This window comes from Electrophorus electricus, chromosome 1 (genome assembly GCF_041902795.1).
Source record: "Electrophorus electricus isolate QZ-2024a chromosome 1, ASM4190279v1, whole genome shotgun sequence".
Lineage (NCBI taxonomy): Eukaryota > Metazoa > Chordata > Actinopteri > Gymnotiformes > Gymnotidae > Electrophorus > Electrophorus electricus.
This window is the reverse complement of record NC_137497.1, coordinates 40,720,549-40,792,637: the sequence shown is the minus strand read 5'-3', so window position 1 is coordinate 40,792,637 and position 72,089 is coordinate 40,720,549. Positions and strand designations below refer to the sequence as shown.

General features: G+C 37.5%; 2 protein-coding genes and 2 long non-coding RNA genes across 5 annotated transcripts; all 4 read left to right on the top strand.

Annotated features, from left to right (window-relative positions):
• Positions 1-11,264: 11,264 nt before the first annotated feature.
• Positions 11,265-16,755, top strand: LOC145645805 (uncharacterized). The gene is made up of 3 exons (XR_014116136.1): positions 11,265-11,422; positions 12,731-15,081; positions 16,707-16,755. It is a non-coding gene; the product is annotated as an uncharacterized LOC145645805 (long non-coding RNA).
• A 20,597-nt stretch (positions 16,756-37,352) lies between these two features.
• On the top strand, positions 37,353-43,805 carry LOC113569271 (uncharacterized). The gene is made up of 6 exons (XM_081722594.1): positions 37,353-37,383; positions 37,687-37,962; positions 38,050-38,143; positions 39,011-39,070; positions 39,960-40,101; positions 40,600-43,805. Exons 1-6 carry the CDS (start codon positions 37,353-37,355, stop codon positions 40,630-40,632), a joined length of 636 nt encoding a protein of 211 aa, XP_081578720.1. The 3' UTR covers positions 40,633-43,805.
• An 8,056-nt stretch (positions 43,806-51,861) lies between these two features.
• LOC145659073 (uncharacterized) lies at positions 51,862-56,033 on the top strand. Of its 2 annotated transcripts, XR_014125068.1 has the most exons (6): positions 51,862-52,115; positions 52,203-52,293; positions 52,486-53,272; positions 54,393-54,800; positions 55,037-55,174; positions 55,428-56,033. It is a non-coding gene; the product is annotated as an uncharacterized LOC145659073 (long non-coding RNA). The 2 variants fall into 2 exon arrangements; XR_014125067.1 differs by having other exon boundaries at positions 55,037-56,033.
• A 5,209-nt stretch (positions 56,034-61,242) lies between these two features.
• On the top strand, positions 61,243-68,863 carry LOC118241363 (sialic acid-binding Ig-like lectin 12). Its single transcript, XM_035526118.2, has 7 exons — positions 61,243-61,360; positions 61,508-61,798; positions 62,746-63,021; positions 63,109-63,202; positions 64,070-64,129; positions 65,019-65,160; positions 65,658-68,863. The coding sequence occupies exons 1-7, from the start codon at positions 61,243-61,245 to the stop codon at positions 65,688-65,690; spliced, it is 1,014 nt and encodes a 337-aa protein (XP_035382011.2). The 3' UTR covers positions 65,691-68,863.
• The last annotated feature ends 3,226 nt before the right edge of the window (positions 68,864-72,089 follow it).

The following is a 72,089-nucleotide window of genomic DNA, read 5'->3' as shown; positions in this document are numbered from 1 at the left end:
TCTTTACTGTAGCAAAGTAGGGACTGATGCCAAATGTTCTCACTGAAATCTGTCTTTACTCAGTCATAAGATTTCCTCCATTGGCTTTGTTCAAACCAACTTGACTGATACTAAACAACAGAACAACAAAAAGCATCAAATGTGTCTTTGACAATGGTATAACAAGGTTTCCAAACTGTCAATTGCACTTGGTTTTAAACAATTTTATTGACTACATGTTACATTCACCTTGATAAGAACAAAAATATTCACTCACCTAAGTAAGCTTAAAGCCAATATCTGGTCTTCGATCTTCCAAAGTTCACACATGTTACTCCACTGCTGCGCTCCCTTCATTGGCTCCCTGTAGCTGCACGTATCAGATTCAAAACCTTGATGTTTGCCTACAAAGCCAAAAATGGACCAGCCCCCTCATACACAAGGTCAATGGTCAAAGCCCGATCCGTACCTCGAGTACTTCGAACCTCAAGTACGGCTAGGCTTGAAATACCTTGCTTCAGGTCTCATGGACGACAAGCATTGAGACTATTTTCTGTCCTGGCTCCAAGATGGTGGAATGAACTCCCGCTTGCTGTCTGGACAGCAGAATCCCTTGCAGTCTTCAAACGCAGACTGAAGACCCATCTATTTGCAGAATATTTAAAGGACAACTGAAACTGCTCCCTTATTGACTGACTAATTTAGTAATTATTGTAGGGCACTGTTTATGTATTTTAACAAACTCTAGCACTTATTGTTTATAGCACTTATCATTGTTTAAGATAGACCTTATCTATTTTGCACTTCTAGGTATCAGCATTCATCCCTGTATTCTACAGTATTCTAGTTCATTGGTATGTTTAATTCTAATAATAATAATTAATAATGTACTTGGATATATTCTATGAGTAAATGACAAAGCACTTTTGTAAGTCGCTCTGGATAAGAGCGTCTGCTAAATGCTATAAATGTAAAACATCTCACAGACTTTGAACTTCAAAATTTGAAAAAATAATTTCCTTTGCATCCTTTAACTCTTAAAAAAAAAATTATAGTTTTTTTTATTTTATTTAAAGGTGTGTGTGTGTGTGGGGGGGGGGGGAGTTACAATATTGCCAAATCAGTATTACAACATGACTTGTTCTATTGTAATCCATAACCCGACAATCACAGACCCAGAGGGTCATTGTTTGTTATTAATAATACAACAATCAAAAACTTTTTTTTTTTTTTACCAGTATTTATGGCCCTAACAAAGATGAATCAGCTTTTTTTTTTCATGATTTCTGTTCACAACTAATGAACTGTTCTGGATTGTAATACAGTTTGGGACTCTAATAGTGACAATCTAATATTCCTCCCTCTATCAAAATATGACAATTTAATTGAAGTTATAAAACCATGTGTGAAGATCACAAAACTCACTGACAAAATAATATTTTTTCCCCTCACAGGTAACTATTGCTGTAGCTGATCTTTGTAAAATGTAAATGTACCCAATTATCATTTCAGTACATTCTGGCAAACCATATTCGAGACCTTTTCTAGGATATTTCATAAGGCAGTAGAGCCATCATCTCTCATTGCATTGTTTGGTGTGGCTCCAGCAGGCACCCATCTTTGTAAGGGGGAACTGTTATGCTCACCTTCTGCTCTCTCTTTGCTTTGCCAGGAGTATGATCTTGTTTAAAGTCTAAGTACCAAATGGACCTCCCTGAAGATTTCACATTATCTTAGCTACTGCAAAAATGTATATGTGAATTAAAATGAAAATATGTTCACTTTAAAAATGACAAATTCAAGTAAATTTTGACGGAAAAACCCGATGTTGCACTGGAAATTCCAGAACGTTTCCGAGTGAAGTCATTGGTGGACATCAGGGAAAAAAGCCGCGCACAAACACTATTATGACTGACTTGGACTGCGAATTGTCCAGTGCTGGTTCTTCAGATTCCGAAGACATTTTTTTAATTCGATGAAGATTATGAATCTGCAGTGACAATGTGGTGGACTGAATATCATCAATAGTGAAATTCAACCATTTATATTTTAGCTAGAGATGGAAGAAGATACTCCAGAGAGCAATGAACAACCTGACCCAGTAGACAGAACTGGGAATTCCAACTGGTAAAAACCTTTATATTGGCCATTATTCTGAAAACTGATTCTAAAAGTAAAAACCATTACTAAATGTAATCTTGTCTATTAACAATCGCCAACTTCCCGGCTCACCAGATAGAGATGGGGGGTGGGGGGTTGTGTCTGGTAAGAGACTTGTGTGGTGTTGGGCTTGTTTGCTTTCAACTAACTGAGAAATCTGTGTATGACCTTGTATTCTGTCCCTGATTTTAGAGTTAATGTTATGCCTCTAATAGTTGGCTGCCTTGTATATACAGTTTTAGCCTGCTCTGTTTGTTTGTTTTGTTGGCCTTGGTCCCTCCTGATGTTGTAACACTAGTTCCCTGTATAGTTGTATGTTATTCCAACACTTTGTAATACATTTGCTGTGCACCGTATTCACTTTGTCCGTTTTGTTTGTCATATCACGCACCAGTCGCTCGGACAATCCTGCCTAGACTGAGATGTAACAGCCTTGAAATGCATGCATTATCATTGCCTTCTCTTTTGCATGGCTGACTTCAGTGAATGTCTAGTGCTAACTCCATACATTGACAAAAAAACAAAAACAAAAAACATAACCCTGAAATAAACTGACGAAGTGTTAACCACACAAGTGTTTGGGTGTTTGGAAAGATGCTGGTTAATTATGGGAAATGCAGCTAACTAGATAAATAATGAACATTAGAAATTAATTAGAAAATTAGCTATTAATGACAATAGCAAGCTATCTAAACGCAAACATTCAGTTATTGTTATTGCTGTAAAAGCGATCTTTGTTGAATTCAAATTCATAAGATACTCTATAAATCTCCGTAATACAACTACATGCAGTAGTTTTAGCCTAGTATGGCACCAAGCTTCGAAAGTCTGTTAGTTAGCTAATGTAATCTAAAATAGGCAAAGTAATTGAGTATGAGAAAGGTGCTATATAAATGTAAATAATAATAATAATAATAATAATAATAATAATAATAATTGCACTTACCCTGTTTACTTCCATTCACACAGAGTCTCATGAACACCTCTCTTTAACAAGTTTCTTTAAATTCCCATATTGTTAGAAAAGCAGCAGCTCAAGTTATCGTGTGAGCGTGGCTTTCCACATCCCACAGTTGTGGTAAAGAACTACTGCTAACGAAGTAAGCGAATGATCCTTTCCAATGTGCCCTTTTAACTTGGACAAACTTTGTCCATTTTTAAAATATTTTTGGATCTTTGGACTATTAGTGCACGGGATTCCCACTATACATTGAATTTTTGCAGCCAAAGACAACACAGCCTTTTGTCATTTTGTATCACCTATAATTGAACTCGAGTTTCTTGAGTTGCTGTCCACCATCACACGGATGACATTTATGACAGAATCTGAAAAACACAATTTTTTAGGCCGTATTCCTTGAATTTGTAAAAAAAAAAAAAAAAAAAAAAAAAAAAGTTTTCTAACTATCGATAATCACAAGTTAGATACTCAGCTTTCGCTGCAGTAATGTGTTATACACTTTCATATCAGCAGGTGCTTAGCCATTAAATGGAAAGATTCTACTCCACCCAGATACAGCCACTGTGTCAGGGACGTCATCTGCCATTTCAAATTGGAGATCAGATACACCGTCAGAGGGTCTTCCAGGAAGTTTAATTTATATTTTTTTTATTCTATACAATATTGTTTTGTTTTGTGTATGGTACTTTGGTGTTGGTTACTGGTAGTAGGAATTGGCTCCCATTTTTGTTGGGTGAGGGTTTTTGCTTCTGTTTATGTGTAGGTAGTGAGGGTAGTCGTTTGTATGTTTCTTTTTTTGTTAGGATTATATAGTGTGTGTTTATTTTTTTCATTCGTGTGGGTCTCGTTTGTTGTTTTGGCCTGGGTCACTTCCGAAGCAGTTACAGCAGTTTGTTTACTTGTTTCTAAATATTAACCTCTGTACTACACACTAGTACACCAAAGAAGAGACTACCATTTGTGCTTCCGTTTCTTTTTGTTATTCTTTACCAGGGGCATTCTCCATTCCGTTAGGCGTTTATCGTTGCTTTTCCCTGGTACGGCCTCCAAGCCTAGACGGAGGTTCATAACAGTTGGCAGCTCCTCCAATATGCGCATTGTAACGGCCAGTAATTTGCGTACCGTCTCCTTAAGTTACGTTTACGTAAAAGGCGTGTGCATGTAGCCCACGCAGAGGAGTTTTTGGATGGTACTATACATGACGGGCATTCCTGGACCCAGCTCTTCTTTTGTCATGATTTACTTCTTTAGTAACGCGTTATGATCTTTGGACGTTTCCACAACTCATGTATGAGCTGTTTACAAAACTCCAAGAGCGAGCCTAGGTGGCGTAGCGAATAAACCAGCAAGATTACTACAAAACTGTTAGTGTGGCTCACGTCTACACCGCATGTTTCACAGGCTTCTCTATACCGGTCCCAAAGCTCTGCTCATCTGGGGTGGAGTGTAACTTAAATAGCACTAACTCCAAGAGTTACAGGATCCAGTCGTGCTCCAGCCCCATCGTATCCCTTGTTTTGATCAGTGTGTTGCTATTTTCAGAAGAGAAAGTTGCTGTTCGTCCTGAATTGCCATTGAGTGGCGTTTCCTTTATACTTGGGAACGGCATAGCTTGTGGTATCGCGTTCCCTGTACCCGAAGTGGTGGAAAACCCTGTTGACTCGGAGCCTGACTTGTGTGCTGACCCGTGCTCAGACATGCACGTTAGGTGATGTTCAGACACTTTCGCGTGTAATCCTTCTGATGATTTGGCTGTTTCTGAGTCTGTTCGTGAACCTGACCCTACTGTACCTGATCCGATCATTTCGCCTAACCTGATGCCATTAAGTCTAAGATTAGCATAAAAACAAAACCCTTTACTATCACCACCTTTAACGCAAGCCATTAGCGCCCTCAGCCCAAAAAAGGATCTGCTTTCAAAATCCACAAAAACATTTACCCACTCAATGATACCACACCTACTCCACACAAGGAATAGGATTTAGACATTTAAACGAACATAGATATTCCTCGGTGGACTCAGACTTTCACTAATATTTTCTGGCACATAATGCAAACATACAGATGATGAAACAAACAGTATGATGTTGCTCACAGAACACTTCACAGAATATAAGATGTTTAAAATGAAATGTTTTCATGTGTTCTGGATATGTGCAGTAGTCAAACTTTCCTGGAGTGAGGTAGTTATATATATATTTCAGTCCCAGGAATTCTATATCATCATCTCATGATATAATCTAAGATCAAAATTAGTATATGAGATCAAAAACATTTTTTCTTAATTAATTTTCTTAATGATAAATATTTCTAGATCACTAAGTCACCAAGCATAATTGCTTGTAAATAATGTGTTGAAAGGAAAGTTGGTGACATTTTGATATTTTTGTGGAAAAAATTATTTCAGAGGTGTTTTAGCCGAGGGGGCTTTATACATCGCAATGCCCAGATAAAAGGGCAGTGATAAATTAAGTGGTGTGGATATATATGCCTGCAAAACCACTAACACCAGTACCTTTAAATGCAAAGAGGCGAACTGATCTATTTCCTTTGTAACACTGCCGGTCTTGAAGTTTGTATTAAGAACTAATTGCTTTATGCACAGTGCATATAACTGCAGCATGACAGAAAGTGGCAACACTATGGCAATCAAGTGTCAGTGGTGTCAAGTGTGAAGATAACAGATGCTAATAGAGTTCAATTCAAGGAAACAGGAAGCCAGAACTATGAGAGTGTGTGTTCAAATCAGGTTGTCAAAAATATCTTTGGTTGTGTTTTTATATAAAGAAAATGATTAAAGGACAGTTCTTTACTTGCCAGTGAGTTTGGTGTCTACAGCAGAGGAAGGTAAGAAACCATAATAATAATAATTCATTTCATACACTAAAATGCAGCTTAAATGCTTTACAGAAGTTATGCAGTTGTGCAAAGCCATGGAATTACCAAAAATATAATAAAAATGAATCTATCAATATATCTAACAATGAAGTAATTTTAAAACATTACATATATAAACCAGACATAAACTGATTTCACAAGCTGTACTGAAACCTGTTTGAAATGGAGTCTAGAAGACTATTAATAGGAGAAAATAAACTGAAATATTGGGTTAAGTTAATAAACATTTACAGCCAGAGGTTTTGAAAAAGTTGGTGAAAGTTTATATAATTAGCTAATCGATAATTTTAACAAAGCATTTCTGAAGAATATGTAAACAGTTTATATTACTGTAGAAAGCACTGGCCTATATAATATTACAGTATGAGAAGTATGTATAAATGAATACACAATATAGGTCAAGTAAATGTTTTAACAAGAGGAATTGATCTCTTACCATAACACTAATATTTTCTATTTTCTCTGATATTAAGTAAATGTGCCCTTCCTAGCATAGTTTCTCATCAATGAATATACCAAGAAATTTAGTATAGTGGACCTGCATTGTGTTAATGTAGGATTAGACATACGGACTGGTGGAAGTGTATCGATGCCTTTTCAGTTTTAGTACTCGAAATCATTTATGAACTCTTTAATATTAAGAGATAATTTTACAGCTTTAAACCACAGATCAATAAGGGATCATTTTATTTTTCCTATGTAATTTTATTAAGAACATCGGTTAAGTCTTTTAAACATATAATTATTTAAAATTGGAACTCTATACATACACTATGACATTTTTACTAAATAAAAAATGCTTATGCTTATTGATCACAACATCTATACTAGATTGTGTCACTGTCACTTCCATAGAAAGAACAAGAATTGTTGGTGTACAGCCATTTTCAGCTCTCTCCAGAGACGCTCTATAGGGTTGATGTTTGGACACTGACTGGGCCGCTCCAGGGATTTCACAGCTTTCCTGAAGCCACTCCTGAGTTTTCTGGGTGGAATGTTTTCAGTTGATGTCTTTTCCAAAATATAAACCTTCGCCCCAGCCTGAGATCCTGAGCATTTTGCAAAAGGTTTTCACCTAGTATAGCTCTATATTTTCTGCATCCGACTTCCCCTCCGGCCTAACTCATCTTTGTGTTTTTATAAACTCCAAGCAGCCTCTTATGTGCTTTTTACTGAGGAGTGGCTTCTGCCTGGTCACTCTGCCATAAAAGTCCTAATTAGTGGAGTGCTGCACTGATAGTTGTCCTTCTGTAAGGAACCCTAGATCTAATTTATATTGATAATTCATTATTTGTCTGATGATGGCAATTTATCCCTAATAACTCATTTATTGCTGGGTTGTCAAATCGCTGAAGAATATTGCTTGTTACATGTAGTATGATTGAGCCTACCAAGCTCTTGGGCACTGCAGAAATGTTCCTGTATCCTTCCCCAGATCTGTGCTTGTGTGACACTTTCATGTGTGTCGTTGCTTTGTCATTGTTGAGTATTATGTGTAGATTGAAGAGATGAAAGTGAGTTAAATCCATTTGAAGATGAATCTGGAACAAGAAAAAATGAATAACTTGAAAGGGTCTGAAAGCTTTTTGCATACACTGTATATAAATGCTTTCAAAAGCACAAGTCAAAATAAGAGGATAAAATGTCTAACTTGTGTGATGCTTCATAAGTAAAATAGTTCTGGCCTTAGACATTATCAGTATGTCATTTACATGTCAACTCATAATTGCAAAAAAATAAATAAACTGCCAGATTATTCAATTCAGATTGCTTAGTACTGTTTTAGTGGTTGCTTCATTACAGAATGAAAGCAAGCACACCATGTCACTGAGATGCAAACTGAATTGGGTTGAAAATGGCTTTGGGAGAAAATCACCAGCAGCAAGTGCACTTCCACCATATTTGTTTTCCATCTCTTTTCTAGGTTACAGTGCGCAGTAATGGACAGAGTGCTTAAACTCTTTCTAACAGGTAAAGATCAACAGACCATGATTTTACCTGTCCGTGAACGTGATGATGAGCGTCCCATGGGAGACAGGTGGAAAACTTACTCAGGGTGGTCCAATTATGACTATTCTTTTCAAAATAGTCCTGGAATACCTACAGTAATAGATGTTTTTCCTAATGATTGGTTTGAGAGTGGCAGATGGGGCCAAATTACACTAGAATATTCTTGTAGTAATATTCCAGTAAGGTTTGAATAAATATGTGAAGGATAACAGTTTATAAAGGAAGGCTTTATTATTTATTAATTCATTTATTTATCAGAACATGCAGTCCTTTACATTCATTATCACTTTGGTGTAACTGAGCAGTTCAAAACTAAGTGTTGTGACTATAAAAAAATAACAACTTTTGTTGAATCTTTGAATAGTGCCATTCCATTGACACATGTTACTGTATTTGCGGAGTTTTTCTGGTGTTTTTAGAAGAAAACTCAAAAGGTTCCCATAATATTTGCAGAACACTGTCAATGTGATGGTCATGCTCGCATGCCGGAGTGTCCCCCGTTTCCCTGGCTACCTAAAGCACTTCCTTGTTTTCCTACTATCGTCTGTTTCTATGGTGTCCTGTCTCCTCCCCTTTAGCTCCAGCTGTTCCTCGTTTGTCCTTCGTTAGTGTTCCTATTCAAACCTTGTCCTCTCGTCTTGTGTTTGTTGGTCATTATCTTCTTATGCTGTGGCACTGACTCTCTGTGCTCTAGGCTAAGTCACCATGAATTTAAGCTTCATCCACTTTGAAACCAACCTCTGTAAAGCTGAAAGCCAAAGTCCATCCATCACAAAAGATCTGCACTGATCTAGTGAAGCTGAATAAACTCTACACTCTGTCCTGTCTCCCAGCTTCACTCCTGAGCTGCTCATGTCGATGCTCGAAGGTGCTGGTGCCAAAATCCGTTATAGCCATCAAAGGAACCTGTGTGGTGGTGCCGTGCAGTACCACATCTCACACATATGCGACTTGGTACAAGTATCAGCGCTCTGGATACCCTCCAATGTATTCTAATGACACCAAAGATATAATAAATCAGTTTAGAGGAAGGACATCACTCCTGGGAAATGCTACACAGGGAAACTGTAGCCTAAAGATTGACAATGTTCGCCAAGAGGATGGAGGAATAAGTGTGTATGTATGGATCAATCCTCACAACATATATGGAGATTACACAGAGATAAAAGTCTGTGAGTACACAAGGAGAAACAATGATCAAAACCTACACGCAGACAAGTTTATTAAGTAAATGTAATAAATAATTATGAAAATAATTATGACTTTGGCCCAGGTAATCATATTGACCACTGATTTTAATATTTGTATTTTTCATACAGTGGCACCTTCAGAGACTCGCATTTCTGTAGAAAGCACACAAGTGGAGGGAACGCTTTTCCCAGCCAAATGCACAGTCCGGCACTCCTGTCCAGTGTCTCCACCTCTGCTGGAATGGCTGGGCCTGTCTTCTGTTTCTAATGAGGTGACCACTACACAGGACTCGGGTGGCTTGTGGGTATCTGTGGCACACGCTCAGTTCAATGCCAGCCGTCGAGACCATGGTAAAAGGCTCACATGCAGGAGAATGTCAGATGGAAACACTGCGACTGGTGATGCACTTAACATCTTATGTGAGTAAAGACTACGCTAATGTTTTCCTCATTTTACATTATCTAAACGTTTTGAAAAATGTAAATTAAATATCAGGTTGGGTGGTAGGGGGATTGATGAGAATAAATTTAATTCATCGTTAAAAATAAAACCACATTAAAAATGCAACAAAGAATGCCAGAGCATTTCAAACCATCAAATGAACTGCTAAACTCTAATTGAGAAACTCTGTATTGTATCCTTGCATAATCTAGTTTGTGGACTATATGAAATAAGGCTTTATGAATATATATAGTTTATATTAAATTCATTTCTGCAGATGCCCCAACAAATGTGAACATACATACCAGTGGAACAACGCCTGTGGTTGAGGGTAGTAACATCTCATTAACATGTAGTAGTGACAGCAACCCTCCAGTGGCCAGCTATGAGTGGCGCATCATCCAAATGAATAGCAACATTAACCACAAGACAAGAAGTTTATTGCTTCAAGATGTCAGACGAGATATGAAAATCTCCTGCATTGCCCATAACTCCATCGGACTGGGTGAATCAGACCAACTGTCTCTGAATGTCCATTGTGAGTAGCTGGTGCATTTACTTTTTCAACATGCTTTGCTGCTATCACAGTTGACACCTGTTGAGCAAACGCTGTCAAACAACAGTTCTTACAGGCCACATTATTACACTGATATATTCTTTAGATTATTTAACACAATAGATTCAATAAAATCTCAATATCAATTCCTTTATTTTGTACATCAGGTATGTTATGGGGAAGAAATCCCTAAATTGATGTGTGTCTGTTCTGAATTGTAGTCTGACACCTCAGCCTCAGGGAATTATTACACTATTTTACGTACTTTGGAATGACTCATGGTAAGAGATGATTGGACACATGGACCTGCTCAATCTACTCTCATATACTGTGTTAGAATTACTGCACATGTTTCAATCATGGGAGGGTTCATTTATATCTTCGAGAGATAAGATGTGCATGTCCATAATCCATCAAGCATTCATAAAAGAGTCACTCTTGGTCAAGTGAACTGTTTGTTGACCGTGGTCTTTGTTAAGATTTTGTGATTGTGTTGCTGATGACTTTGTCTCCGTGTCTCAGTCCCTCCCACCATCCTGCCAGACTCAGCCTGCTGGGAGAGGGAAGGATCTCTGCACTGCATGTGCTGGGTGGAGGCGGAGCCAAACGCCAGCATCTCCTGGACTGTTGATGGAAGAAGTGCTCTCCTTCCACACTTCAACATGACAAATAACTATACGGGAAGGACCACAGTGTCAGTGATGACAGGGCCACCGGGCCACTTTGTAACTTGTGAGGCAGCAAACTACTTGGGCAATGACACTTACCAGATGTCTGGCGTTCCACAGCTGGCAAAAGGTACTGGATACTTCTCACTTGTGTGTAGGGGAAACCGCAGAAGGACATTACTGCTTGTTCTTAAGTCATTTCCTCCATTCTTTCCAGGCACTGTTGGATTTTACTATTTCATTCTGGTGGCCATAGTTTTAATTGTGGTTGGAATTGTGCTAGTTGTCCACAGAAGACTGAAAACGAGGTAGTTTTTTATGATTCATTTATACAGTCACAATTACATTTATCTGGTGTCTTAGTACTGGGCTAAAGTTAAACCCTAGCAGCACCTTTTAAGGTCTATTGTTACCTTTTTTCTTTTTTAATAGACCAGATTTCTGTCTCACATATTTATAGTCTGTTTGCTCTTCAATCTGTACATACTGATTTAATTTCAGACATGAAAACTCAGGAGGAGCTAAAAATACAAGTTCAGAGAACCCAACCCAGTGTAGGTAAGTCCAAAAGCTCCTCTGCAGTCATGTTTGTAATCATTTTAATACGGAAATGACTCATTCTGGGTTGAACTGTAGCAAAGGAAAATATGCACTTCAGTCAGACAAAAGTCTTATTACCTAGAAATAGTGTGGACACAATCTTTATGGCCATATTTTTTTCCTTGAATAATCTGAATATTTGTTGAATTCAGAAACAAGTTGTATATTTGAATACAAAAACACCCAGAGGAATCTGCCTCTTCAAGGAAAACGTTTCTGAATGTTCATAGTTTTCTGTCATTTTGATCATTAAAAAATCTACAAATATAAACTTAGACACTGTAAATAATGTGAAAAACAACAGAATTCATCAGATTATAAACAAATCTTATTTAAACAGTTAAATTAAATGTCTCTTGATTAACCTACTGAATGTATTCAGATGCTTCACTACTGCTCCATCGTCTACTACTAGGCCTCAGTCTTCCACTGACCTGCCCACTTTAGACCTTAATTCCAGTTAGACTGTACACAAAAAATAAATTAATCTATTTACTTTTCAAATTAATTTAACTAGAGAATATTAAAATTTTCATTTAACCTCGGTTTGATTTGCAAATGAATAATGTAAGAAGTAATTGCTTCATGCAAATGTATTGTTCTAACATTTTTCAACTGTGTATATGTACAGTACATATATTTTAAGTTATTACAATACTTAATTTTAATATGTTGTAGATGTTTTTTTCTAAGGAACACTGTTTTGTTTATTTAGGCAGAACATAGAGTCAAGTGGAACCCAGACCAACACCCAACAGATGATGATCAATCATTTGTATAACTTTGACATTATCTATACAAATACTGCATGTGGTGGGAATATTTACAATAACTCCATGGTGACTTCACAGGCTCCCAAGGTAGCAACAGCACACTGCCCAATAAAGACAATGCAATGTTAGTACAGCTAGTAATGTAGTGGTTTCTCAGTTCCAGTGCTGGGCCATCTGCCATGTTCTCTCTGCTCCAATTGATTTCTAAACTCATCATCTAATTATTGGGCCTTTCATAGTCTGAATCAGGTAGGCTGGGGCAGAGAAAATACAAACATTCAGAGCAGGGTGCCCCCCATATCTGGAACTGATGAACTCTAGTACTGAAGAAATTAGTGTTCCTCACATTCAACCCTGGAGAGTAAAAGCACTGTGTAGTTTACAGTTGACCCTGCTCAGACGCATCTATTAATTTTAAGTTTACTATTAAGTTTATTTTGTATGTATTAAGAACAGAGTCATGATGTTTTTTGTTTGATTGTTTGTTTCTTAGGATGACATGTCCAATATCTACCTGAAGGAATGATACTCTGCAAATATCCTGATGGCCTCAGCTGTCCATTTCTTCAGTACTCTTCAACCCAAAATGTTCAGAAATAGAATTCAGAGTATTGTGAACGGGGCAGGTGCGATGAGTAGTCCCTAGCAGGGGTGGGTGTGTCTCCCCTGCTAATTGGCTGACCAACCGTGACACATGGAGGCTTCAACATGCACAGAAAAGGGCAGTGCTAAATTAATGTGAATGTAGTATGGATATGTGTGCTTGCAAAGCACAAACCATGTCTAAAAATAACAAGAGAAGAATTGATCTGTTTCTTATACAACACTGCCCTATTTTTATTATGAACTACTTGCCATATGCTTAGTGCATATAATTGGATCATGACAGAGAATGGCACCAGTATGGTCATGTATTGATCAAATCTCAAAAATAAAGTGTAAAGTCGTCTGAGCCACTAACCACATTTAGTTCAAAGAAATAGGAAGTCAGAACTATGACAGAGTTCAGGAAGTCAAATATCTATCATTAAGTGTTTTGTTTAAAGAAAGTAACCAAAGGACAGATCTTTGTCACCGAGAGTGTGGTGTCTACAGCAGACAAGGGTAAGAAACATCAGCACAACAACAACCACCACAATAATAAAAATAATAATAATAATAATAATAATAATGATACTTTTCATATACTTTTCATTCTTCTGGAAGCCAGTGGACACAATAGGTATTCAACTTCATTTTTGGAAATGTTTTAATTTTACATGGGGCTATACAACTCTCTTTGGCTGTTCTGTGACTTAGCCCTTTCTGACTGAGTGCTTCCTGAATGACAGGAAACTCATATCTAAAAAGCAGAGTTAACGTGAGGCAGACGTTTCTCTTTCCTGCGATCATCGTCTTTGTAGACCTTTCACATACTTACTGGCTCATCTCTTCTGTGCTTTTAACACATGCCTTCAGTGTTCTATTGATTTCTGCTGTGGACAGCTGGATAATGCTATCCCAAAACAGATTTTCTGTGCAAATATTTTTGACATAAGGTATTTTTTACTCAAAATGTATAGTCATAAGCAAGTATAGGGTTAAATGAGGGGTTAATGCCCCGCTTTTAAGGAAAAAGTCAAATTTAGAAGAGAAACAAGGTTATAACATTTTTATTTTTTAATGCTATATAACAAGATGGTGGTATTTTAGTAGCAAGTAAATGCAGCAAAATTAACATTTAAAATATTCAAGTCTTAAAGTCTATAGTTTTTATCAGTAATAATGTAATAATACATTAAAGGGCTTAAACACATACAAAATGTTCTCATGATATAATGTAAAATCAAAAATGATATCACAGAAGACCAAACCCACCTCACTTAATGGATGAGATGTATGATAAGAGAAGATGTATCAGTAAATATTTCTGGAGTATATTTGCTTATAAATAATATGTTGAAAGGAAATCTGGTGACTTTTTTTTTTGTTGTGGATAAATGATTTCATGAGCGTATTAGCCATGGAGGCTTCAACATGCACAGAAAAGGGCAGTGCTAAATTAATGTGAATGTTGTATGGATATGTGTGCTTGCAAAGCACAAACCATGTCTAAAAATAACAAGAGAAGAATTGATCTGTTTCTTATACAACACTGCCCTATTTTTATTATGAACTACTTGCCATATGCTTAGTGCATATAATTGGATCATGACAGAGAACGGCACCAGTATGGTCATGTATTGATCAAATCTCAAAAATAAAGTGTAAAGTCGTCTGAGCCACTAACCACATTTAGTTCAAAGAAATAGGAAGTCAGAACTATGACAGAGTTCAGGAAGTCAAATATCTATCATTAAGTGTTTTGTTTAAAGAAAGTAACCAAAGGACAGGTCTTTGTCACTGAGAGTGTGGTGTCTACAGCAGACAAAGGTAAGAAACATCAGCACAACAACAACCACCACAATTATAATAATAATAATAATAATAATAATAATAATAATACTTTTCATAAGTTAAAACACAGCTCAAATGTTTTACAAACGTTTTGCAGTTGTGCACGTAAGACATGTATAGCCTATATAATAAAAATAAATCTACTATATACAATGTATATAAAAATGAAGTTGAATAAAAGTACATATCAAATTCAAAAGTGCTTCAAAAAGCACTTTCCTTGCATATGTGATAGAGGATCTAATCATATTTTCTGTGCACACTATAGCAGGGGGTTCTGCTCATCAACAGAAGAACATTTTAAGAAACACAACAAAAACAGAAGCCCACATGGCTCAGCTAACTTAAGAACATGACCAAAGGACTGGTATTTATTTGCCATCGCGTGTGGTGTCTACAGGAAGGAAGGTAAGAAACATCAACACAACAACAACAACTACAATAATAATAATAATAATAATAATAATAATAATAATAATAATAATAATAATAATATAAAAATACTAATAAGTAGAATGATATTTCATACATTAAAATGCAGAAGTAGTGCATTTGTGCAAATATATATATATATATATAAACAAACCAGACATAAACTGGTTTCACCATTTAGAGCTACAAAAAACAATTTCCCTGCATATGTGATAAAGGATCTGATGAGATTTTCTGTGGACACTATAGCAGGGTGGTTCTGCTTATTAACAGAAAAACATTCTAAGAAAAACAACAAAAACAGAAGCCCACATGGCTCAGCTAACATAACTAAAAGGTAACTAAAAACCAACAGTAATGAGGAATGCCTAAAACCTAGTCTAAGCTAATGCTGTTGACTGATGCTAATCCCCCAAAACAGGAACATGAAAACCACACTAGGCAAATAAGAAAATCAAGGCAAGATGCACTCAGACTTTATACAAGTGCGCTTTTACAGCTGTTTTGCATTGGTCAACGGAACACGCCATAGGTGCCAATATTGTTATGTTTCACACTCGTCTTAAAATTAATTCAACACAATTTTTTGTTCCATAGTGTTTGTTTAAAGCACCTTTTGCAGCAGTGACTGCTTTAACGCTTGCAAGCTTGATGCACTTTTCTGTTGGAAGTTTCTCCAATTAATTAAAAAATAGAACATTTAATTAAACAATAAGGAATAATAAAAGAAAGCAGATAAACACACCGAATTGATATACAAATAATTGTTTTAGATTGAGAAATTATTTTTGATCTGTTTTTTGAACCTGGTGAGACTGTTCCAGAATTATACTGTATATGTGTTGGAAAACTGATCTAGGCTGAGGGTCTGAAATTCTAATGAAAAATGTGTAGACCTTGTTGTACTGAAACCTGTTTGTAAAGCATGGTGGCAGCTCAGTGGTTTAAGCTGTTTGTTTTTGGTCTTGTAATTAGAAGTTCACACCCCACCACCAAGCTGCAACTGTTTGGCCCCTGATCAAAGTTATATTCAGTCTTAAATGTAAAGGAGTCCAAAAGAAGAGTATGAGAAAATAAACAGGAATATTTGGTTAATTTCATAAATATTTATATATCAGAAATTCTGAAAATGTGGATGAAAGTGTACATAATTAACTAAAGACATCATTCTAACAAACCATTTCTATAGAATATGTAAAGAGATTTTATTACTTTTGAAAGTACTGACCTGGATAATATTACAGTAAGATAAGTACTAACATAGTTTCTCATGAATGAGTATACCAAGAAATTTAGTACAGTGGACCTGTGTTCATATTGAATTAGAAATATAAACTGGGGGGAGTGTATCAATAGATACAGATTATACAACTAAGATTGCTTAGTAGTGTTTTAGTGATTGTTTCTGTATCAACTGGGAAGAAGTTTGGTTTTCACCTGCATTACAGTGTCTTATAGAATATAGTTACAGAATGAAAGCAAGCACTCCGTCACTGAGATGCAAACTGAATTGGGTTGGGAATGGCTTAGAAAAAGAATCACCACCTGCCAGTACAAGCAGAATGTACAACTTCCACCATGTTTTTCCATCTCTTATCTAGGTTACAGTGTGCAGTAATGGACAGAGTGATTAAACTCTTTCTAACAGGTAAAGATCAACAGACCATGCTTTTACCTGTCTGTGAATGCGATGATGAATGTCCCATGTTATGCCCCACAGAGTAGAAAACTTACTCAGAATGTTCACTGTAGGTTATTGATATATTCATCAGTAGTCAGTAAAGGAGGACAGTGCGCAGTGAAACTCACAGACTGCATATCCCCTCATATCCGCAAGACTTTCTGTAAAAGCAGCAATGACCAACAGAGACAGAGTAAGCGTCCAGCAGGGTGGAGATAAGATGCAACTCAAGGATGGTAACAAGTTCAACATCAAAAAGTACAACAGACTGTACTTCTTGAACATTGTACAATGTATTATAGAAAGTGCAAGGACGAGCTGAAGTTACAGGCCTACAGCAATGCTGATTAGGCAGCAGACAGGCGAGATAGTGTTTCAGTCTAAGTAAAAAAGATGGTTTGATTTCATGGAAAACTAAGAAACAACCAACAGTTGCACAAATGTTAAGCGGAGTATATGGCCATTACTGCTACTGCACAGGTGGGTATATACCTCATTCAGTTACTTGCTGGACTTGATAGTGAAACTCACCATATGACAATGAAAATCTACAAGGTTAATCAAGGTGCAATTGCATTAACACAAGAGCTTGTAAGCAGACAGAGGTGCAAGCACATTGATAAGTATAACTTTATCAGAGCTACGTTGAGTAATGAGAAAATTTCTTTGACATTATATTTAACAGAAGAAATGGTCGTTGAAAGGGTATGTTTCCCAGTTCAGAAGCTGAGACCCCCCCTTTCAATTTGAGTCAAGTTGTTAAGGAGAATGTTGCCATCGTCACAGTCCCTTGCAAGTGAATTATTTCTTGTCACCAATCTACTATCCAAAGTGCACGTCAACAAGCTGAATAAACTCTGCACTCTATCCTGTCTCCCAGCTTCACTCCTGAGCTGCTCATGTCGATGCTCAAAGGTGCGGGTGCCAAAATCCGTTACAGCCATCAAAGGAACCTGTGTGGTTGTGCCGTGCAGTACCACATCTCACACATATGCGACTTGGTACAAGTATCAGCGCTATGGATACCCTCCAGTATATTCTAAAGACACCAAAGATATAATAAATCAGTTTAGAGAAAGGCCATCACTCCTGGGAAATACTATGCAGGGAAACTGTAGCCTAAAGATTGACAATGTTCGCCAAGAGGATGGAGGAATAAGTGTGTATGTATGGATCAATCCTCACAACATATATGGAGATTACACAGAGATAAAAGTCTGTGAGTACACAAGGAGAAACAATGTTCAAAACCTACACGCAGACAAGTTTATTAAGTAAATTTAATAAATAATTATGAAAATAATTATGACTTTGGCCCAGGTAATCATATTGACCACTGATTTTAACATTTGTATTTTTCATACAGTGGCACCTTCAGAGACTCGCATTTCTGTAGAAAGCCCACAAGTGGAGGGAACGCTTTTCCAAGCCAAATGCACAGTCCGGCACTCCTGTCCAGTGTCTCCACCTCTGCTGGAATGGCTGGGCCTGTCTTCTGTTTCTAATGAGGTGACCACTACACAGGACTCGGGTGGCTTGTGGGTTTCTGTGGCACACGCTCAGTTCAATGCCAGCCGTCGAGACCATGGTAAAAGGCTCACATGCAGGAGAATGTCAGATGGAAACACTGCGACTGGTGATGCACTTAACATCTTATGTGAGTAAAGACTACGCTAATGTTTTCCTCATTTTACATTATCTAAACGTTTTGAAAAATGTAAATTAAATATCAGGTTGGGTGGTAGGGGGATTGATGAGAATAAATTTAATTCATCGTTAAAAATAAAACCACATTAAAAATGCAACAAAGAATGCCAGAGCATTTCAAACCATCAAATGAACTGCTAAACTCTAATTGAGATAAACTCTGTATTGTATCCTTGCATAATCTAGTTTGTGGACTATATGAAATAAGGCTTTATGAATATATATAGTTTATATTAAATTCATTTCTGCAGATGCCCCAACAAATGTGAACATACATACCAGTGGAACAACGCCTGTGGTTGAGGGTAGTAACATCTCATTAACATGTAGTAGTGACAGCAACCCTCCAGTGGCCAGCTATGAGTGGCGCATCATCCAAATGAATAGCACCATTAAGCACAAGACAAGAAGTTTATTGCTTCAAGAGGTCAGACGAGATATGAAAATCTCCTGCATTGCCCATAACTCCATCGGACTGGGTGAATCAGACCAACTGTCTCTGAATGTCCATTGTGAGTAGCTGGTGCATTTACTTTTTCAACATGCTTTGCTGCTATCACAGTTGACACCTGTTGAGCAAACGCTGTCAAACAACAGTTCTTACAGGCCACATTATTACACTGATATATTCTTTAGATTATTTAACACAATAGATTCAATAAAATCTCAATATCAATTCCTTTATTTTGTACATCAGGTATGTTATGGGGAAGAAATCCCTAAATTGATGTGTGTCTGTTCTGAATTGTAGTCTGACACCTCAGCCTCAGGGAATTATTACACTATTTTACGTACTTTGGAATGACTCATGGTAAGAGATGATTGGACACATGGACCTGCTCAATCTACTCTCATATACTGTGTTAGAATTACTGCACATGTTTTAATCATGGGAGGGTTGATTTATATCTTCGAGAGATAAGATGTGCATGTCCATAATCCATCAAGCATTCATAAAAGAGTCACTCTTGGTCAAGTGAACTGTTTGTTGACCGTGGTCTTTGTTAACATCTCTCCAGAGACTCTCTGTAACTGTACTGTCACTATTGTGTCATACCAGAAGCTTCAGTACTTCCTGCCCCTTTAACTCTTTGTTAGTGGACTGGGTGTTACAATATATTCATACAGTCTTATAGTAACAGAGTTTGTTACTTAATCGTGCTGCTATAGACATTTACATTTATGGCATTTAGCTGACTGAGTACAACCTGAGCAATTGAGGGTTAAGGGTTTTGCTCAGGGACCCAACAGTGGCAACTTGGCAGTCATGGGGCTTGAACCAGCAACCTTCCAATTATAAGTCAAGTACCTTAATCACTGGCTGTATGCACTCAATGCACGTCTAAACAGATCTGAAAATTAATGCCCCAGAAACAGAATCTATATGTGAGGGACTTTTTGCTTTGAGATGACAAGGGAAACATGAAAGTCTCTTGCAAGTATTTTGCTGTGGCCCCATGATTCTTTGTCCTTCTAGAGCCAGACTGTGGCTGTAATAACACCAGTGTGTCATGCAAACCTTCACTGCCTCTTGCCCCTTTAAACGTGGGATATTGGGTTGGGTGCCACAGCAGTAAGATTTTGTGATTGTGTTGCTGATGACTTTGTCTCCGTGTCTCAGTCCCTCCCACCATCCTGCCAGACTCAGCCTGCTGGGAGAGGGAAGGATCTCTGCACTGCATGTGCTGGGTGGAGGCGGAGCCAAACGCCAGCATCTCCTGGACTGTTGATGGAAGAAGTGCTCTTCTTCCTCACTTCAACATGACAAATAACTATGCGGGAAGGACGACATTGTCAGTGATGGCAGGGCCACCGGGCCACTTTGTAACTTGTGAGGCAGCAAACTACTTGGGCAATGACACTTACCAGATGTCTGGCTTTCCACAGCTGGCACAAGGTACTGGATACTTCTCACTTGTATGTAGGGGAAACCGCAGAAGGACATTGCTGCTTGTTCTTAAGTCATTTCCTCCATTCTTTCCAGCCACTGTTGGATTTTACTATTTCATTCTGGCGGCCATAGTTTTAATTGTCCTTGGAATTGTTGTGCTAGGTGTCCACAGAAGAATGAAAAAGAGGTAGTTTTGCATGATTTGTTTATTCAGTCACAATGTAAGGGGCGGTGCCATGCTGAGGCCCCCTCTGGCCACGAGTCAGGTACACCACTAATCAGGCTTAATGCCCAACAGCTGTGCTAGGCCTATATAAGCCCAGTGACTCAGTCACCAAAGTTCTGAGCAAAGTGCCTAGCTGGTAACTTTGGGTATTGAGGTCTGTGAGCCCTTGTGCTGTACCTCACTTCTGTGCTGTGAGGGTGTACCTGCTTTTACATGTTCCCTCCCCTCTCCAGTTTTCCCCCTCAAATCTGTCTCTCTCCTAAGGCTCCCCTTAGCCATTACCGTTTCTCCCTGTTTTCTGGTATCGGGGCTGCCCTCTTTCCCGTGGCATCCTTGGCTCTCCCTTTTCCCACGCTCGGCATGGTGTTTAGTTTTTCTTTCCTTCTAGATTTGTCATCTTCCATTCCTTTGAAGAGCGATTATACGTGCAGGTGGTTTTTTGGCCGCCGCAGTCTAGCAGGTGTGCGTTCACCTCGCAACACAATGGCTGGGGTTCGACTCCCCCCTTTGGTTGTTTACTTTACTTTTCTTCTTTACCTGTTCTAACTGTTCTGCACACGGGCCCACCATTAGAGCATGATTGCTCTCCCAGTAGGCTGTCGATGTCATCACCTTGCTGGGTTCGAACTGACCTTACATACAATTACGTTTATCTGGTATCTTAGTACTGAGCTAAACTTAAAACCCAGCAGCACCTTCAATAGAGTAGTAGATTTAAAAAGGGAGGAACAGACCTTTTTCATTAAGCTTAAAAGTTCTCTTATGCATTAGTTTTCTCTCACATATTTACAGGACTCTTCAATCTGCTTTCACTTCAGACATGAACACTCGAGAGGAGCTAAAAATACAAGAAGTTCTGAGAACACAAGCCAGTGTAGGTGAGTCCAAAAGTTCCTCACCAATCATTTTAATGATTGTAGAATGAAAATTAAACATTCTGATGCACATGCGTTTGAACAATGGGGAAGGAAAAAACATGCACTTCAGTCAGGCAAAAAAATGTTTTATTATCATGAAATAAACAAAGCGTGAACACAGACTTTATGGCTATATTTTATTCCTTGAATAATTTGGATATCTGTTGAGTTCAGAAACACACTGCTTATTTGAATGCAAATGTCCAGAGGTTTAGCGTCCTGTGTATGGGTGGTCTGGGGTGGGTGTTGTCCACCTAGGGGAATCACCCCATACAAGGAAAACTAAGCTTTTTTTTTAGTGTTCATAGTTTTCTGTAATTTTGACATCAATTATCATCAATGGTCATCGATGGTCATCAAATGCTCAGCTTTCCTATTAGCCATTTTGAAGGTGTGAGTGTGCTACGTCAGTGTTTCCCCTTTACAATATTGCCAAATCATGACGTTTCTTCACATATGCTGTACAGACAGTTGAAGGGGGGCCCTTTACAATAAGGAAAACAGTTCCCTGGGGTTTTAGTGAAATGTCTGATATTTTTTGGACCAAATACTACCAGGATCATCCAGCACAACATGCTTCTCTGTCTGTCCAAACAACCCTGTTCATAACTATTTGTTTGAGTGCCTGTTCCTTTAAATGACACTGCCCCCTAAAGACAAAGTAATGCCTAACAAAGTTAGTAATGTAGTTGTTTCTCAGTCCCAGTGCTGGACCATGGGCCATGCTGTCTTCGCTCCAACTGATTTCTAAACTCATCTTCTAATTATTAGGCCTTTCATGGTCTGAATCTTCATAAAGTCTATCTAGTGTGTATTAAGAACAGACCTATTTTACATATTAGTACTGGTAGGATGCCAGTCCAAAATGGAGAAGTGAGATTACAACCTAGAAATAATAGTTTACAGTGATCACCAATCATACCTAAAGAGTCTTGTGAATATTTCATAACAGCTGTTCAGTTTATTTATTAATGTGGGCTATTTCTGGGCACCTCAGAGCAAAAAAAACAACAACAACAAATGGGGGGGAAAAAAGGAAAGTTGAATGTATTCGTAATGATGCAGGTTTTGTGTTGATATACTGATGGTGTAAGTCATGGATGAGATGGCAAGTATCTACCTGAATGAATGTTACACTTGATGGCCTTGCATGTCCATTGCTAAGCTTCAGTATGCTTCACACCAAAATATTCTGCATTCACTGATGTCTGGGATTTTAATATTCCATGTCAGAGCTGAGTATCTGCACATTCTGCAATCTGCAAACATAAAGTTAACATTCTCTCAAATAAAAAAAAATTCTTGATTTTGTGCATATTTATATTTCTACATAAATCAAAATCTAAAATAAATAAAATATATATTCAGCGCAGTGCAAATGAAGAAAAAAACAGCTGAAGTTGTCCATCTGTGTCTTTCTGTGATCCACCTTGCAATCTGTCACAAGGTCTGTCAAAATAAGATGTAGGAATAAATGCCTTAGCATTGTAACAATAAGCCTCTTGGTACCGTCATTCCTTTAAATGAAGGGAAGTCACCCTAAACTTGTCAACAATCCAATCTGCAAATTCTGCTTGTCCTAAATAAGTCACAATGATGCCCATTTTTTTACAGCGTGAGTCCTAATAATCCCCTCTTGTGCCAGTCACTGTTCATACTTATACTCTACTATGTTAGGTCTGAGGTGCTCTGTTCTTCCACACTGTCATGATCAGTGATCATGATTTATTGCACCTTCTAGGCCTAGTGACTAGGCGATCCTACTGCATATCACCTCTTCAGTATACTGAGTTCCATCTGACTGGTGCCATAGTAGAGCAGTGCTTTCTTAAAGCGTCTGCTGAAATGCCTTCGGCCACCAGAGGGCCATACAGCGTCCTACTGCTACAGTGCAATAGGTGGCAGGAAAACTGACAATTCCCATTCCACAACAGTATAATATCTTAACTCTGATCCATCTTTGTGCATTTGGATTTCTATCTATGGAACCTGTATTTCCTATTAACTTCAGAAATGATTCTTTTTTTTATTTTGGAGTCTGAGTTTTGAGCTCTAACTCTGGCTGATCTCATATACATTTCAGTTTATCTTTACTGTAGCAAAGTATGGACTGATGCCAAATGTTCTCACTGAAATCTGTCTTTACTCAGTCATAAGATTTCCTCCATTGGCTTTGTTCAAACCAACTTGACTGATACTAAACAACAGAACAACAAAAAGCATCAAATGTGTCTTTGACAATGGTATAACAAGGTTTCCAAACTGTCAATTGCACTTGGTTTTAAACAATTTTATTGACTACATGTTACATTCACCTTGATAAGAACAAAAATATTCACTCACCTAAGTAAGCTTAAAGCCAATATCTGGTCTTCGATCTTCCAAAGTTCACACATGTTACTCCACTGCTGCGCTCCCTTCATTGGCTCCCTGTAGCTGCACGTATCAGATTCAAAACCTTGATGTTTGCCTACAAAGCCAAAAATGGACCAGCCCCCTCATACACAAGGTCAATGGTCAAAGCCCGATCCGTACCTCGAGTACTTCGAACCTCAAGTACGGCTAGGCTTGAAATACCTTGCTTCAGGTCTCATGGACGACAAGCATTGAGACTATTTTCTGTCCTGGCTCCAAGATGGTGGAATGAACTCCCGCTTGCTGTCTGGACAGCAGAATCCCTTGCAGTCTTCAAACGCAGACTGAAGACCCATCTATTTGCAGAATATTTAAAGGACAACTATTATTATTATACAACTATTATTTAAAGGTGGGGTGGGGGGTTACAAGTTTGCAGTTAGTAAAGATGACCCCTTAGTTCAGTTCAGTTAGCTTTACTGGCATGACCATAAGCACTTACAATATTGCCAAATCAGTATTACAACATGAATTGTTCTATTGTAATCCATAACCCGACAATCACAATCACAATCAAAACTTTTCTTTTTTTACCAGTATTTACGGCCCTAACAAAGATGAATCAGCTTTTATTTTTCATGATTTCTGTTCACAACTAATGAACTGTTCTGGATTGTAATACAGTTTGGGACTCTAATACTGACAATCTAATATTCCTCCCTCTATCAAAATATGACATTTAATTGAAGTTATAAACCATGTGTGAAGATCACAAAACTCACTGACAAAATAAATTTTTTTCCCCCTCACAGGTAACTATTGCTGTAGCTGATGTTTGTAAAATGTAAATGTACCCAATTATCATTTCAGTACATTCTGGCAAACCATATTCGAGACCTTTTCTAGGATATTTAATAAGGCAGTAGAGCCATCATCTCTCATTGCATTGTTTGGTGTGGCTCCAACAGGCACCCATCTTTGTAAGGGGGAACTGTTATGCTCACCTTCTGCTCTCTCTTTGCCAGGGGTATGATCTTGTTTAAAGTCTAAGTACCAAATGGACCTCCCTGAAGATTTCACATTATCTTAGCTACTGCAAAAATGCATATGTGAATTAAAATGAAAATATGTTCACTTTAAAAATGACAAATTCAAGTAAATTTTGACGGAAAAACCCTATGTTGCACTGGAAATTCCAGAACGTTTCCGAGTGAAGTCATTGGTGGACATCAGTGAAAAAAGCCGTGCACAAACACCATTATGACTGACTTGGACTGCGAATTTTCCAGTGCTGGTTCTTCAGATTCCGAAGACATTTTTTTTAATTCGATGAAGATTATGAATCTGCAGTGACAATGTGGTGGACTGAATATCATCAATAGTGAAATTCAACCATTTATATTTTAGCTAGAGATGGAAGAAGATACTCCAGAGAGCAATGAACAACCTGACCCAGTAGACAGAACTGGGAATTCCAACTGGTAAAAACCTTTATATTGGCCATTATTCTGAAAACTAATTCTAAAAGTAAAAACTATTACTAAATGTAATCTTGTCTATTAACAATCGCCAACTTCCCGGCTCACCAGATAGAGATGGGGGGTGGGGGGTTATGTCTGGTAAGAGACTTGTGTGGGGTTGGGCTTGTTTGCTTTCAACTAACTGAGAAATCTGTATATGACCTTGTATTCTGTCCCTGATTTTAGAGTTAATGTTATGCCTCTAATAGTTGGCTGCCTTGTATATACAGTTTTAGCCTGCTCTGTTTGTTTGTTTTGTTGGCCTTGGTCCCTCCTGATGTTGTAACACTAGTTCCCTGTATAGTTGTATGTTATTCCAACACTTTGTAATACATTTGCTGTGCACCGTATTCACTTTGTCCGTTTTGTTTGTCATATCACGCACCAGTCGCTCGGACACTCCTGCCTAGACTGAGATGTAACAGCCTTGAAATGCATGCATTATCATTTCCTTCTCTTTTGCATGGCTGACTTCAGTGAATGTCTAGTGCTAACTCCATACATTGACAAAAAAACAAAAACAAAAAACATAACCCTGAAATAAACTGACGAAGTGTTAACCACACAAGTGTTTGGGTGTTTGGAAAGATGCTGGTTAATTATGGGAAATGCAGCTAACTAGATAAATAATGAACATTAGAAATTCATTAGAAAATTAGCTATTAATGACAATAACTAGCTATCTAAGCGCAAACAGTCAGTTATTGTTATTGCTGTAAAAGCCATCTGTGTTGAATTCAAATTCATAAGATACTCTATAAATCTCCGAAATACAACTACATGCAGTAGTTTTAGCCTAGTATGGCACCAAGCTTCGAAAGTCTGTTAGTTAGCTAATGTAATCTAAAATAGGCAAAGTAATTGAGTATGAGAAAGGTGCTATATAAATGTAAATAATAATAATAATAATAATTGCACTTACCCTGTTTACTTCCATTCACACAGAGTCTCATGAACACCTCTCTTTAACAAGTTTCTTTAAATTCCCATATTGTTAGAAAAGCAGCAGCTCAAGTTATCGTGTGAGCGTGGCTTTCCACATCCCACAGTTGTGGTAAAGAACTACTGCTAACGAAATAAGCGAATGATCCTTTCCAATGTGCCCTTTTAACTTGGACAAACTTTGTCCATTTTTAAAATATTTATGGATCTTTGGACTATTAGTGCACGGGATTCCCACTATACATTGAATTTTTGCAGCCAAAGACAACACAGCCTTTTGTCATTTTGTATCATCTTTAATTGAACTTGAGTTTCTTGAGTTGCTGTGCACCATCACACGGATGACATTTATGACAGAATCTGAAAAACACAATTTTTAAGCCGTATTGCTTGAATTTGTAAAAAAAAAAAAAAAAAAGAAAAAAAAGAAAAAAAAAGTTTTCTAATTATCGATAATCACAGGTTAGATACTCAGCTTTTGCTGCAGTTATGTGTTATACACTTTCATATCAGCTGGTGCTTAGCCATTAAATGGAAAGATTCTACTCCACCCAGATACAGCCACTGTGTCAGGGACGTCATCTGCCATTTCAAATTGGAGATCAGATACACCGTCAGAGAAGTTTAATTTATATTTCTTTTATTCTATACAATATCATTTTGTTTTGTGTATGGTACTTTGGTGTTGGTTACTGGTAGTAGGAATTGGCTGCCACATTTGTTGGGTGGGGGTTTTTGCTTCTGTTTATGTGTAGGTAGTGAGGGTAGTCGTTTGTATGTTTCTTTTTTGTTAGGATTATATAGTGTGTGTTTATTTTTTTCATTCGTATGGGTCTCGTTTGTTGTTTTGGCCTGGGTCACTTCCGAAGCAATTACAGCAGTTTGTTTACTTGTTTCTAAATATTAACCTCTGTACTACACACTAGTACACCAAAGAAGAGACTACCATTTGTGCTTCCGTTTCTTTTTGTCATTCTTTACCAGGGGCATTCTCCATTCCGTTAGGCGTTTATCGTTGCTTTTCGCTGGTACGGCCTCCAAGCCTAGACGGAGGTTCATAACAGTTGGCGGCTCCTCCAATACGCGCATTGTAACGGTCAGTAATTTGCGTACCGTCTCCTTAAGTTACGTTTACGTAAAAGGCGTGTGCATGTAGCCCACGCAGAGGAGTTTTTGGTTGGTACTATACGTGACGGGCATTACTAGACCCAGCTCTTCTTTTGTCATTATTTACTTCTTTAGTAACGCGTTATGAGCTTTGGACGTCTCCACAACTCATGTATGAGCTGTTTACAATACTCCAAGAGCGAGCCTAGGTGGCGTGGCGAATAAACCAGCAAGATTACTACAAAACTGAGTGAGTGTGGCTCACGTCTACACCGCATGCTTCACAGGCTTCTCTATACCGGTCCCAAAGCTCTGCTCATCTGGGGTGGAGTGTAACTTAAATAGCACTAACTCCAAGCGTTACAGTATCCAGTCGTGCTCCAGCCCCATCGTATCCTTTGTTTTGATCAGTGTGTTGCTATTTTCAGAAGAGAAAGTTGCTGTTCGTCCTGAATTGCCAGTGAATGGCGTTTCCTTTATACTTGGGAACGGCATAGCTTGTGGTATCGCGTTCCCTGTACCCGAAGTGGTGGAAAACCCTGTTGACTCGGAGCCTGACTTGAGTGCTGACCCGTGCTCAGACATGCACGTTAGGTGATGTTCAGACACTTTCGCGTGTAATCCTTCTGATGATTTGGCTGTTTCTGAGTCTGTTCGTGAACCTGACCCTACTGTACCTGATCCGATCATTGCGCCTCACCTGATGCCATTAAGTCTAAGATTAGCATAAAACAAAACCCTTTACTATCACCACCTTTAACGCAAGCCATTAGCGCCCTCAGCCCAAAAAAGGATCTGCTTTCAAAATCCATAAAAGCATTTACCCCCTCAATGATACCACACCTACTCCACACAAGGAATAGGATTTAGACATTTCAAAGAACATAGATATTCCTCGGTGGACTCAGACTTTCACTAATATTTTCTGGCACATAATGCAAACATACAGATGATGAAACAAACAGTATGATGTTGTTCACAGAACACATCACAGAATGTTTAAAATGAAATATTGCCATGTGTTCTGGATATGTGCAGTAGTCAAACTTTACTGGAGTGAGGTAGTTATATATATATTTCAGTCCCAGGAATTCTATATCATCATCTCATGATATAATCTAAGATCAAAATTAGTATATGAGATCAAAAACATTTTTTCTTAATTAATTTTTTTAATGATAAATATTTCTAGATCACTAAGTCACCAAGCATAATTGCTTGTAAATAATGTGTTGAAAGGAAAGTTGGTGACATTTTGATATTTTTGTGGAAAAAATTATTTCAGAGGTGTTTTAGCCGAGGGGGCTTTATACATCGCAATGCCCAGATAAAAGGGCAGTGATAAATTAAGTGGTGTGGATATATATGCCTGCAAAACCACAAACACCAGTACCTTTAAATGCAAAGAGGAGAACTGATCTATTTCCTGTGTAACACTGCCATTGTCTTGAAGTTTGCATTAAGAACTACTTGCTTTATGCACTGTGCATATAACTGCAGCATGACAGAAAGCGGCAACACTATGGAAATCAAGTGTCAGTGGTAAAGTGTGAAGATAACAGATGCTAATAGAGTTCAATTCAAGGAAACAGGAAGCCAGAACTATGAGAGGGTGTGTTCAAATCAGGATGTCAAAAATATCTTTGGTTGTGTGTTTATATAAAGAAAATGATTAAAGGACAGTTCTTTACTTGCCAGTGAGTGTGGTGTCTACAGCAGAGGAAGGTAAGAAACCATAATAATAATAATAATAATAATAATAATAATAATAATTCATTTCATACACTAAAATACATCTTAAATGCTTTACAGAAGTTATGCAGTTGTGCAAAGCCATGGAATTACCAAAAATATAATAAAAATGAATCTATCAATATATCTAACAATGAAGTAATTTTAAAACATTACATATATAAACCAGACATAAACTGATTTCACAAGCTGTACTGAAACCTGTTTGAAATAGAGTCCAGAAGACTGTTAATAGGAGAAAATAAACTGAAATATTGGGTTAAGTTAATAAACATTTACAGCCAGAGGTTTTGAAAAAGTTGGTGAAAGTTTATATAATTAGCTAATCGATAATTTTAACAAAGCATTTCTGAAGAATATGTAAACAGTTTATATTACTGTAGAAAGCACTGGCCTATATAATATTACAGTATGAGAAGTATGTATAAATGAATACACAATATAGTTTAAGTAAATGTTTTAACAAGAGGAATTTATCTCTTACCATAACACTAATATTTTCTATTTTCTCTGATATTAAGTAAATGTGCCCTTCCTAGCATAGATTCTCATCAATGAATATACCAAGAAATTTAGTATAGTGGACCTGCATTGTGTTAATGTAGGATTAGACATACGGACTGGTGGAAGTATATCGATGCCTTTTCAATTTTAGTACTTGAAATCATTTATGAACTCTTTAATATTAAGAGATAATTTTACAGCTTTAAACCACAGATCAATAAGGGATCATTTGATTTTTCCTATGTAATTTTATTAAGAACATCAGTTAAGTCTTTTCAATATATGACTATTTAAAATTGGAACTCTATACATACACTATGACATTCTGTAGCCCTTCTTCTGTACCAATGGTACAATACTGATACAATGATACAATGTTGACTGGACTGTTGAATTATTTCTTGCTAGTTTGAAACTGATGCTGTTCAGAGTACCTTGTCTGAAATGTCTGCTTGGTACTAGTGTTTCTCTTAAATTCTGGTGCCAAATATTTTTCTGTTTTCCTGGTTACACTACCCCATACCATCAAATCTAAACCACAGCTCCATATCCTGGCAAGAATACAATTTAACTAAATTTCATCTTGGATAATCTTTTAAATTTTATATGGGGCTATACAACTCACTCTGGCTGTGCTGTGATGTAATCCTTTCTGACTGAGTTCTTCCTGAATGACAGGAAACTCCTTTCCAAAAAGGCAGAGTTACTGTAAGGCAGAAGTTTCTCTTTCCTGAGATCATCTTTGTAGACCTTTTCCACTGCTTTAAGACTTCCGATACTTACCGGCTCATCTTTTCTGTGCTTTTATCACATGGCTTCAGTGTTCTATTGTTTTCTGCTATGGACAGCTGGACACTGGTGTCTCAAAGCAGATTTTCTATGAATATTTTTTGATGTAAGACGTTTTTACATTAAAAAAATGAACTACTTGCTTTATGCCAAGTACTTATAATTGCAACATGACAGAAACTGGCACTAATATGGTCATGCAGAGATTAAATGTCAAAGATAAAATGAAGACTCCTGAGGTGATAATGTTTAATTGAAGGAAAGAGGAAGTCAGAAATATGAGTGTGTTCAAATCAGGAAGTCAGAAATGGCTTTCGTTAGTGTTTTCTATAAAGAACATGACCAAAGGACTGGTATTTATTTGCTAGCGCGTGTGGTGTCTACAGGAAGGAAGGTAAGAAACATCAACACAACAACAACCACTACAATAATAATAATAATAATAATAATATAAAAATACTAATAAGAAGAATGATATTTCATACATTAAAATGCAGAAGTAGTGCATTTGTGCAAGTATATATATATATATATATATATATATAAACCAGACATAAACTGGTTTCACCATTTAGAGCTACAAAAAGCAATTTCCCTGCATATGTGATAAAGGATCTGATAAGATTTTCTGTGGACACTATAGCAGGGGGATTCTGCTTATTAACAGAAAAACATTCTAAGAAAAACAACAAAAACGGAAATCCACATGGCTCAGCTAACATAACTAAAAAGGTAACTAAAAACCAACAGTAATGAGGAATGCCTAAAACCTAGTCTAAGATAATGCTGTTGACTAATGCTAATCCCAAAAAATAGGAAGAAGAAAACCACACTAGGCAAATAAGAAACTCAAGGGAAGAGTCATTTAGATTTTATGCAAGTGAGCTTTTACAGCTGTTCTGTACTGGGCAAGGGAACACACCATAGTTACTAATATTGGTATGTTTCGCATTCATCTTTAAATTATTTCAACACAATTTTTTTGCTCATAAATCTACACACAAAGTCCAAAATCACAATGCAAAAACAAGTTCTTGGATGTTTTATAACTTTATTTTCAAATAAAAACATATCTATTTAGCATAAGTATTCAGTCCCTATCCTTAGCACTTGGTTAAAGCACCTTGTGCAGCAGTGACAGCCTCAGATCTTTGTCTTGGTAATTACCCCACAAACTCAGTGCAGCTTTCTGTTGGAAATGTATTTATTTAATATGTGTAGTGTGTGTGTGTGTGTGTGTGTGTGTGTGTGTGTGGGTGTGTGTGTGTGTGTATATATATATATATATATATATATATATATATATATATATATGAGGAAAAATACAACTAGCAACCAATACATTGTGTTGAAAAAATACAACAATAAAACACTTTAAAGAAAGAAAGAAAAAAGTGAGAAAAATTAAACTGTAAGGAATACGAAAAAAGACACACAAAAGCCACATTAAATTGATATACAGATGATCGACTTTAGGTTAAGAGGAAATGAGTTTTGATCTTCTGTTGAACCTGGAGAGATGATTTCAGCTTTTTAGATGTGTTGGTAAAATGATACAGACTGGAGTTCCTCTATAAGAAAGAGTAATCTGAAGTTCTAAAGAAACATTTGTAGAACTTATCAGAATATCTTGTGAAATAAAGACAAACTGTACTGAAATCGGTTTACAAGGGAGTCCAGAAAAAGGAAAAAATAAACTGAAATAAATGGTTAATTTCATAAAAATGTATTATCAGAAGATCTGAAAAAGTGCATGAAAGTTGACATAAAAATGAGCTAAAAAGTTCGTTCTAACAAAGCATTTCTGAATATGCTTGTTTATTCAAACAGCTTATATTACTTTTGAAAGTACTGGCCTAGATAATATTACAGTAAGTATGGATAAATCAATGCATACAGGTTACAGGTTAAGTAATATTCTTTTAACAAGTGGAATTTAACTCTTCTTATGAGCAATATTTTTAATTTTTTGTCTTTTTGTCTATTTTTTTGTCTTTTGTTTTTCCTAATATATGTGCCCTTCTTAACATAGTTTCTCATTATTGAACATACTGATGTATGATTAGACATATGGACTGGGGGGAGTGTACAAATGGCTTTTTCATTTATTCTGCTAAAAAGCTTGCATTAACTCTTGTGAAGCGTAATCTCTCAGGTTTAAATGAGTTATCAATAAGGAATAATTAGATTTTTCCTGTGTTATCTTATTAGGAATATCAGTTAATATATTTAATGTTTAACTGTTTGAAATTGGAAGTCTACAAATACAACAAAATACAACATTTTTACCAAATTTAAAAAATCTTTAGCTCATTGATCACTAGCTCTGCTTTGTTAGCTAGCATCTCTATTGCATTATGGAACTTTAGAAAAGGTATGTGATTTTTAACAAAAAACAGGTCTCTCACTTCTATAGCTTTCCTGAAGCCACTCCTCGGTTTGCTGGGTGGAATATCTCCAGTCTTTTTCAAAATCTAAACCTTCACCTCAGCCTGAGGTCTCAGGCATTTTGCAAAAAGTTTTCACCTAGGATGCTCTATATTTTCTGCATCTATCTTTTCCTTCTGTCTTGACTCGTGTTCCAGTCGCTGTTGCAGAAAAACACCCCACAGCAGGATGCTGCCATCACCGTGTTGGACTGTAGAGAAGGTGTTAATGAGATGATGCTCTATCTGGTTTCCTCCATACACATCACAGGGAATTGTGGAAAAATAGTTCAATCTTTGTTTAATCAAACCAGAGGATCTTACTTTTACTGATCTGAGAGTTGTTTAGATCCCTTTTTTAATCTACAATCATATACTAATGTTCTTTTTAGTAAGAAATGCCTTCTAGCTTGTCAGTCTCCCATAAAAGTCCTAATTAGTGGAGTGGTGCACTAAGAGTTAACCTTCTGTAAAGTTATGCCATCTCCACAAAGGAACTCTAGATCTCATTTATACTGACCGTTGGGTGCTTGGTTAATTGTATGATAAAAGCCCTTCATCCCTAATTACTCATTTGTGGCTGGGTTGCCAAATCTACAAAGAATGTTGATGGTTCCAAATGTTTTCCATTTGAGCAAGATGGAGGCACTTTCATTGCTGCATTGCAGATCCGTTATTTGATGCAGTCCTGTGTTGCAGGTCTATGCACATTTTACTCCATCTTGGTTTTCAATCTAACATGCACCATCAACTGAGATCTTATATAGTTACCTACAGGTATACGCACAGGTGTAGACTCTGCCAAGAGGTGTAGGCAGTCATATAGACACAGGTAGACACCACTGAATTTGTAGCAGTATTTCAAGGATCACTGTAAGAAGTAGGATACAACAATGCTCATCTGCAACTGTTTGAACAACGAGTCTGCAAATTAAGTAATTGCAATTTTTTTTTCTTTTTAATTTATTTATGAAACATTCCAAAACCTTTTTTTTGCTTTGTCATTGTGGAGCATTGTCTGCACATTGATGAGACAAAAAATTGCTGAATCCATTTTAAGATGTGTCTGGTACATAAGAAAAAGTCACTAACTTGAAAGGGTCTGAAAACCTTCTGTATGTACTTTATGTAAAGGCTTTAAAAGTCACAAGTCTACCTAAACAGAATAAAATGTTTAACTTTGATACTTCCTAAGTAAAATAATGCTAGTCTTTAACATTATTATGTGATTTACATGTCAACTCACAATTAGGAACAATAAATAAACTGCCATCTTCCTACTTGTTCTGTAGATAGAGATAATTCAACTTAGATTGCTTAGTACTGCTTTGGTGGTTGCTTCTGTACCAACTTGGAAGAAGTTTGGTTTTCACCTGCATTATAGTGTCCTATAGAATATACTTAAAAATAAAAGCAAGCACTCCATGTCACTGAGATGCAAACTGAATTGGGTTGGGAATGGCTTAGAAATAAACTCACCAGCTGCGACTGAACTCAGTTTGTTTCAACTTCCTCTATGTTTTTCCATCTCTTTTCTAGGTTGCAGTGTGCAGTAATGGACAGAGTGCTTAAACTCTTTCTAACAGGTAAAGATCAACAGACCATGATTTTACCTGATTGTGAAAGTGATGATGAATGTCCCATGTTACGCCCCACAGGGTAGAAAACTTAGGATGTTCACTGTAGGTTCTTGATATATTCAACAGTCTTCCAGTTATAAGTATTCTTTTATAATTGTCCTGGGATACCTACAGTAATACATGTTTTGCCAAATGATTGGTTTGATACTTGCAGATGGGGCAAAAATACACTCAAGCATTCCTGTAGAAAAGCTCCAGTAATATTCCAGTAAGGTTTGAATAAATATGTGAAGGATGACAACTTATAAAGGAAGGCTTTATTATTTATTAATTCATTTGAATGTCATTATTTATAGGGCACATTCTAAAAAGCAGAACATGCAGGTTTGCACTTCCATTATCTCATTGGTGCAACTGGCAGAGCAGATCAAACTCGTTTTTTTAAAACAATTTTTAAGCTGCTTTTTGGCTTTATCAAAAACCTTTGTTTAATCTTTGAATGGTGCAATTTCATGGGAGCATGTCACTGTCACGATTGGCCACCCTCCTGACGTCGCTGCTACTGTGGTTTCCCTGCCGTGTCTGTTTTCCTTTGTTTCCTGTTTGTTCCGTTTCTTGGTTTCGTTTTCTCTGCCCCTCGTCTGTTCCTCAATTCCTGTCTTTGTTTTGGTTCTCCCTGTTCATATGGTTACCTGTGTCTGGTTAGTGCTCGATTTTTTTGGTTATTTAAGCCCTATGTTTGGTTTCCCCTGTGGTCAGTTAGTTGTAGCTGTAGCTTAATTCTTAGTTTTGTTTCAGTTTATTAAAAAGCTCGTGCATTCTGCCTCTCACCTTGTCCCTGCTATACACATACAGGGTTTAGCTTGGTGGCTAAGATACTTGACTAGTATTCAGAAGGTTACCCAGTGCTGCTAAAATGTAATGGTTGGGCCCCTGAGCAAGGCCCTTAACCCTCAATTGCTCAAGTTGTATTCAGTAATAATTGTGAGTAGCTTTGCATAAAAGGATCAGCTAAACTCATTTTACATCCACTTTGAAACCAACCTCTGTAAAGCTGAAAGCCAAAGTCCATCCATCACAAAAGATCTGCAGTGATCTAGTGAAGCTGAATAAACTCTACACTCTGTCCTGTCTCCCAGCTTCACTCCTGAGCTGCTCATGTCAATGCTCGAAGGTGCGGGTGCCAAAATCCGTTACAGCCATCAAAGGAACTTGTGTAGTGGTGCCGTGCAGTACCACATCTCACACATATGCAACTTGGTACAAGTATTAGCACTCTGGATACCCTCCAGTGTATTCTAAAGACACCAAAGATATAATAAATCAGTTTAGAGGAAGGACATCACTCCTGGGAAATGCTATGCAGGGAAACTGTAGCCTAAAGATTGACAATGTTCGCCAAGAGGATGGAGGAATAAGTGTGTATGTAAGGATCAATCCTCACAACATATATGGAGATTACACAGAGATAAAAGTCTGTGAGTACACAAGGAGAAACAATGTTCAAAACCTACACGCAGACAAGTTTATTAAGTAAATTTAATAAATAATTATGAAAATAATCATGACTTTGGCCCAGGTAATCATATTGACCACTGATTTTAACATTTGTATTTTTCATACAGTGGCACCTTCAGAGACTCGCATTTCTGTAGAAAGCACACAAGTGGAAGGAACGCTTTTCTCAGCCAAATGCACAGTCCGGCACTCCTGTCCAGTGTCTCCACCTCTGCTGGAATGGCTGGGCCTGTCTTCTGTTTCTAATGAGGTGACCACTACACAGGACTCGGGTGGCTTGTGGGTTTCTGTGGCACACGCTCAGTTCAATGCCAGCCGTCGAGACCATGGTAAAAGGCTCACATGCAGGAGAATGTCAGATGGAAACACTGCAATTAGTGATGCAATTCACATGTTATGTGAGTGTTTACTATACAATTGTGCTTTCCTCATGTTATACCATCAAACATATTTTAAAAATGTAAATTAAATATCAGGTTGGGTTGCAGGGGGGAATCATGACATTAGTTCATTGTATTAGTCCATACAAGAATACAAGAGAATTTCAAAGCAATTGTGATGAACTCTGTGTTGTATACAGTTACATAATCTAGTTTGTAGACTATTTATGAATATATAGTTTATATTAAATTCATTTCTGCAGATGCCCCAACACATGCAACCATAAATATCAGTGGAACAAGGCCTGTGGTTGAGGGTGGTAACATCTCATTAACATGCAGTAGTGACAGCAATCCCTTAGTGGCCAACTACGAGTGGCCTTCATCCAGCTCCAGAATTCCAGGCCCATGTAGCTCTGTGTCTTCTTTTCATTGTGGGACCCCGGTTTCTCTGTATCAGTAACTCCAGTAAATATGAATTAAGGTGTACTTTGTAGAATAGATCTTATTCAAGTTAACCCAACTGTAGTTTGGAGTGTCATTAAAACTAAATGAAGATGTATAGCTAGGATAGCATAATTTAATTGATACTGTTATTGTATTCTTATTGTATTGTGGTATCATTTATACTGTTATTATATTGTATGTCTATTATAAATTGGAGTCTGACACCTCAGCCCTAGGGAATTATTACTGTATTTTATGTACTTTGGAGTGACTCACGGTGAGAGATGATTGGACACATGGACCTGCTCAATCTACTCTCATATACTGTGTTAGAATTACTACACATGATTTAATCCTGGGAGGGTTGATTTACATCTTCGAGAGATAAGATGTGCATGTCCATAATCCATCAAGCATTCAAAAGAGAGTCACTCTTGGTCAAGTGATCTACTGTGCTGCCTTAATGATTGGTTACCTTGGCCTTTGTTAAATTCTCTCTAGAGACATGATCAGACAGACCACAGTCAAATGTGACTGTATGCACTCAATGCACTTCTAAACAGATCTGAAAATGAATGTGCCAGAAACAAAACCTGTTTGTTGGTTTTTCTTTTTCTCACTTTGAGATGACAAGGGAAACATGAAAGTCTCTTGCAAGTATTTTGCTGTGGCCCCATGATTCTTTGTCCTTCTAGAGCCAGACTGTGGCTGTAATAACACCAGTGTGTCATGCAAACCTTCACTGCCTCTTGCCCCTTTAAACGTGGGATATTGGGTTGGGTGCCACAGCAGTAAGATTTTGCGATTGTGTTGCTGATGACTTTGTCTCCGTGTCTCAGTCCCTCCCACCATCCTGCCAGACTCAGCCTGCTGGGAGAAGGAAGGATCTCTGCACTGCATGTGCTGGGTGGAGGCGGAGCCAAACGCCAACATCTCCTGGACTGTTGATGGAAGAAGTGCTCTCCTTCCACACTTCAACATGACAAATAACTATACGGGAAGGACGACAGTGTCAGTGATGACAGGGCCACCGGGCCACTTTGTAACTTGTGAGGCAGCAAACTACTTGGGCAATGACACTTACCAGATGTCTGGCTTTCCACAGCTGGCACAAGGTACTGGATACTTCTCACTTGTGTGTAGGGAAAACCGCAGAAGGACATTGCTGCTTGTTCTTAAGTCATTTCCTCCATTCTTTCCAGGCACTGTTGGATTGACCTATTTCATTCTGGCGGCCATAGTTTTAATTGTCCTTGGAATTGTTGTGCTTGGTGTCCACAGAAGAATGAAAAAGAGGTAGTTTTGCATGATTTGTTTATTCAGTCACAATGTAAGGGTCAGTGCCATGCCGAGGCCCCCTCTGGCCACCAGAGGGAGGTCTCGAGTCAGGTACACCACTAATCAGGCTTAATGCCCAATAGCTGGGCTAGGCCTATATAAGCCCAGTGACTCAGTCACCAAAGTTCTGAGCAAAGTGCCTAGCTGGTAACTTTGGGTATTGAGGTCTGTGAGCCCATGTGCTATACCTCACTTCTGTGCTGTGAGGGTGTACCTGCTTTTACATGTTCCCTCCCCTCTCCAGGTTTCCCCCTCAAATCTGTCTCTCTCCTAAGGCTCCCCATAGCCATTACCATTCCTGCCTGTTTTCTGGTATCGATTCTGCCCTCTTTCCCGTGGCATCCTTGGTTCTCCCTTTTCCCACGCTTGGCATGGTGTTTAGTTTTGTTTTCCTTCTAGATTTGTCATCTTCCATTCCTTTGAAGAGCGATTATATGTGCAGGTGGTTTTTTGGCCGCCGCAGTCTAGCAGGTGCGCGTTCACCTCGCAACACAACGGCTGGGGTTCGACTCCCCCCTTTGGTTGTTTACTTTTCTTCTTTACCTGTTCTAACTGTTCTGCACACGGGCCCACCATTAGAGCACGATTGCTCTCCCAGTAGGCTGTCGATGTCATCACCTTGCGGGGTTCGAACCGCCTTACATACAATTACGTTTATCTGGTATCTTAGTACTGAGCTAAACTTAAAACCCAGCAGCACCTTCAATAGAGTAGTAGATTTAAAAAGGGAGGAACAGACCTTTTTCATTAAGCTTAAAAGTTCTCTTATGCATTACAGTTTTCTCTCACATATTTACAGGACTCTTCAATCTGCTTTCATTTCAGACATGAACACTCGAGAGGAGCTAAAAATACAAGAAGTTCCGAGAACACAAGCCAGTGTAGGTGAGTCCAAAAGTTCCTCACCAATCATTTTAATGATTGTAGAATGAAAATTAAACATTCTGATGCACATGCGTTTGAACAATGGGGAAGGAAAAAACATGCACTTCAGTCAGGCAAAAAAATGTTTTATTATCATGAAATAAACAAAGCGTGAACACAGACTTTATGGCTATATTTTATTCCTTGAATAATTTGGATATCTGTTGAGTTCAGAAACACACTACTTATTTGAATGCAAATGTCCAGAGGTTTAGGGTCATGTGTATGGGTGGTCTGGGGTGGGTGTTGTCCACCTAGGGGAATCACCCCCATACAAGGAAAACTAAGCTTTTTTTTTAGTGTTCATAGTTTTCTGTAATTTTGACATCAATTATCATCAATGGTCATCGATGGTCATCAAATGCTCTGCTTTCCTATTAGCCATTTTGAAGGTGTGAGTGTGATACGTCAGTGTTTCCCCTTTACAATATTGCCAAATCATGACATTTCTTCACACATGGAGTACAGACAGTTGAAGGGGGGCCCTTTACAATAAGGAAAACAGTTCCCTGGGGTCTTAGTGAAATGTCTATATTTTTTGGACCAAATACTACCAGGATCATCCAGCACAACATGCTTCTCTGTCTGTCCAAACAACCCTGTTCATAACTATTTGTTTGAGTGCCTGTTCCTTTAAATGATAATGAGCCACCACTCAACTACAGAATGATTAACATTTTCATTTAATCTAGGATTGTTTTTCAAATTAAAAATACAAGTAAGTGCTTCATCCAGATGCATTATGTTTTAACATTTTTCATCTGTGTATATTTAAATGAGCTTTATAGTATGTGTTCTGTCATGGATTTGTTTTTAAAGACACTTCTAAGGAACTACTTTGTTTGTTTAGACAGAACATAGAGTCAAATGGAACCCAGACCAAGGTCCGGCAGAAGACCTATGAATGGCACAAGGATGACAACGTCTATGCAAATGATGTATCGGGTGGGCATATTTGGAGTACCGCCATGGTGACTTCACAGGCTCCCGAGGTAGCAACAGCACACTGCCCCCTAAAGACAAAGTAATGCCTCTACAGTTAGTAATGTAGTTGTTTCTCAGTCCCAGTGCTGGGCCATGCTCTCTTCGCTCCAACTGATTTGTAAACTCATCTTCTAATTATTAGGCCTTTCATAGTCTGAATCTTCATAAAGTCTATCTAGTGTGTATTAAGAACAGACCTATTTTACATATTAGTACTGGTAGGATGCCAGTCCAAAATGGAGGAATGAGATTAGAACCTAGAAATAATAGTTTACAGTGATCACCAATCGTACCTAAAGAGTCTTGTGAATATTTCATAACAGCTGTTCAGTTTATTTATTAATGTGGGCTATTTCTAGGCACCTCAGAGCAAAAAACAAAAAACAAAAAAACAAATGGGGGAAAAAAGGAAAGTTGAATGTATTCGTAATGATGCAGGTTTTGTGTTGATATACTGATGGTGTAAGTCATGGTGTTTTTTTTTTTTTGTTTGTTTTTTTTGGTAGGATGAGATGGCAAGTATCTACCTGAATGAATGATACTCTTGATGGCCTCGCATGTCCATTGCTAAGCTTCAGTATGCTTCACACCAAAATATTCTGCATTCACTGATGTCTGGGATTTTAATATTCCATGTCAGAGCTGAGTATCTGCACATTCTGCAATCTGCAAACATAAAGTTAACATTCTCTCAAATAAAAAAAAAATCTTGATTTTGTGCATATTTATATTTCTACATAAATCAAAATGTAAAATAAATAAAATATATATACATACAGCGTCCTACTGCTACAGTGCAATAGGTGGCAGGAAAACTGACAATTCCCATTCCACAACAGTATAATATCTTAACTCTGATCCATCTTTGTGCATTTGGATTTCTATCTATGGAACCTGTATTTCCTATTAACTTCAGAAATGATTCTTTTTTTTATTTTGGAGTCTGAGTTTTGAGCTCTAACTCTGGCTGATCTCATATACATTTCAGTTTATCTTTACTGTAGCAAAGTAGGGACTGATGCCAAATGTTCTCACTGAAATCTGTCTTTACTCAGTCATAAGATTTCCTCCATTGGCTTTGTTCAAACCAACTTGACTGATGCTAAACAACAGAACAACAAACAACATCAAATGTGTCTTTGACAATGGTATAACAATGTTTCCAAACTGTCAATTGCACTTGGTTTTAAACAATTTTATTGACTACATGTTACATTCACCTTGATAAGAACAAAAATATTCACTCACCTAAGTAAGCTTAAAGCCAATATCTGGTCTTCAATATTCCAAAGTTCACACGTTACTCCACTGCTGCGCTCCCTTCATTGGCTCCCTGTAGCTGCACGTATCAGATTCAAAACCTTGATGTTTGCCTACAAATCCAAAAATGGACCAGCCCCCTCATACACGAGGTCAAAGGTCAAAGCCCGATCCGTACCTCGAGTACTTCGAACCTCAAGTATGGCTCGGCTTGAAATACCTTGCTTCAGGTCTCATGGACGACAAGCATTGAGACTATTTTCCTGGCTCCAAGATGGTGGAATGAACTCCCGCTTGCTGTCTGGACAGCAGAATCCCTTGCAGTCTTCAAACGCAGACTAAAGACCCATCTATTCGCAGAATATTTAAAGGACAACTGAAACTGCTCCCTTATTGACTGACTAATTTAGTAATTATTGTAGGGCACTGTTTGTTTTTTAACAAACTCTAGCACTTATTGTTTATAGCACTTATCATTGTTTAAGATACACCTTATCTATTTTACACTTCTAGGTATCAGCATTCATCCCTGTATTCTACAGTATTCTAGTTCATTGGTATGTTTAATTCTATTAATAATAATTAATACTGTACTTGGATATATTCTATGAGTAAATGACAAAGCACTTTTGTAAGTCGCTCTGGATAAGAGCGTCTGCTAAATCTAGATGTAAAACATCTCACAGACTTTGAACTTCAAAATTTGAAAAAATAATTTACTTTGCATCCTTTAACTCTTAAAAAAAAATTATAGTTTTTTTTTTTTTATTTAAAGGTGGGGGGGGGGGGTTACAAGTTTGCAGTTAGTAAAGATGACCCCTTAGTTCAGTTCAGTTAGCTTTACTGACATGACCATAAGCACTTACAATATTGCCAAATCAGTATTACAACATGAATTGTTCTATTGTAATCCATAACCCGACAATCACAGACCCAGAGGGTCACTGTTTGTTATTAATAATACAACAATCAAAAACTTTTTTTTTTTTAACCAGTATTTACGGCCCTAACAAAGATGAATCAGCTTTTTTTTTTCATGATTTCTGTTCACAACTAATGAACTGTTCTGGATTGTAATACAGTTTGGGACTCTAATACTGACAATCTAATATTCCTCCCTCTATCAAAATATGACATTTAATTGAAGTTATAAAACCATGTGTGAAGATCACAAAACTCACTGACAAAATAATTTTTTTTCCCCTCACAGGTAACTATTGCTGTAGCTGATGTTTGTAAAATGTAAATGTACCCAATTATCATTTCAGTACATTCTGGCAAACCATATTCGAGACCTTTTCTAGGATATTTAATAAGGCAGTAGAGCCATCATCTCTCATTGCATTGTTTGGTGTGGCTCCAACAGGCACCCATCCTTGTAAGGGGGAACTGTTATACTCACCTTCTGCTCTCTCTTTGCCAGGAGTATGATCTTGTTTAAAGTCTAAGTACCAAATGGACCTCCCTGAAGATTTCACATTATCTTAGCTACTGCAAAAATGTATATGTGAATTAAAATGAAAATATGTTCACTTTAAAAATGACAAATTCAAGTAAATTTTGACGGAAAAACCCGATGTTGCACTGGAAATTCCAGAACGTTTCCGAGTGAAGTCATTGGTGGACATCAGGGAAAAAAGCCACGCACAAACATCATTATGACTGACTTGGACTGCGAATTTTCCAGTGCTGGTTCTTCAGATTCCGAAGACATTTTTTTAATTCGATGAAGATTATGAATCTGCAGTGACAATGTGGTGGACTGAATATCATCAATAGTGAAATTCAACCATTTATATTTTAGCTAGAGATGGAAGAAGATACTCCAGAGAGCAATGAACAACCTGACCCAGTAGACAGAACTGGGAATTCCAACTGGTAAAAACCTTTATATTGGCCATTATTCTGAAAACTGATTCTAAAAGTAAAAACCATTACTAAATGTAATCTTGTCTATTAACAATCTTGTCTATTAACAATCGCCAACTTCCCGACTCACCAGATAGAGATGGGGGGTGGGGGGTTGTGTCTGGTAAGAGACTTGTGTGGTGTTGGGCTTGTTTGCTTTCAACTAACTGAGAAATCTGTGTATGACCTTGTATTCTGTCCCTGATTTTAGAGTTAATGTTATGCCTCTAATAGTTGGCTGCCTTGTATATACAGTTTTAGCCTGCTCTGTTTGTTTGTTTTGTTGGCCTTGGTCCCTCCTGATGTTGTAACACTAGTTCCCTGTATAGTTGTATGTTATTCCAACACTTTGTAATACATTTGCTGTGCACCGTATTCACTTTGTCCGTTTTGTTTGTCATATCACGCACCAGTCGCTCGGACACTCCTGCCTAGACTGAGATGTAACAGCCTTGAAATGCATGCATTATCATTTCCTTCTCTTTTGCATGGCTGACTTCAGTGAATGTCTAGTGCTAACTCCATACATTGACAAAAAAACAAAAACAAAAAACATAACCCTGAAATAAACTGACGAAGTGTTAACCACACAAGTGTTTGGGTGTTTGGAAAGATGCTGGTTAATTATAGGTAATGTAGCTAACTATCTAAATAATGAACATAAGAAAATTAGCTATTAATGACAATAGCTAGCTCTCTAAGCGCAAACATTCAGTTATTGTTATTGCTGTAAAAGCGATCTGTGTTGCATTCAAATTCATAAGATACTCTATAAATCTCCGTAATACAACTACATGCAGTAGTTTTAGCCTAGTATGGTACCAAGCTTCGAAAGTCTGTTAGTTAGCTAATGTAATCTAAAATAGGCAAAGTAATTGAGTATGAGAAAGGTGCTATATAAATGTAAATAATAATAATAATAATAATAATAATAATTGCACTTACCCTGTTTACTTCCATTCACACAGAGTCTCATGAACACCTCTCTTTAACAAGTTTCTTTAAATTCCCATATTGTTAGAAAAGCAGCAGCTCAAGTTATCGTGTGAGCGTGGCTTTCCACATCCCACAGTTGTGGTAAAGAACTACTGCTAACGAAGTAAGCGAATGATCCTTTCCAATGTGCCCTTTTAACTTGGACAAACTTTGTCCATTTTTAAAATATTTTTGGATCTTTGGACTATTAGTGCACGGGATTCCCACTATACATTGAATTTTTGCAGCCAAAGACAACACAGCCTTTTGTCATTTTGTATCACCTATAATTGAACTCGAGTTTCTTGAGTTGCTGTCCACCATCACACGGATGACATTTATGACAGAATCTGAAAAACAACATTTTTTAGGCCGTATTCCTTGAATTTGTAAAAAAAAAAAAAAAAAAAAAAAAGTTTTCTAACTATCGATAATCACAAGTTAGATACTCAGCTTTCGCTGCAGTTATGTGTTATACACTTTCATATCAGGTGGTGCTTAGCCATTAAATGGAAAGATTCTACTCCACCCAGATACAGCCACTGTGTGAGGGACGTCATCTGCCATTTCAAATTGGAGATCAGATACACCGTCAGAGGGTCTTCCAGGAAGTTTAATTTATATTTCTTTTATTCTATACAATATCGTTTGTTTTGTGTATGGTACTTTGGTGTTGGTTACTGGTAGTAGGAATTGGCTCCCATTTTTGTTGGGTGAGGGTTTTTGCTTCTGTTTATGTGTAGGTAGTGAGGGTAGTCGTTTGTATGTTTCTTTTTTGTTAGCATTATATAGTGTGTGTTTATTTTTTTCATTCGTGTGGGTCTCGTTTGTTGTTTTGGTCTGGGTCACTTCCGAACCAGTTACAGCAGTTTGTTTACTTGTTTCTAAATATTAACCTCTGTACTACACACTAGTACACCAAAGAAGAGACTACCATTTGTGCTTCCGTTTCTTTTTGTTATTCTTTACCAGGGGCATTCTCCATTCCGTTAGGCGTTTATCGTTGCTTTTCCCTGGTACGGCCTCCAAGCCTAGACGGAGGTTCATAACAGTTGGCAGCTCCTCCAATATGCGCATTGTAACGGCCAGTAATTTGCGTACCGTCTCCTTAAGTTACGTTTACGTAAAAGGCGTGTGCATGTAGCCCACGCAGAGGAGTTTTTGGTTGGTACTATACATGACGGGCATTACTGGACCCAGCTCTTCTTTTGTCATTATTTACTTCTTTAGTAACGCGTTATGATCTTTGGACGTTTCCACAACTCATGTATGAGCTGTTTACAAAACTCCAACAGCGAGCCTAGGTGGCGTGGCGAATAAACCAGCAAGATTACTACAAAACTGAGTGAGTGTGGCTCACGTCTACACCGCATGTTTCACAGGCTTCTCTATACCGGTCCCAAAGCTCTGCTCATCTGGGGTGGAGTGTAACTTAAATAGCACTAACTCCAAGAGTTACAGTATCCAGTCGTGCTCCAGCCCCATCGTATCCCTTGTTTTGATCAGTGTGTTGCTATTTTCAGAAGAGAAAGTTGCTGTTCGTTCTGAATTGCCATTGAGTGGCGTTTCCTTTATACTTGGGAACGGCATAGCTTGTGGTATCGCGTTCCCTGTACCCGAAGTGGTGGAAACCCCTGTTGACTCGGAGCCTGACTTGTGTGCTGACCCGTGCTCAGACTTGCACGTTAGGTGATGTTCAGACACTTTCGCGTGTAATCCTTCTGATGATTTGGCTGTTTCTGAGTCTGTTCGTGTACCTGATCCGATCATTTCACCTAACCTGATGCCATTAAGTCTAAGATTAGCATAAAACAAAACCCTTTACTATCACCACCTTTAACGCAAGCCATTAGCGCCCTCAGCCCAAAAAAGGATCTGCTTTCAAAATCCATAAAAACATTTACCTACTCAATGATACCACACCTACTCCACACAAGGAATAGGATTTAGACATTTCAAAGAACATAGATATTCCTCGGTGGACTCAGACTTTCACTAATATTTTCTGGCACATAATGCAAACATACAGATGATACCATACAGATGATGAAACAAACAGTATGATGTTATTCACAGAACACATCACAGAATATAAGATGTTTAAAATGAAATATTTTCATGTGTTCTGGATATGTGCAGTAGTCAAACTTTACTGGAGTGAGGTAGTTATATATATATTTCAGTCCCAGGAATTCTATATCATCATCTCATGATACAATCTAAGATCAAAATTAGTATATGTGATCAAAAACATTTTTTCCTAATGAATATTCTTAATGATAAATATTTCTAGATCACTAAGTCACCAAGCATAATTGCTTGTAAATAATGTGTTGAAAGGAAAGTTGGTGACATTTTGATATTTTTGTGGAAAAAATTATTTCAGAGGTGTTTTAGCCGAGGGGGCTTTATACATCGCAATACCCAGATAAAAGGGCAGTGATAAATTAAGTGGTGTGGATATATATGCCTGCAAAACCACTAACACCAGTACCTTTAAATGCAAAGAGGCGAACTGATCTATTTCCTGTGTAACACTGCCATTGTCTTGAAGTTTGTATTAAGAACTACTTGCTTTATGCACAGTGCATATAACTGCAGCATGACAGAAAGTGGCAACACTATGGCAATCAAGTGTTAGTGGTGTCAAGTGTGAAGATAACAGATGCTAATAGAGTTCAATTCAAGGAAACAGGAAGCCAGAACTATGAGAGTGTGTGTTCAAATCAGGATGTCAAAAATATCTTTGGTTGTGTTTTTATATAAAGAAAATGATTAAAGGACAGTTCTTTACTTGCCAGTGAGTGTGGTGTCTACAGCAGAGGAAGGTAAGAAACAATAATAATAATAATTCATTTCATACACTAAAATGCAGCTTAAATGCTTTACAGAAGTTATGCAGTTGTGCAAAGCAATGGAATTACCAAAAATATAATAAAAATGAATCTATCAATATATCTAACAATGAAGTAATTTTAAAACATTACATATATAAACCAGACATAAACTGATTTCACAAGCTGTACTGAAACCTGTTTGAAATGGAGTCTAGAAGACTATTAATAGGAGAAAATAAACTGAAATATTGGGTTAAGTTAATAAACATTTACAGCCATAGGTTTTGAAAAAGTTGGTGAAAATTTATATAATTAGCTAATCGATAATTTTAACAAAGCATTTCTGAAGAATATGTAAACAGTTTATATTACTGTAGAAAGCACTGGCCTATATAATATTACAGTATGAGAAGTATGTATAAATGAATACACAATATAGGTCAAGTAAATGTTTTAACAAGAGGAATTGATCTCTTACCATAACACTAATATTTTCTATTTTCTCTGATATTAAGTAAATGTACCCTTCCTAGCATAGTTTCTCATCAATGAATATACCAAGAAATTTAGTATAGTGGACCTGCATTGTGTTAATGTAGGATTAGACATACGGACTGGTGGAAGTATATCGATGCCTTTTCAATTTTAGTACTCGAAATCATTTATGAACTCTTTAATATTAAGAGATAATTTTACAGCTTTAAACCACAGATCAATAAGGGATCATTTGATTTTTCCTATGTAATTTTATTAAGAACATCGGTTAAGTCTTTTAAACATATAATTATTTAAAATTGGAACTCTATACATACACTATGACATTTTTACTAAATAAAAAATGCTTATGCTTATTGATCACAACATCTATACTAGATTGTGTCACTGTCACTTCCATAGAAAGAACAAGAATTGTTGGTGTACAGCCATTTTCAGCTCTCTCCAGAGACGCTCTATAGGGTTGATGTTTGGACACTGACTGGGCCGCTCCAGGGATTTCACAGCTTTCCTGAAGCCACTCCTGGGTTTTCTGGGTGGAATGTTTTCAGTTGATGTCTTTTCCAAAATATAAACCTTCGCCCCAGCCTGAGATCTTGAGCATTTTGCAAAAGGTTTTCACCTAGGATCACTCTATATTTTCTGCATCTGACTTCCCCTCCGGCCTAACTCATCTTTGTGTTTTCATAAACTCCAAGCAGCCTCTTATGTGCTTTTTAGTGAGGAGTGGCTTCTGCCTGGTCACTCTGCCATAAAAGTCCTAATTAGTGGAGTGCTGCACTGATAGTTGTCCTTCTGTAAGGAACCCTAGATCTCATTTATATTGATAATTCATTATTTGTCTGATGATGGCAATTTATCCCTAATAACTCATTTATTGCTGGGTTGTCAAATCGCTGAAGAATATTGCTTGTTACATGTGAGTATGATTGAGCCTACCAAGCTCTTGGGCACTGCAGAAATGTTCCTGTATCCTTCCCCAGATCTGTGCTTGTGTGTCACTTTCATGTGTGTCGTTGCTTTGTCATTGTTGAGTATTATGTGTAGATTGAAGAGATGAAAGTGAGTTAAATCCATTTGAAGATGAATCTGGAACAAGAAAAAATGAATAACTTGAAAGGGTCTGAAAGCTTTTTGCATACACTGTATATAAATGCTTTCAAAAGCACAAGTCAAAATAAGAGGATAAAATGTCTAACTTGTGTGATGCTTCATAAGTAAAATAGTTCTGGCCTTAGACATTATCAGTATGTCATTTACATGTCAACTCATAATTGCAAAAAAATAAATAAACTGCCAGATTATTCAATTCAGATTGCTTAGTACTGTTTTAGTGGTTGCTTTATTACAGAATGAAAGCAAGCACACCATGTCACTGAGATGCAAACTGAATTGGGTTGAAAATGGCTTTGGGAGAAAATCACCAGCAGCAAGTGCACTTCCACCATGTTTGTTTTCCATCTCTTTTCTAGGTTACAGTGCGCAGTAATGGACAGAGTGCTTAAACTCTTTCTAACAGGTAAAGATCAACAGACCATGATTTTATCTGTCTGTGAACGTGATGATGAGCGTCCCATGGGAGACAGGTGGAAAACTTACTCAGGGTGGTCCAATTATGACTATTCTTTTCAAAATAGTCCTGGAATACCTACAGTAATAGATGTTTTTTCTAATGATTGGTTTGAGAGTGGCAGATGGGGCCAAATTACACTAGAATATTCTTGTAGTAATATTCCAGTAAGGTTTGAATAAATATGTGAAGGATGACAGTTTATAAAGGAAGGCTTTATTATTTATTAATTCATTTATTTATCAGAACATGCAGTCCTTCACATTCATTATCACTTTGGTGTAACTGAGCAGTTCTAAAACTAAGTGTTGTGACTATAAAAAAACAACAACTTTTGTTGAATCTTTGAATAGTGCCATTCCATTGACACATGTTACTGTATTTGCGGAGTTTTTCTGGTGTTATTAGAAGAAAACTCAAAAGGTTCCCATAATATTTGCAGAACACTGTCAATGTGATGGTCATGCTCGCATGCCGGAGTGTCCCCCGTTTCCCTGGCTACCTAAAGCACTTCCTTGTTTTCCTACTATCGTCTGTTTCTATGGTGTCCTGTCTCCTCCCCTTTAGCTCCAGCTGTTCCTCGTTTGTCCTTCGTTAGTGTTCCTATTTAAACCTTGTCCTCTTGTCTTGTGTTTGTTGGTCATTATCTTCTTATTCTGTGGCACTGACTCTCTGTGCTCTAGGCTAAGTCACCATGAATTTAAGCTTCATCCACTTTGAAACCAACTTCTGTAAAGCTGTAAGCCAAAGTCCGTCCATCACAAAAGATTTGCACTGATCTAGTGAAGCTGAATAAACTCTACACTCTGTCCTGTCTCCCAGCTTCTCTCCTGAGCTGCTCATGTCGATGCTCGAAGGTGCAGGTGCCAAAATCCGTTACAGCCATCAAAGGAACCTGTGTGGTGGTGCCGTGCAGTACCACATCTCACACATATGCAACTTGGTACAAGTATCAGCACTATGGATACCCTCCAGTGTATTCTAAAGACACCAAAGATATAATAAATCAGTTTAGAGGAAGGACATCACTCCTGGGAAATGCTATGCAGGGAAACTGTAGCCTAAAGATTGACAATGTTCGCCAAGAGGATGGAGGAATAAGTTTGTATGTATGGATCAATCCTCACAACATATATGGAGATTACACAGAGATAAAAGTCTGTGAGTACACAAGGAGAAACAATGTTCAAAACCTACACGCAGACAAGTTTATTAAGTAAATTTAATAAATAATTATGAAAAGAATTATGACTTTGGCCCAGGTAATCATATTGACCACTGATTTTAACATTTGTATTTTTCATACAGTGGCACCTTGAGAGACTCGCATTTCTGTAGAAAGCACACAAGTGGAAGGAACACTTTTCTCAGCCAAATGCACAGTCCGGCACTCCTGTCCAGTGTCTCCACCTCTGCTGGAATGGCTGGGCCTGTCTTCTGTTTCTAATGAGGTGACCACTACACAGGACTCGGGTGGCTTGTGGGTTTCTGTGGCACACGCTCAGTTCAATGCCAGCCGTCGAGACCATGGTAAAAGGCTCACAGGCAGGAGAATGTCAGATGGAAACACTGCGACTGGTGATGCACTTAACATCTTATGTGAGTAAAGACTACGCTAATGTTTTCCTCATTTTATATTATCTAAACGTTTTGAAAAATGTAAATTAAATATCAGGTTGGGTGGTAGGGGGATAGATGAGAATAAATTTAATTCATCGTTAAAAATAAAACCACATTAAAAATGCAACAAAGAATGCCAGAGCATTTCAAACCATCAAATGAACTGCTAAACTCTAATTGAGTTAAACTCTGTATTGTATCCTTGCATAATCTAGTTTGTGGACTATATGAAATAAGGCTTTATGAATATATATAGTTTATATTAAATTCATTTCTGCAGATGCCCCAACAAATGTGAACATACATACCAGTGGAACAACGCCTGTGGTTGAGGGTGGTAACATCTCATTAACATGTAGTAGTGACAGCAACCCTCCAGTGGCCAGCTATGAGTGGCGCATCATCCAAATGAATAGCACCATTAAGCACAAGACAAGAAGTTTGTTGCTTCAAGATGTCAGACGAGATATGAAAATCTCCTGCATTGCCCATAACTCCATCGGACTGGGTGAATCAGACCAACTGTCTCTGAATGTCCATTGTGAGTAGCTGGTGCATTTACTTTTTCAACATGCTTTGCTGCTATCACAGTTGACACCTGTTGAGCAAAGGCTGTCAAACAACAGTTCTTACAGGCCACATTATTACACTGATATATTCTTTAGATTATTTAACACAATAGATTCAATAAAATCTCAATATCAATTCCTTTATTTTGTACATCAGGTATGTTATGGGGAAGAAATCCCTAAATTGATGTGTGTCTGTTCTGAATTGTAGTCTGACACCTCAGCCTCAGGGAATTATTACTCTATTTTACGTACTTTGGAATGACTCATGGTAAGAGATGATTGGACACATGGACCTGCTCAATCTACTCTCATATACTGAGTTAGAATTACTGCACATGTTTTAATCATGGGAGGGTTGATTTATATCTTCGAGAGATAAGATGTGCATGTCCATAATCCATCAAGCATTCATAAAAGAGTCAGTCTTGGTCAAGTGAACTGTTTGTTGACCGTGGTCTTTGTTAAGATTTTGCGATTGTGTTGCTGATGACTTTGTCTCCGTGTCTCAGTCCCTCCCACCATCCTGCCAGACTCAGCCTGCAGGGAGAGGGAAGGATCTCTGCACTGTATGTGCTGGGTGGAGGCGGAGCCAAATGCCAGCATCTCCTGGACTGTTGATGGAAGAAGTGCTCTCCTTCCTCACTTCAACATGACAAATAACTGTACGGGAAGGACCACAGTGTCAGTGATGACAGGGCCACCGGGCCACTTTGTAACTTGTGAGGCAGCAAACTACTTGGGCAATGACACTTACCAGATGTCTGGCTTTCCACAGCTGGCAAAAGGTACTGGATACTTCTCACTTGTGTGTAGGGGAAACCGCAGAAGGACATTGCTGCTTGTTCTTAAGTCATTTCCTCCATTCTTTCCAGGCACTGTTGGATTTTACTATTTCATTCTGGCGGCCATAGTTTTAATTGTGGTTGGAATTGTGCTAGTTGTCCACAGAAGACTGAAAAAGAGGTAGTTTTGTATGATTCATTTATACAGTCGCAATTACATTTATCTGGTGTCTTAGTACTGGGCTAAAGTTAAACCCTAGCAGCACCTTCAATAGAGGAGTAGATATAAGGAGAGTGGAACGATAAACAAATGTTCTTATAAACTACAGCATTTCTCACATTTTCAGTGCTCTTCAATCTGCTTTAATTTCAGACATGAACACTTGAGAGGACCTAGAAAGGCAACAAGTTCAGAGTACACAACCCAGGCTAGGTAAGTCTAAAAGCTCCAGCAATCATTTTAATATTTAAAATATGAAAATTCAAACGTTCTGGTGCACAGAAGAGATGGATGCACAGGGAAGGGAAAAAAACATGGACTTCAGTCAGACAAAAAAAGTTTTATCTTGAAATAAAAGTATGGACAGTCTTTGACTATATTTTGTCATTGAATAATTTGAACATTGGGGGAATTCAAATTGAACAAACTGCATATTAGAATGCAAAAAAAAAATGTCTAGAAGATTGGGGATGTTTAATCCAAGGAAAACCAGCGTCAAAATTACAGAAAACTGAACATTAAAATGTAATTATCAAAAATGCTTTGCTGTCTTATTGGCCATTTTGAAGGTGTGGGTGTGCTTGGTGAGTATTCCTCCTTTACATTTTTGCCAAATCACAATACTTCACACATACATACAGTACAGACATACTTAAAGGGTTTCTTTAAGTACAGTCACAATTACATTTATCTGGTGTCTTAGTACTGGGCTAAAGTTAAAACCAGCAGCATCCCTTAATGGAACAGTAGATATAAGGAGAGAGGAACAATAAACCTTTTAAGGTCTATTGTTACCTTTTTTCTTTTTTAATAGACCAGATTTCTGTCTCACATATTTATAGTCTGTTTGCTCTTCAATCTTTACATACTGATTTAATTTCGGACATGAAAACTCAGGAGGAGCTAAAAATACAAGTTCAGAGAACCCAACCCAGTGTAGGTAAGTCCAAAAGCTCCTCTGTAGTCATGTTTGTAATCATTTTAATACGGAAATTACTCATTCTGGGTTGAACTGTAGCAAAGGAAAATATGCACTTCAGTCAGACAAAAGTCTTATTACCTAGAAATAGTGTGGACACAATCTTTATGGCCATATTTTTTTCCTTGAATAATCTGAATATTTGTTGAATTCAGAAACAAGTTGTATATTTGAATACAAAAACACCCAGAGGAATCTGCCCCTTCAAGGAAAACTTTTCTGAATGTTCATAGATTTCTGTCATTTTGATCATTAAAAAATCTACAAATATGAATTTAGACACTGTAAATAATGTGAAAAACAACCGAATTCATCAGATTATAAACAAATCTTATTTAAACAGTTAAATTAAATGTCTCTTGATTAATCTACTGAATGTATTCAGATGCTTCACTACTGCTCCATCGTCTACTACTAGGCCTCAGTCCTCCACTGGCCTGCCCACTTTAGACTCTAATTCCAGTTAGACTGTACACAAAAAATAAATTAATCTATTTAATTTTCAAATTAATTTAACTAGAGAATATTAACATTTTCATTTAACCTCGATTTGATTTGCAAATGAATAATGTAAGAAGTAATTGCTTCATGCAAATGTATTGTTCTAACATTTTTCAACTGTGTATATGTACAATAACAGTACATATATTTTAAGTTATTACAATACTTAATTTTAATATGTTGTAGATGTTTTTTTCTAAGGAACACTGTTTTGTTTATTTAGGCAGAACATAGAGTCAAGCCCAGACCAACACCCAACAGATGATGATCAATCATTTGTACAACTGATTTCTAAACTCATCATCTAATTATTGGGCCTTTCATAGTCTGAATCAGGTGGGCTGGGGCAGAGAAAATACAAACATTCAGAGCAGGGTGCCCCCCATATCTGGAACTGATGAACTCTAGTAATGAAGAAATTAGTGTTCCTCACATTCAACCCTGGAGAGTAAAAGCACTGTGTAGTTTACAGTTGACCCTGCTCAGACGCATCTATTAATTTTAAGTTTACTATTAAGTTTATCTTGTATGTATTAAGAACAGAGTCATGATGTTTTTTGTTTGATTGTTTGTGTCTTAGGATGACATGTCCAATATCTACCTGAACGAATGATACTCTGCAAATATCCTGATGGCCTCAGCTGTCCATTTCTTCAAACCAAAATGTTCAGAAATAGAATTGAGGTTTTTTGACTCTGGCAATTTTGAGCTCTAACTCTGCCTGATCTTACATCAGTTTCTGTTGAACTTTACTGTTGCAAGGTTAGGATGGATGGCAAACCTCTGGTCTTTTTTCTCTTTCTGTATCTCCCTTGGAGAAGGTTGTTGGAAAGATGAGGGCAACACAGAGGGATGTTAGCCAGCTATCAGAACTGCAGAAAGGTGTAAGATACTTGAAGCTACCTGAGAGGTATAACAAACTGTCCATAAATAAGGCCTTGGAGACTGCCAAGCAAATATTACCAGCTCTGGCTGCCCACCTGAAGAGGTAGAGAAAATTAAAAGCCAGGAGAATAAACAGTTTCTCCCACAAGCCAAGTGTACTCTCTGTGGCAGGCTAAGAGCCTAAGAACAGACCCAGCAAAGCTGGAAATTGAACAATATTGGAAAAGCGTGTGTGTGTATGTATGTGTGTATATATATATATATATATATATATATATATATATATATATATATATATATAAAAATTTCCCAATACACCCCTGTTTTCTTTTTCCTCAGTTTGGACAGAGCGCACTCAAACCATTTCACTGCGAGTTATACTGTGAATGACTATGTATGTGACAAATAAACTTGAAACTTGAAAACTTGAAACTATGTATGTAGCACCGGACATGGACTTGGGCAGTAGACCCCAGGGTGAGTGGAGATGTGCACAGCATGGACTGCCATGTTTCTCTCTTCAGTCCTTATTTAGTTAAAAATTTAATTGTGGTAAATATTTGACAATGGTGAATTTGTATATGGTATGTTTGATTTCAGCAGTTTGTCTTTTTTCTTAGTTTGCTTAGATGTGTTGCCTTCATCGTGTGTCATTTTGGTCTGCCAAACCATTTTCCATTTGTTCTTAAAATGAGCAGTTCAATTTCATTTCTGCTTTTTTTTTTTATAGTGTTCACATCAGACAGTTGCTGTTTTGAGCAGAAATGGCATTCTGTGGCCCTTCTTCTGGACTGTTGAATTATTTCTTGCTAGTTTGAAACTGATGCTGTTCAGAGTACCTTGTCTGAAATGTCTGCTTGGTACTAGTGTTTCTCTTAAATTGTGGTGCCAAATATTTTTCTGTTTTCCTGGTTACACTACCCAATACCATCAAATCTAAACCACAGCTCCATATCCTGGCAAGAATAGAACTTAACTAAATTTCATCTTGGATAATCTTCTAAATTTTATATGAGGCTATACAACTCACTCTGGCTGTGCTGTGATGTAATCCTTTCTGACTGAGTTCTTCGTGAATGACAGGAAACTCCTTCCCAAAAAGGCAGAGTTACTGTAAGGCAGAAGTTTCTCTTTCCTGAGATCATCTCTGTAGACCTTTTCCACTGCTTTAAGACTTCCGATACTTACCGGCTCATCTTTTCTGTGCTTTTATCACATGACTTCAGTGTTCTATTGTTTTCTGCTATGGACAGCTGGACACTGGTGTCTCAAAACAGATTTTCTGTGAATATTTTTTGATGTAAGACATTTTTACATTAAAAAAATGAACTACTTGCTTTATGCCAAGAGCTTATAATTGCAACATGACAGAAACTGGCACTAATATGGTCATGCAGAGATTAAATGTCAAAGATAAAATGAAGACTCCTGAGGTGATAATGTTTAATTGAAGGAAAGAGGAAGTCAGAAATATGAGAGTGTGTTCAAATCAGGAAGTCAGAAATGGCTTTCGTTAGTGTTTTCTATAAAGAACATGACCAAAGGACTGGTATTTATTTGCCAGCGTGTTTGGTGTCTACAGGAAGGAAGGTAAGAAACATCAACACAACAACAACCACTACAATAATAATAATAATAATAATAATAATAATAATAATAATAATATAAAAATACTAATAAGAAGAAAGATATTTCATACATTAAAATGCAGAAGTAGTGCATTTGTGCAAGTATATATCTATATATAAACCAAACTGGTTTCACCATTTAGAGCTACAAAAAGCAATTTCCCTGCATATGTGATAAAAGATCTGATAAGATTTTCTGTGGACACTATAGCAGGGGGATTCTGCTTATTAACAGAAAAACATTCTAAGAAAAACAACAAAAACAGAAATCCACATGGCTCAGCTAACATAACTAAAAGGTAACTAAAAACCAACAGTAATGAGGAATTCCTAAAACCTAGTCTAAGCTAATGCTGTTGACTAATGCTAATCCCAAAAAAAAACACACTAAGCAAATAAGAAACTCAAGGGAAGATATATTTAGATTTTATGCAAGTCAGCTTTTACATCTGTTCTGTACTGGGCAAGGGAACACACCATAGTTACTAATATTGGTATGTTTAGCATTCATCTTTAAGTTATTTCAACACAATGTTTTTGCTCGTAAATCTACACACAGTCCAAAATCACAATGCAAAAACAAGTTCTTGGATGTTTTATAACTTTATTTTCAAATAAAAACAAATATCTATTTAGCATAAGTATTCAGTCCCTATCCTTAGCACTTGGTTAAAGCACCTTGTGCAGCAGTGACAGCCTCAGATCTTTGTCTTGGTAATTACCCCACAAACTCAGTGCAGCTTTCTGTTGGAAATGTATTTATTTAATATGTGTACTGTGTGTGTTTGTGTGTGTATATATATATATATATATATATATATATATATATATATATATATATATATATATATATATGAGGGAAAATACAACTAGCAACCAATACATTGTGTTGAAAAAATACAACAATAAAACACTTTAAAGAAAGAAAGAGAAAAGTGAGAAAAATTAAACTGTAAGGAATAAGAAAAAAGACACACAAAAGCCACATTAAATTGATATACAGATGATCGACTTTAGGTTAAGAGGAAATGAGTTTTGATCTTCTGTTGAACCTGGAGAGATGATTTCAGCTTTTTAGATGTGTTGGTAAAATGATCCAGACTGGAGTTCCTCTATAAGAAAGAATAATCCGAAGTTCTAAAGAAACATTTGTAGAGCTTATCAGAATATCTTGTGAAATAAAGACAAACTGTACTGAAATCGGTTTACAAGGGAGTCCAGAAAAAGGAAAAAATAAACTGAAATAAATGGTTAATTTCATAAACATGTATTATCAGAAGATCTGAAAAAGTGCATGAAAGTTGACATAAAAATGAGCTAAAAGGTTCATTCTAACAAAGCATTTCTGAATATGCTTATATATTCAAACAGCTTATATTACTTTTGAAAGTACTGGCCTAGATAATATTACAGTAAGTATGGATAAATCAATGCATACAGGTTACAGGTTAAGTAATATTCTTTTAACAAGTGGAATTTAACTCTTCTTATGAGCAATATTTTCATTTTTTGTCTTTTTGTCTATTTTTTTGTCTTTTGTTTTTCCTAATATATGTGCCCTTCCTAACATAGTTTCTCATTATTGAACATACTGATGTATGATTAGACATATGGACTGGGGGGAGTGTACAAATGGCTTTTTCATTTATTCTGCTAAAAAGCTGGCATTAACTCTTGTGAAGCATAATCTTTCAGGTTTAAATGAGTTATCAATAAGGAATAATTAGATTTTTCCTGTGTAATCATATTAGGAATATCAGTTAATATATTTAATGTTTAACTGTTTGAAATTGGAAGTCTGCAAATACAACAAAATACAACATTTTTACCAAATTTAAAAAATCTTTAGCTCATTGATCACTAGCTCTGCTTTGTTAGCTAGCATCTCTATTGCATTATGGAACTTTAGAAAAGGTATGTGATTTTTAACAAAAAACAGGTCTCTCACTTCTATAGCTTTCCTGAAGCCACTCCTCGGTTTGCTGGGTGGAATATCTCCAGTCTTTTTCAAAATCTAAACCTTCACCTCAGCCTGAGGTCTCAGGCATTTTGCAAAAAGTTTTCACCTAGGATGCCCTATATTTTCTGCATCTATCTTTTCCTTCTGTCTTGACTCGTGTTCCAGTCGCTGTTGCAGAAAAACACCCCACAGCAGGATGCTGCCATCACCGTGTTGGACTGTAGAGAAGGTGTTAATGAGATGATACTCTATCTGGTTTCCTCCATACATATCACAGGGAATTGTGGAAAAATAGTTCAATCTTTGTTTAATCAAACCAGAGGATCTTACTTTTACTGATCTGAGAGTTGTTTAGATCCCTTTTTTAATCTCCAATCATATACTAATGTTCTTTTTAGTAAGGAATGCCTTCTAGCTTGTCAGTCTCCCATAAAAGTCCTAATTAGTGGAGTGGTGCACTAAGAGTTAACCTTCTGTAAGGTTATGCCATCTCCACAAAGGAACTCTAGATCTCATTTATACTGACCGTTGGGTGCTTGGTTAATTGTATGATAAAAGCCCTTCATCCCTAATTACTCATTTGTGGCTGGGTTGCCAAATCTACAAAGAATGTTGATGGTTCCAAATGTTTTCCATTTGAGCAAGATGGAGGCACTTTCATTGCTGCATTGCAGATCCGTGATTTGATGCAGTCCTGTGTTGCAGGTCTATGCACATTTTACTCTATCTTGGTTTTCAATCTAACATGCACCATCAACTGAGAGATCTTATATAGTTACCTACAGGTATACGCACAGGTGTAGACTCTGCCAAGAGGTGTAGGCAGTCATATAGACACAGGTAGACACCACTGAATTTGTAGCAGTATTTCAAGGATCACTGTAAGAAGTAGGATACAACAATGCTCATCTGCAACTGTTTGAACAACAAGTCTGCAAATTAAGTAATTGCAATATTTTTTAAATTTTTTATTTATTTATGAAACATTCCAAAACCTTTTTTATTGCTTTGTCATTGTGGAGCATTGTGTGCACATTGATGAGACAAAAATTGCTGAATCCATTTTAAGATGTGTCTGGTACATAAGAAAAAGTCACTAACTTGAAAGGGTCTGAAAAGCTTCTGTATGCACTTTATGTAAAGGCTTTAAAAGTCACAAGTCTACCTAAACAGAATAAAATGTTTAACTTTGATACTTCCTAAGTAAAATAATGCTAATTTTTAACATTATTATGTGATTTACATGTCAACTCACAATTAGGAACAATAAATAAACTGCCATCTTCCTACTTGTTCTGTAGATAGAGATAATTCAACTTAGATTGCTTAGTACTGCTTTAGTGGTTACTTCTGTACCAACTTGGAAGAAGTTTGGTTTTCACCTGCATTACAGTGTCCTATAGAATATACTTAAAAATAAACGCAAGCACTCCATGTCACTGAGATGCAAACTGAATTGGGTTGGGAATGGCTTAGAAAGAAACTCACCAGCTGCAACTGAACTCAGTTTGTTTCAACTTCCTCTATGTTTTTCCATCTGTTTTCTAGGTTGAAGTGTGCAGTAATGGACAGAGTGCTTAAACTCTTTCTAACAGGTAAAGATCAACAGACCATGATTTTACCTGATTGTGAAAGTGATGATGAATGTCTCATGTTACGCCCCACAGGGTAGAAAACTTAGGATGTTCACTGTAGGTTCTTGATATATTCAACAGTGGTCCAGTTATAAGTATTCTTTTATAATTGTCCTGGGATACCTACAGTAATACATGTTTTGCCAAATGATTGGTTTGATACTTGCAGATGGGGCAAAAATACACTGCAGCATTCCTGTAGAAAAGCTCCAGTAATATTCCAGTAAGGTTTGAATAAATATGTGAAGGATGACAACTTATAAAGGAAGGCTTTATTATTTATTAATTCATTTGAATGTCATTATTTATAGGGCACATTCTAAAAAGCAGAACATGCAGGTTTGCACTTCCATTATCTCATTGGTGCAACTGATAGAGCAGATCAAACTATCGTTTTTTTAAAACAATTTTTAAGCTGCTTTTTGGCTTTATCAAAAACCTTTGTTTAATCTTTGAATAGTGCAATTTCATGGGAGCATGTCACTGTCACGATTGGCCACCCTCCTGACGTCCCTGCTACTGTGGTTTCCCTGCCGTGTCTGTTTTCCTTTGTTTCCTGTTTGTTCCTTTTCTTGGTTTCGTTTTCTCTGCCCCTCGTCTGTTCCTCAATTCCAGTCTTTGTTTTGGTTCTCCCTGTTCATATGGTTACCTGTGTCTGGTTAGTGCTCGATTGTTTTGGTTATTTAAGCCCTGTGTTTGGTTTCCCCTGTGGTCAGTTAGTTGTAGCTGTAGCTTAATTCTTAGTTTTGTTTCAGTTTAGTAAAAAGCTCGTGCATTCTGCCTCTCACCTTGTCCCTGCTATAATGTTACACATACAGGGTTTAGCTTGGTGGCTAAGATACTTGACAAGTATTCAGAAGGTTACCCAGTGCTGCCAAAATGTAATAGTTGGGCCCCTGAGCAAGGCCCTTAACCTTCAATTGCTCAAGTTGTATTCAGTAATAATTGTGAGTAGCTTTGCATAAAAGGATCAGCTAAACTCATTTTACATCCACTTTGAAACCAACCTCTGTAAAGCTGAAAGCCAAAGTCCATCCATCACAAAAGATCTGCACTGATCTAGTGAAACTGAATAAACTCTACACTCTGTCCTGTCTCCCAGCTTCACTCCTGAGCTGCTCATGTCGATGCTCGAAGGTGCGGGTGCCAAAATTTGTTACAGCCATCAAAGGAACCTGTGTGGTGGTGCCGTGCAGTACCACATCTCACACATATGCGACTTGGTACAAGTATCAGCACTATGGATACCCTCCAGTGTATTCTAAAGACACCAAAGATATAATAAATCAGTTTAGAGGAAGGACATCACTCCTGGGAAATGCTATGCAGGGAAACTGTAGCCTAAAGATTGACAATGTTCGCCAAGAGGATGGAGGAATAAGTGTGTATGTATGGATCAATCCTCACAACATATATGGAGATTACACAGAGATAAAAGTCTGTGAGTACACAAGGAGAAACAATGTTCAAAACCTACACGCAGACAAGTTTATTAAGTAAATTTAATAAATAATTATGAAAAGAATTATGACTTTGGCCCAGGTAATCATATTGACCACTGATTTTAACATTTGTATTTTTCATACAGTGGCACCTTCAGAGACTCGCATTTCTGTAGAAAGCACACAAGTGGAAGGAACGCTTTTCTCAGCCAAATGCACAGTCCGGCACTCCTGTCCAGTGTCTCCACCTCTGCTGGAATGGCTGGGCCTGTCTTCTGTTTCTAATGAGGTGACCACTACACAGGACTCGGGTGGCTTGTGGGTTTCTGTGGCACACGCTCAGTTCAATGCCAGCCGTCGAGACCATGGTAAAAGGCTCACATGCAGGAGAATGTCAGATGGAAACACTGCAATTAGTGATGCAATTCAGATCTTATGTGAGTTTTGACTATACAAATGTGCTTTCCTCATGTTATACCATCAAACATATTTTAAAAATGTAAATTAAATATCAGGTTGGGTTGCAGGGGGGAATCATGAGATTAGTTCATTGTATTAGTCCATACAAGAATACAAGAGAATTTCAAAGCAATTGTGATGAACTCTGTATTGTATACAGTTACATAATCTAGTTTGTAGACTATTTATGAATATATAGTTTATATTAAATTAATTTCTGCAGATGCCCCAACACATGCAACCATAAATATCAGTTGAACAAGGCCTGTGTTTGAGGTTGGTAACATCTCATTAACATGCAGTAGTGACAGCAATCCCCTAGTGGCCAATTACGAGTGGCGTTCATCCTGCTCCAGAATTCCAGGCCCATGTAGCTCTGTGTCTTCTCTTCATTGTGGGACCCCGGTTTCTCTGTATCAGTAATTCCAGTAAATATGAATTAAGGTGTACTTTGTAGAATATATCTTATTCAAGTTAACCCAACTGTAGTTTGGAGTGTCATTAAAACTAAATGAAGATGTATAGCTAGAATAGCATAATTTAATTGATACTGTTATTGTATTCTTATTGTATTGTGGTATCATTTATACTGTTATTGTATTTTATGTCTATTATAAATTGGAGTCTGACACCTCAGCCTTAGGGAATTATTACTGTATTTTATGTACTTTGGAGTGACTCACGGTGAGAGATAATTGGACACATGGACCTGCTCAATCTACTCTCATATACTGTGTTGGAATTACTACACATGATTTAATCCTGGGAGGGTTGATTTATATCTTCGAGAGATAAGATGTGCATGTCCATAATCCATCAAGCATTCATAAAAGAGTCACTCTTGGTCAAGTGAACTGTTTGTTGACCGTGGTCTTTGTTAAGATTTTGCGATTGTGTTGCTGATGACTTTGTCTCCGTGTCTCAGTCCCTCCCACCATCCTGCCAGACTCAGCCTGCTGGGAGAGGGAAGGATCTCTGCACTGCATGTGCTGGGTGGAGGCGGAGCCAAACGCCAGCATCTCCTGGACTGTTGATGGAAGAAGTGCTCTCCTTCCTCACTTCAACATGACAAATAACTATATGGGAAGGACCACAGTGTCAGTGATGACAGGGCCACCGGGCCACTTTGTAACTTGTGAGGCAGCAAACTACTTGGGCAATGACACTTACCAGATGTCTGGCTTTCCACAGCTGGCACAAGGTACTGGACACTTCTCACTTGTGTGTAGGGGAAACCGCAGAAGGACATTGCTGCTTGTTCTTAAGTCATTTCCTCCATTCTTTCCAGGCACTGTTGGATTGACCTATTTCATTCTGGCGGCCATAGTTTTAATTGTCCTTGGAATTGTTGTGCTTGGTGTCCACAGAAGAATGAAAAAGAGGTAGTTTTGCATGATTTGTTTATTCAGTCACAATGTAAGGGTCAGTGCCATGCCGAGGCCCCCTCTGGCCACCAGAGGGAGGTCTCGAGTCAGGTACACCACTAATCAGGCTTAATGCCCAATAGCTGGGCTAGGCCTATATAAGCCCAGTGACTCAGTCACCAAAGTTCTGAGCAAAGTGCCTAGCTGGTAACTTTGGGTATTGAGGTCTGTGAGCCCATGTGCTATACCTCACTTCTGTGCTGTGAGGGTGTACCTGCTTTTACATGTTCCCTCCCCTCTCCAGGTTTCCCCCTCAAATCTGTCTCTCTCCTAAGGCTCCCCATAGCCATTACCATTCCTGCCTGTTTTCTGGTATCGATTCTGCCCTCTTTCCCGTGGCATCCTTGGTTCTCCCTTTTCCCACGCTTGGCATGGTGTTTAGTTTTGTTTTCCTTCTAGATTTGTCATCTTCCATTCCTTTGAAGAGCGATTATATGTGCAGGTGGTTTTTTGGCCGCCGCAGTCTAGCAGGTGCGCGTTCACCTCGCAACACAACGGCTGGGGTTCGACTCCCCCCTTTGGTTGTTTACTTTTCTTCTTTACCTGTTCTAACTGTTCTGCACACGGGCCCACCATTAGAGCACGATTGCTCTCCCAGTAGGCTGTCGATGTCATCACCTTGCGGGGTTCGAACCGCCTTACATACAATTACGTTTATCTGGTATCTTAGTACTGAGCTAAACTTAAAACCCAGCAGCACCTTCAATAGAGTAGTAGATTTAAAAAGGGAGGAACAGACCTTTTTCATTAAGCTTAAAAGTTCTCTTATGCATTACAGTTTTCTCTCACATATTTACAGGACTCTTCAATCTGCTTTCATTTCAGACATGAACACTCGAGAGGAGCTAAAAATACAAGAAGTTCCGAGAACACAAGCCAGTGTAGGTGAGTCCAAAAGTTCCTCACCAATCATTTTAATGATTGTAGAATGAAAATTAAACATTCTGATGCACATGCGTTTGAACAATGGGGAAGGAAAAAACATGCACTTCAGTCAGGCAAAAAAATGTTTTATTATCATGAAATAAACAAAGCGTGAACACAGACTTTATGGCTATATTTTATTCCTTGAATAATTTGGATATCTGTTGAGTTCAGAAACACACTACTTATTTGAATGCAAATGTCCAGAGGTTTAGGGTCATGTGTATGGGTGGTCTGGGGTGGGTGTTGTCCACCTAGGGGAATCACCCCCATACAAGGAAAACTAAGCTTTTTTTTTAGTGTTCATAGTTTTCTGTAATTTTGACATCAATTATCATCAATGGTCATCGATGGTCATCAAATGCTCTGCTTTCCTATTAGCCATTTTGAAGGTGTGAGTGTGATACGTCAGTGTTTCCCCTTTACAATATTGCCAAATCATGACATTTCTTCACACATGGAGTACAGACAGTTGAAGGGGGGCCCTTTACAATAAGGAAAACAGTTCCCTGGGGTCTTAGTGAAATGTCTATATTTTTTGGACCAAATACTATCAGGATCATCCAGCACAACATGCTTCTCTGTCTGTCCAAACAACCCTGTTCATAACTATTTGTTTGAGTGCCTGTTCCTTTAAATGATAATGAGCCACCACTCAACTACAGAATGATTAACATTTTCATTTAATCTAGGATTGTTTTTCAAATTAAAAATACAAGTAAGTGCTTCATCCAGATGCATTATGTTTTAACATTTTTCATCTGTGTATATTTAAATGAGCTTTATAGTATGTGTTCTGTCATGGATTTGTTTTTAAAGACACTTCTAAGGAACTACTTTGTTTGTTTAGACAGAACATAGAGTCAAATGGAACCCAGACCAAGGTCCGGCAGAAGACCTATGAATGGCACAAGGATGACAACGTCTATGCAAATGATGTATCGGGTGGGCATATTTGGAGTACCGCCATGGTGACTTCACAGGCTCCCGAGGTAGCAACAGCACACTGCCCCCTAAAGACAAAGTAATGCCTCTACAGTTAGTAATGTAGTTGTTTCTCAGTCCCAGTGCTGGGCCATGCTCTCTTCGCTCCAACTGATTTGTAAACTCATCTTCTAATTATTAGGCCTTTCATAGTCTGAATCTTCATAAAGTCTATCTAGTGTGTATTAAGAACAGACCTATTTTACATATTAGTACTGGTAGGATGCCAGTCCAAAATGGAGGAATGAGATTAGAACCTAGAAATAATAGTTTACAGTGATCACCAATCGTACCTAAAGAGTCTTGTGAATATTTCATAACAGCTGTTCAGTTTATTTATTAATGTGGGCTATTTCTAGGCACCTCAGAGCAAAAAACAAAAAACAAAAAAACAAATGGGGGAAAAAAGGAAAGTTGAATGTATTCGTAATGATGCAGGTTTTGTGTTGATATACTGATGGTGTAAGTCATGGTGTTTTTTTTTTTTTTTTGTTTTTTTTGGTAGGATGAGATGGCAAGTATCTACCTGAATGAATGATACTCTTGATGGCCTCGCATGTCCATTGCTAAGCTTCAGTATGCTTCACACCAAAATATTCTGCATTCACTGATGTCTGGGATTTTAATATTCCATGTCAGAGCTGAGTATCTGCACATTCTGCAATCTGCAAACATAAAGTTAACATTCTCTCAAATAAAAAAAAAATCTTGATTTTGTGCATATTTATATTTCTACATAAATCAAAATGTAAAATAAATAAAATATATATACATACAGCGTCCTACTGCTACAGTGCAATAGGTGGCAGGAAAACTGACAATTCCCATTCCACAACAGTATAATATCTTAACTCTGATCCATCTTTGTGCATTTGGATTTCTATCTATGGAACCTGTATTTCCTATTAACTTCAGAAATGATTCTTTTTTTTATTTTGGAGTCTGAGTTTTGAGCTCTAACTCTGGCTGATCTCATATACATTTCAGTTTATCTTTACTGTAGCAAAGTAGGGACTGATGCCAAATGTTCTCACTGAAATCTGTCTTTACTCAGTCATAAGATTTCCTCCATTGGCTTTGTTCAAACCAACTTGACTGATGCTAAACAACAGAACAACAAACAACATCAAATGTGTCTTTGACAATGGTATAACAATGTTTCCAAACTGTCAATTGCACTTGGTTTTAAACAATTTTATTGACTACATGTTACATTCACCTTGATAAGAACAAAAATATTCACTCACCTAAGTAAGCTTAAAGCCAATATCTGGTCTTCAATATTCCAAAGTTCACACGTTACTCCACTGCTGCGCTCCCTTCATTGGCTCCCTGTAGCTGCACGTATCAGATTCAAAACCTTGATGTTTGCCTACAAATCCAAAAATGGACCAGCCCCCTCATACACGAGGTCAAAGGTCAAAGCCCGATCCGTACCTCGAGTACTTCGAACCTCAAGTATGGCTCGGCTTGAAATACCTTGCTTCAGGTCTCATGGACGACAAGCATTGAGACTATTTTCCTGGCTCCAAGATGGTGGAATGAACTCCCGCTTGCTGTCTGGACAGCAGAATCCCTTGCAGTCTTCAAACGCAGACTAAAGACCCATCTATTCGCAGAATATTTAAAGGACAACTGAAACTGCTCCCTTATTGACTGACTAATTTAGTAATTATTGTAGGGCACTGTTTGTTTTTTAACAAACTCTAGCACTTATTGTTTATAGCACTTATCATTGTTTAAGATACACCTTATCTATTTTACACTTCTAGGTATCAGCATTCATCCCTGTATTCTACAGTATTCTAGTTCATTGGTATGTTTAATTCTATTAATAATAATTAATACTGTACTTGGATATATTCTATGAGTAAATGACAAAGCACTTTTGTAAGTCGCTCTGGATAAGAGCGTCTGCTAAATCTAGATGTAAAACATCTCACAGACTTTGAACTTCAAAATTTGAAAAAATAATTTACTTTGCATCCTTTAACTCTTAAAAAAAAATTATAGTTTTTTTTTTTTTATTTAAAGGTGGGGGGGGGGGGTTACAAGTTTGCAGTTAGTAAAGATGACCCCTTAGTTCAGTTCAGTTAGCTTTACTGACATGACCATAAGCACTTACAATATTGCCAAATCAGTATTACAACATGAATTGTTCTATTGTAATCCATAACCCGACAATCACAGACCCAGAGGGTCACTGTTTGTTATTAATAATACAACAATCAAAAACTTTTTTTTTTTTAACCAGTATTTACGGCCCTAACAAAGATGAATCAGCTTTTTTTTTTCATGATTTCTGTTCACAACTAATGAACTGTTCTGGATTGTAATACAGTTTGGGACTCTAATACTGACAATCTAATATTCCTCCCTCTATCAAAATATGACATTTAATTGAAGTTATAAAACCATGTGTGAAGATCACAAAACTCACTGACAAAATAATTTTTTTTCCCCTCACAGGTAACTATTGCTGTAGCTGATGTTTGTAAAATGTAAATGTACCCAATTATCATTTCAGTACATTCTGGCAAACCATATTCGAGACCTTTTCTAGGATATTTAATAAGGCAGTAGAGCCATCATCTCTCATTGCATTGTTTGGTGTGGCTCCAACAGGCACCCATCCTTGTAAGGGGGAACTGTTATACTCACCTTCTGCTCTCTCTTTGCCAGGAGTATGATCTTGTTTAAAGTCTAAGTACCAAATGGACCTCCCTGAAGATTTCACATTATCTTAGCTACTGCAAAAATGTATATGTGAATTAAAATGAAAATATGTTCACTTTAAAAATGACAAATTCAAGTAAATTTTGACAGAAAAACCCGATGTTGCACTGGAAATTCCAGAACGTTTCCGAGTGAAGTCATTGGTGGACATCAGGGAAAAAAGCCACGCACAAACACCATTATGACTGACTTGGACTGCGAATTTTCCAGTGCTGGTTCTTCAGATTCCGAAGACATTTTTTTAATTCGATGAAGATTATGAATCTGCAGTGACAATGTGGTGGACTGAATATCATCAATAGTGAAATTCAACCATTTATATTTTAGCTAGAGATGGAAGAAGATACTCCAGAGAGCAATGAACAACCTGACCCAGTAGACAGAACTGGGAATTCCAACTGGTAAAAACCTTTATATTGGCCATTATTCTGAAAACTGATTCTAAAAGTAAAAACCATTACTAAATGTAATCTTGTCTATTAACAATCTTGTCTATTAACAATCGCCAACTTCCCGACTCACCAGATAGAGATGGGGGGTGGGGGGTTGTGTCTGGTAAGAGACTTGTGTGGTGTTGGGCTTGTTTGCTTTCAACTAACTGAGAAATCTGTGTATGACCTTGTATTCTGTCCCTGATTTTAGAGTTAATGTTATGCCTCTAATAGTTGGCTGCCTTGTATATACAGTTTTAGCCTGCTCTGTTTGTTTGTTTTGTTGGCCTTGGTCCCTCCTGATGTTGTAACACTAGTTCCCTGTATAGTTGTATGTTATTCCAACACTTTGTAATACATTTGCTGTGCACCGTATTCACTTTGTCCGTTTTGTTTGTCATATCACGCACCAGTCGCTCGGACACTCCTGCCTAGACTGAGATGTAACAGCCTTGAAATGCATGCATTATCATTTCCTTCTCTTTTGCATGGCTGACTTCAGTGAATGTCTAGTGCTAACTCCATACATTGACAAAAAAACAAAAACAAAAAACATAACCCTGAAATAAACTGACGAAGTGTTAACCACACAAGTGTTTGGGTGTTTGGAAAGATGCTGGTTAATTATAGGTAATGTAGCTAACTATCTAAATAATGAACATAAGAAAATTAGCTATTAATGACAATAGCTAGCTCTCTAAGCGCAAACATTCAGTTATTGTTATTGCTGTAAAAGCGATCTGTGTTGCATTCAAATTCATAAGATACTCTATAAATCTCCGTAATACAACTACATGCAGTAGTTTTAGCCTAGTATGGTACCAAGCTTCGAAAGTCTGTTAGTTAGCTAATGTAATCTAAAATAGGCAAAGTAATTGAGTATGAGAAAGGTGCTATATAAATGTAAATAATAATAATAATAATAATAATAATAATAATTGCACTTACCCTGTTTACTTCCATTCACACAGAGTCTCATGAACACCTCTCTTTAACAAGTTTCTTTAAATTCCCATATTGTTAGAAAAGCAGCAGCTCAAGTTATCGTGTGAGCGTGGCTTTCCACATCCCACAGTTGTGGTAAAGAACTACTGCTAACGAAGTAAGCGAATGATCCTTTCCAATGTGCCCTTTTAACTTGGACAAACTTTGTCCATTTTTAAAATATTTTTGGATCTTTGGACTATTAGTGCACGGGATTCCCACTATACATTGAATTTTTGCAGCCAAAGACAACACAGCCTTTTGTCATTTTGTATCACCTATAATTGAACTCGAGTTTCTTGAGTTGCTGTCCACCATCACACGGATGACATTTATGACAGAATCTGAAAAACAACATTTTTTAGGCCGTATTCCTTGAATTTGTAAAAATAAATAAATAAATAAATACATAAATAAATAAATAAAAGGTTTTCTAACTATCGATAATCACAAGTTAGATACTCAGCTTTCGCTGCAGTTATGTGTTATACACTTTCATATCAGGTGGTGCTTAGCCATTAAATGGAAAGATTCTACTCCACCCAGATACAGCCACTGTGTCAGGGACGTCATCTGCCATTTCAAATTGGAGATCAGATACACCGTCAGAGGGTCTTCCAGGAAGTTTAATTTATATTTCTTTTATTCTATACAATATCGTTTTGTTTTGTGTATGGTACTTTGGTGTTGGTTACTGGTAGTAGGAATTGGCTCCCATTTTTGTTGGGTGAGGGTTTTTGCTTCTGTTTATGTGTAGGTAGTGAGGGTAGTCGTTTGTATGTTTCTTTTTTGTTAGGATTATATAGTGTGTGTTTATTTTTTTCATTCGTGTGGGTCTCGTTTGTTGTTTTGGCCTGGGTCACTTCCGAAGCAGTTACAGCAGTTTGTTTACTTGTTTCTAAATATTAACCTCTGTACTACACACTAGTACACCAAAGAAGAGACTACCATTTGTGCTTCCGTTTCTTTTTGTTACTCTTTACCAGGGGCATTCTCCATTCCGTTAGCCATTTATCGTTGCTTTTCGCTGGTACGGCCTCCAAGCCCAGACAGAGGTTTATAACAGTTGGGCGCTCCTCCAATACGCGCATTGTAACGGCCAGTAATTTGCGTACCGTCTTTACGTATACGTAAAAGGCGTGTGCATGTAGCCCACGCAGAGGAGTTTTTGGTTGGTACTAAACATGACGGGCATTACTGGACCCAGCTCTTCTTTTGCCATTATTTACTTCTTTAGTAACGCGTTATGAACTTTGGACATTTCCACAACTCATGTATGAGCTGTTTACAATACTCCAAGAGCGAGCCTAGGTGGCGTGGCGAATAAACCAGCAAGATTACTACAAAACTGAGTGAGTGTGGCTCACGTCTACACCGCATGCTTCACAGGCTTCTCTATACCGGTCCCAAAGCTCTGCTCATCTGGGGTGGAGTGTAACTTAAATAGCACTAACTCCAAGAGTTACAGTATCCAGTCGTGCTCCAGCCCCATCGTATCCCTTGTTTTGATCAGTGTGTTGCTATTTTCAGAAGAGAAAGTTGCTGTTCGTCCTGAATTGCCATTGAGTGGCGTTTCCTTTATACTTGGGAACGGCATAGCTTGTGGTATCACGTTCCCTGTACCCGAAGTGGTGGAAAACCCTGTTGACTCGGAGCCTGACTTGTGTGCTGACCCGTGCTCAGACATGCACGTTGGGTGATGTTCAGACACTTTCGCGTGTAATCCTTCTGATGATTTGGCTGTTTCTGAGTCTGTTCGTGAACCTGACCCTACTGTACCTGATCCGATCATTTCGCCTAACCTGATGCCATTAAGTCTAAAATTAGCATAAAGCAAAACCCTTCACCATCACCACCTTTAACGCAAGCCATTAGCGCCCTCAGCCCAAAAAAAGGATCTGCTTTCAAAATCCATAAAAACATTTACCCACTCATTGATACCATACCTACTCCACACAAGGAATAGGATTTAGACATTTCAAAGAACATAGATATTCCTCGGTGGACTCAGACTTTCACTAATATTTTCTGGCACATAATGCAAACATACAGATGATACCATACAGATGATGAAACAAACAGTATGATGTTATTCACAGAACACATCACAGAATATAAGATGTTTAAAATGAAATATTTTCATGTGTTCTGGATATGTGCAGTAGTCAAACTACTGGAGTGAGGTAGTTCTATATAAAATTCTATATCATCATCTCATGATATAATCTAAGATCAAAATTAGTATATAAGATCAAAAAATTTTTTTCTTAATGATAAATATTTCTAGATCACTAAGTCACCAAGCAAAATTGCTTGTAAATAATGTGTTGAAAGGAAATTTGGTGACATTTTGATATTTTTGTGGAAAAAATTATTTCAGAGGTGTTTTAGCCGAGGGGGCTTTATACATCGCAATGCCCAGATAAAAGGGCAGTGATAAATTAAGTGGTGTGGATATATATGCCTGCAAAACCACTAACACCAGTACCTTTAAATGCAAAGAGGAGAACTGATCTATTTCCTGTGTAACACTGCCATTGTCTTGAAGTTTGTATTAAGAACTACTTGCTATATGCACTGTGCATATAACTGCAGAATGACAGAAAGTGGCAACAGTATGGCAATCAAGTGTCAGTGGTAAAGTGTGAAGATAACAGATGCTAATGGAGTTCAATTCAAGGAAACAGGAAGCGAGAACTATGAGAGAGTGTGTTCAAATCAGGATGTCAAAAATATCTTTGGTTGTGTGTTTATATAAAGAAAATGATTAAAGGATAGTTCTTTAT

Bases quoted from the DNA above. Each gene is read 5' to 3' on its own strand.
- LOC113569271 (XM_081722594.1), top strand. From the start codon at position 37,353: ATGATCAGACAGACCACAGTCAAATGTGACT. The intron at 38,144-39,010 runs GTAGTTTTGCAT...CTTTCATTTCAG, and splicing joins CACAGAAGAATGAAAAAGAG to ACATGAACACTCGAGAGGAG. The intron at 39,071-39,959 runs GTGAGTCCAAAA...TTGTTTGTTTAG, and splicing joins GAGAACACAAGCCAGTGTAG to ACAGAACATAGAGTCAAATG.
- LOC118241363 (XM_035526118.2), top strand. From the start codon at position 61,243: ATGCAGGGAAACTGTAGCCTAAAGATTGACAATGTTCGCCAAGAGGAT. The intron at 61,361-61,507 runs GTGAGTACACAA...TTTTTCATACAG, and splicing joins TTACACAGAGATAAAAGTCT to TGGCACCTTCAGAGACTCGC. The intron at 65,161-65,657 runs GTAGCAACAGCA...TTTTTTTGGTAG, and splicing joins TGACTTCACAGGCTCCCGAG to GATGAGATGGCAAGTATCTA.